The 72,089-nt window shown below is 39.0% G+C and overlaps 3 protein-coding genes across 3 annotated transcripts; 2 read left to right on the top strand and 1 right to left on the bottom strand.

Moving 5' to 3' along the window:
- The first annotated feature begins 18,728 nt into the window (after positions 1-18,728).
- LOC139738654 (uncharacterized) lies at positions 18,729-19,802 on the top strand. The gene has a single exon (XM_071649269.1). The coding sequence runs from the start codon at positions 18,729-18,731 to the stop codon at positions 19,800-19,802; it is 1,074 nt and encodes a 357-aa protein (XP_071505370.1).
- Positions 19,803-20,277: 475 nt separating this feature from the next.
- Positions 20,278-21,267, top strand: LOC139738653 (uncharacterized). Its single transcript, XM_071649268.1, has one exon. The coding sequence runs from the start codon at positions 20,278-20,280 to the stop codon at positions 21,265-21,267; it is 990 nt and encodes a 329-aa protein (XP_071505369.1).
- Positions 21,268-24,420: 3,153 nt separating this feature from the next.
- LOC139738652 (TRMT1-like protein) lies at positions 24,421-52,466 on the bottom strand. The gene is made up of 7 exons (XM_071649267.1): positions 52,006-52,466; positions 49,120-49,332; positions 47,272-47,462; positions 38,229-38,307; positions 33,281-33,439; positions 26,560-26,802; positions 24,421-25,135 (listed from the first exon to the last, which is right to left on the bottom strand). Exons 1-7 carry the CDS (start codon positions 52,464-52,466, stop codon positions 24,991-24,993), a joined length of 1,491 nt encoding a protein of 496 aa, XP_071505368.1. The 3' UTR covers positions 24,421-24,990.
- Between the last annotated feature and the right edge of the window lie 19,623 nt (positions 52,467-72,089).

Below are 72,089 nucleotides of genomic sequence, written 5' to 3'. Positions count from 1 at the left end.
CGACAAGTACCACAGGGAGTACCACAGGACTTTTTTGTTAGGGATATATAGTTCTTACGTAATTCATCGGTGATTTTCATCGCGTAAATCAGCGAAAATTCTCGACGGACAAGCACGCACAACCAAATTTCTTGCGTGATTCATGCGTTTAAGTGACTTTTGGGTAGTATGACCGGGCCCTTAAGATTGATTTATTAATCATGAACTGACAATCATGCGAACACATCTGCTATATGATATGTTCCATGACTAAATTAATTACAGTATGCTCTTCCACTTCCTTGCTGTTTCCATCTATTTCCAGTATCCCTTCTATTAGGTCCCTCGTAAAAACAAAACATCCGTTTGATTATCCCTAGTTGCACTGATCAAAATGTTGGCCCTATCTCTTTGAATCCTCTCGTATTCATTTCATGTCTAACGCTGACTAAAAATGGTGATAATCTCCTCTTGCAGGAATGATTAAGAACAACAGCACTAACAATACGAGATAATCTTATAGGCAACGAGACATGAAAACTCGTCACATTGAGGACGAGTTAGGTGATACGCTTGGGGTCATCAGATGACAGTCATCTGTGATCGACAAAGAAAAGAATGTGATATAGGCACCTTGAAGTTATATTGAGCGTGCATGGGAAACCGTTTCTGTAACCACTCGGCCACGGGTCATGAACGGAAATGGTTAGACAAATAAAAACAACAATGTATAGATATAACAGGGGGAAAGTCAATGCCCACTCAACTAACGTGGCCGTGTGAACATCTATTGCATTGCTAGACGGAAAAGCGGCCTTGTAACGACTGAGGTCGCTATGCCATTTCTGGCAACTTGGGAAAAATACGTCCCGCAGACATAAAACCTATAATCGGCTGGTTTTCATACCTTGCCTTTAATCACAATTTTCAGTGTAATGACGTCATCAAATTACAAAACAATGACATCGTCTTGAAAGACAATTGTTCAAAGTACAACACCTCAGTCGTCGTCATTACATACTATGATCGGTTTGACAAAGTCAACCTGGAAAATTTTGCTGCAGTCGAAGCAATGTGGTCTCCAACACACAAAAAAGAGGGATATGGCGTGTGTGTGTGTCTGTGTGTGTGTATAGGTGCGTTTATATACGAACGTGATTTCTACATGGACGAATATGTAATACAAAATTGAAGAAAAAAAAGTAAAATAGCTAAGTATTTTGTTTCGTGATCTTGTGGGGTTCGAACCCGCAACCTCACGTCTCTGAGACGTCGCCTTTAACCACTCGGCCATACGTCTCCACGAGAAAACATGAGGAACGCAAACTTATGTATGTGAAAGATGAATCAGGAATCGTTTCGTCCACATTCCATTCTCATTTTCAGTTTTAAACTGCAAAATTGTCAACCTGATGAGGAGATTTCGAAGAAGAAAATGCATGATTATTGCAGCTTATTGTCTCAGCTACAACATACTTAAGTTTCAGAGGAAATGAAGCAGAATCAGCTGAGATAAAGGTGCTTAAACGTTGTCAAGTCAATGCATGGTTTTAAAAAAGATCCCCTCCCATAGACATAACACGTAAACTTGTCCGATTTTGCGTCTTTACCTTTAATCACAATTTAAAGTATGATGACGTCATTAAATTTCAAAACCATGACATGGACCTGAAAGGCAAATGTTCAAAGTACAACATATCTGAATTTGGGATAATATTGAGCTTAAACAACAGAGATACGAGCAAATGAATGTCAGAAACAGTACCTCAAAAAAATTAATTCCACTTTTTTGATTTCAGATGATGATATGATGACGTCATAATGTAATTATGGAAATATTAATACTTGAAACGTTATTTCCAATTCATATGTTTTTGTAATATGCAATAAAAACATAGGGTAACCAGACGTTTTAAAGAGCTATGGCGAAATAAACAAAGACATGTTTTTCGCTATATTTGCACAAAGACGCGCACACGAAATTTCAACTTTGACGCCAACGCATTCCTTTGTTATAGGTCAAAATTGATCGGAAATCAATGGATATTGTTACTTAATGTATCAGGAATCCAAATCTGTCAAAAAATGTGCATTTTCAGTTTGCTTACGCGCACTACGCGCGAAAATGTGCGGACGGACGCGAACGCGCGAAACGCTTAAAATTGTCTGAAACTTCGAGATTTCCCATTGGTAAGTTGTTTTGAGCCTTTTAAAAGTTTGACGCGCGCGTACGCGCGCGTAATAATGTCTTAGGTAATTAGCATTAAAATGTATGATAGAGCGTGACCTGAACTTAATGTCCGCCGAAAATGATACAGACATGACCTTTAGATATGAAGTTATGATCGATCATGTAACATGGTCCGAAAATCACAAAATGGCGCCTAGATGACGTCATAGATATGTTACTGTCATGAAAACCTTATTGTGGCTAGATTTTGTCATGAGACATGTTCCCTGAAAATGTCATGTTATTCCGTAATGTCATTCTTGAGATATTGATGACACAAAATTGTCCAGAAAGAAAGAAGAATAAAAAGAAACGAGATATGAAACTCGTCACGCTGACGAGTTAGGTGATACGCTTGGGGTCATCAGGTGTCGGTTACTGTGATCGACAAAGAAAAGAATGTGATATAGGCACCTTGAAGTTATATTGAGCGTGAATGCAAAACCGTTTCTCTAACCACTCGGCCACGGGACATCCCCGGAAATGGTAAGGCAAAAAAGAAATGTATAGATATTACAGGGGGAAAAAGTCAATGCCCACTCAACAATCGTGGCCGCGTGAACATGTATTGCATTGCTAGACGGAAATGCGGCCTTGTAACGACTGAGGTCGCTATGCCATTTCTGGCAACTTGGGAAAAATACGCGCCGTAGACATAAAGCCTATAATCGGCTGGTTTTGATACCTTGCCTTTAATCACAATTTTCAGTGTGATGACGTCATCAAAGTACAGAACAATGACATGGTCTTGAAAGACAATTGTTCAAAGTACAACACCTCTGTCGTCGTCATTACATACTATGATCGGTTTGACAAAGTCAGCCTGCAAAATTTTGCAGCAGTCGAAGCAATGTGGTCTCCAACACAAAAAAAGAGGGATATGGTGTGTGTCTGTGTGTCTGTGTGTGTGTATAGGTGCGTTTATATACGAACGTGATTTCTACATGGACGAATATGTAATACAAAATTGAAGAAAAAAAGTAAAATAGCTAAGTATTTTGTTTCGTGATCTTGTGGGGTTCGAACCCGCAACCTCACGTCTCCGAGACGTCGCCTTTAACCACTCGGCCATACGGCTCGGCGAGAAAATATGAGGAACGTAAACTTATGTATGTGAAAGCTGAATCGGGAATCGTTTTGTCCACATTCCATTCTCATTTTCAGTTTTAAACTGCAAAATTGTCAACCTGATGATGAGATTTCAAAAAATAAAATGCATGATTACTGAAGCTTATTGTCTCAGCTACAACATACTTAAGTTTCAGAGGAAATGAAGCAAAATCAGCTGAGATAAAGGTGCTTAAACGTTGTCAAGTCAATGCATGGTTTAAAAAAAACTCACCTCCCATAGACAATACACGTAAACTTGTCCGATTTTGCGTCTTTACCTTTAATCACAATTTAAGGTATGATGACGTCATCAAATATCAAAAGCATGATATGGACTTAAAAGGCAAATGTTCAAAGTACAACATATCTGAATTTGGGATAATATTGAGCTTAAACAACAGAGATAAGAGCAAATGAATGTCAGAAACAGTACCTCAAAAAAATTTATTCCACTTTTTTGATTTCAGATGATGATATGATGACGTCATAATGTATTTAGGGAAATATTGATACTTGAAACGTTATTTTCAATTCATATGCTTTTGTAATATGCAATAAAATCATAGGGTCACCTGACGTTTTAAAGAGCTATGGCGAAATAAACAAAGACATGTTTTTCGCTATATTTCCACATAGACGCGCACACGAAATTTCAACTTTGACGCCAGCGCATTCCTTTGTTATAGGTCGAAATTGATCGGAAATCAATGGATATTGTTACTTAATGTATCAGGAATCCAAATCTGTCAAAAAATGTGCATTTTCATGTTGCTTACGCGCACTGCGCGCGGAAATGCGCGGACGGACGCGAATGCGCGGAACGCTTAAAATTGTCTGAAACTTCGAGATTTCCCATTGGGAAGTTGTTTTGAGCCTTTAAAAAGTTTGACGCGCGCGTACGCGCGCGTAAAGATGTCTTTGGTAATTAGCATTACAAAGTAAGATTGAGCGTGACCTGAACTTTATGTCTACCGAAAATGATACGGAAATGTCCTTTAGTTATGAAGTTATGATCGATCATGTAACATGTCCGAAAATCACAAAATGGCGCCTAGATGACGTCATAGATACGTTACTGTCATGAAAACCTTATTGTGGCTAGATATTGTCATGAGACATGTTGACTGAAAATGTCATGCTATTCCGTCATGTCAATGTTGAGATATTCACGACACAAAATGTGCCAGAAAGAAAGAAGAATAAAAAGAAAGAAAGGAAGATTTTGACAAACACAATAGGTGATACGCTAAAAGCGTATCACCTAACGAGACATGAAAACTCGTCACATTGAGGACGAGTTAGGTGATACGCTTGTGGTCATCAGATGACAGTCATCTGTGATCGACAAAGAAAAGAATGTGATATAGGCACCTTGAAGTTATATTGAGCGTGCATGCGAAACCGTTTCTGTAACCACTCGGCCACGGGTCATCCACGGAAATGGTAAGACAAAAAAAAAAAAAAACAATGTATAGATATAACAGGGGGAAAGTCAATGCCCACTCAACTAACGTGGCCGTGTGAACATCTATTGCATTGCTAGACGGAAAAGCGGCCTTGTAACGACTGAGGTCGCTATGCCATTTCTGGCAACTTGGGAAAAATACGTCCCGCAGACATAAAACCTATAATCGGCTGGTTTTGATACCTTGCCTTTAATCACAATTTTCAGTGTAATGACGTCATCAAATTACAAAACAATGACATCGTCTTGAAAGACAATATTGTTCAAAGTACAACACCTCAGTCGTCGTCATTACATACTATGATCGGTTTGACAAAGTCAACCTGCAAAATGTTGCTGCAGTCGAAGCAATGTGGTCTCCAACACACAAAAAAGAGGGATATGGCGTGTGTGTGTGTCTGTGTGTGTGTATAGGTGCGTTTATATACGAACGTGATTTCTACATGGACGAATATATAATACAAATTGAAGAAAAAAAAGTAAAATTAAAAAAAATTGTTTCGTGATCTTGTGGGGTTCGAACCCGCAACCTCACGTCTCTGAGACGGCGCCTTTAACCACTCGGCCATACGTCTCGACGAGAAAATATGGGGAACGTAAACTTATGTATATGAAAGATACATGAGGAATCGTTTTGTCCACATTCCATTTTCATTTTCAGTTTTAAACTGCAAAATTGTCAATCTGATGAGGAGATTTCAAAGAATAAAATGCATGATTACTGCAGCTTATTGTCTCAGCTACAACATACTAAAGTTTCAGAGGAAATGAAGCAAAATCAGCTGAGATAAAGGTGCTTAAACGTTGTTAAGTCAATGCATGCTTTTAAAAAAAATCACCTCCCATAGACATAACACGTAAACTTGTCCGATTTTGCATCTTTACTTTTAATCACAATTTAAAGTATGATGACGTCATCAAATTTCAAAACCATGACATGGACTTGAAAGGCAAATGTTTAAAGGACAACATATGTGAATTTGGGATAATATTGAGCTTAAACAACAGAGATACGAGCAAATGAATGTCAGAAACAGTACCTCAAAAAAATCAATTCCACTTTTTTTATTCAAAATGACGATATGATCACTTCATCGCGTTTTCCTGGCAATATTGATACTAGGAATGTTATTTACAATTCATATGCTTTTGTAATATGCAATAGAAATATCGGGTCAACGGACGATTTAAAGAGCTATGGCGAAATAAACAAAGACATGTTTTTTCACTATATTTGCAGAAAGACGCGCGCGCGGAATTTCAACTTTGACGCCAGTGCATTCCTTTGTTATAGGTCAACATCGATCGGAAATCAGTGGATATTGTTACTCAAAGTATCAGGAATCCAAATCAGTCAAAAAAATTGCATTTTCATGTTGGTTACGCCCTCTGCGCGTGAAATTGCGCGGACGGACGCGCACGCGAGAAAATGTTTGAAACGCTTAAAATTGTCTGAAACTTCGAGATTTCCCATTGGGAAGTCGTTTTGAGCCTTTTAAAATTTTGACGCGCGCGTAGGCGCGCGTAATGAAGACCTGGGTAACTAGCGTTAAAAAGTAAGATAGAGCGTGACCTGAACTTTATGTCCACCGAAAATGATGCAGAAATGACATCTAGTTATGAAGTTATGATCGATCATGTGACAAGGTCCGAAAATCACAAAATGGCGCCTAGATGACGTCATAGATATGTTACTGTCATGAAAACCTTATTGTGGCTAGATATTGTTATGAGACATGTTGACTGAAAATTTCATGTCATTCCGTAATGTCATTGTTGAGATATTGACGACACAAAATTGTCCAGAAAGAAAGAAGAATAAAAAAAAACGAGATATGAAACTCGTCACGCTGACGAGTTAGGTGATACGCTTGGGGTCATCAGGTGTCGGTCATCTGTGATCGACAAAGAAAAGAATGTGATATAGGCACCTTGAAGTTATATTGAGCGTGCATGCAAAACCGTTTCTCTAACCAATCGGCCACGGGACATCCCCGGAAATGGTAAGGCAAAAAAGAAATGTATGGATATTACAGGGGAAAAAAGTCAATGCCCACTCAACAATCGTGGCCGCGTGAACATGTATTGCATTGCTAGACGGAAATGCGGCCTTGTAACGACTGATGTCGCTATTCCATTTCTGGCAACTTGGGAAAAATACGCGCCGTAGACATAAAGCCTATAATCGGCTGGTTTTGATACCTTGCCTTTAATCACAATTTTCAGTGTGATGACGTCATCAAAGTACAAAACAATGACATGGTCTTGAAAGACAATTGTTCAAAGTACAACACCTCAGTCGTCGTCATTACATACTATGATCGGTTTGACAAAGTCAACCTGCAAAATGTTGCTGCAGTCGAAGCAATGTGGTCTCCAACACACAAAAAAGAGGGATATGGCGTGTGTCTGTGTGTCTGTGTGTGCGTATAGGTGCGTTTATATACGAACGTGATTTCTACATGGACGAATATGTAATACAAAATCGAAGAAAAAAAGTAAAATAGCTAAGTATTTTGTTTCGTGATCTTGTGGGGTTCGAACCCGCAACCTCACGTCTCTGAGACGTCGCCTTTAACCACTCGGCCATACGTCTCGGCGAGAAAATATGAGGAACGTAAACTTATGTATGTGAAAGCTGAATCGGGAATCGCTTTGTCCACATTCCATTCTCATTTTCAGTTTTAAACTGCAAAATTCTCAACCTGATGATGAGATTTCGAAAAATAAAATGCATGATTACTGAAGCTTATTGTCTCAGCTACAACATACTTAAGTTTCAGAGGAAATGAAGCAAAATCAGCTGAGATAAAGGTGCTTAAACGTTGTCAAGTCAATGCATGGTTTTAAAAAAAATCACCTCCCATAGACATAACACGTAAACTTGTCCGATTTTGCATCTTTACCTTTAATCACAATTTAAGGTATGATGACGTCATCAAATTTCAAAACCATGACTTGGACTTAAAAGGCAAATGTTCAAAGTACAACATATCTGAATTTGGGATAATATTGAGCTTAAACAACAGAGATACGAGCAAATGAATGTCAGAAACAGTACCTCAAAAAAATTAATTCCACTTTTTTGATTTCAGATGATGATATGATGACGTCATAATGTATTTAGGGAAATATTGATACTTGAAACGTTATTTTCAATTCATATGCTTTTGTAATATGCAATAAAAACATAGGGTCACCTGACGTTTTAAAGAGCTATGGCGAAATAAACAAAGACATGTTTTTCGCTATATTTCCACATAGACGCGAACACGAAATTTCAACTTTGACGCCAGCGCATTCCTTTGTTATAGGTCGAAATTGATCGGAAATCAATGGATATTGTTACTTAATGTATCAGGAATCCAAATCTGTCAAAAAATGTGCATTTTCATGTTGCTTACGCGCACTGCGCGCGGAAATGCGCGGACGGACGCGAACGCGCGGAACGCTTAAAATTGTCTGAAACTTCGAGATTTCCCATTGGGAAGTCGTTTTAAGCATTTAAAAACTTTGACGCGCGCTAATGCGCGCGTAATGATGTCCTGGGTAATTAGCATTAAAAAGTAAGATAGAGCGTGACCTGAACTTTATGTCCAACGAAAATGATACAGAAATGACCTTTAGTTATGAAGTTATGATCGATCATGTGACATGGTCCGAAAATCACAAAATGGCGCCTAGATGACGTCATAGATATGTTACTGTCATGAAAACCTTATTGTGGCTAGATATTGTCATGAGACATGTTGACTGAAAATGTCATGTTATTCCGTCATGTCAATGTTGAGATATTCACGACACAAAATGTGCCAGAAAGAAAGAAGAATAAAAAGAAAGAAAGGAAGATTTTGACAAACACAATAGGTGATACGCTAAAAGCGTATCACCTAATAAAGAGAGATTTTGACAATCACAATAGGTGATACGCTGATAGCGTATCACCTAATTAATAGAGCAAGTCATTCATCACAATACAGCTACCACTGGTGGGACATAACTTTCAGTGACTTCAGGTGGAAGCCTTCTCATTCAATGAAATGCCCGTTTTGTTTGCAAAGGTACATCGAAGTATGCTATTCCCAATGGTCTAATCAGCCCATGCAGTGCCCCCATATGTATGGACTTTGGAAAACTGCACTCCGCGTTCGAGTCAACGTCAATATCGGTATGAAGGCCATACAATCAGAAAAGAACATGTCATAACAATCGGTGCTTTTTTTTTCTGGAATTCACACTTGCATAACCAACCTGATAGCCGAAATGATATAACCGGAATAAATCGAACAATGTAAACATTGCTGGGCATTTTTTCTGCACTTTTTTTTTCTCTTAAACTTTCTCTTCTTTTCTCATCAGTCTATTATTGTTGCGTTATTTATATATATATAGAAACTGGGTAACAGCTGGCAGTGCTCAAGTAATCGCCGTAAACTTTCCCAATATTTCCCCCTTACACAATGCAAGGCCGTTTTTCTATAATTCCTCGCGTGTTTGTTTATCGGTCGATAGAACGGGGACATCGGGTTACATCATAGCGGGATTAACCTGTTGTGTCCGAGGTGCGGTAATCATGGTAGCTCTGACAAATATCACACGCCATTTCCGTAGGCAATGGGATAATTTTGCAAGAGCACAGAACGATACTACAACCAGGATAAATATGCTATCTTTCGTGTGTTTTTTCCCTCCTCGCACTTTGCACTCTTTGCCGCAAGGAGTCCAAGAAAATAGGGCATAACATCTTTTGTTACATTTGTGGCTTGTTTTTTGGTTGGACTTGTCACTTTTGAAATTCTCCTCGGCAAGGTACGTCGTCTTTTACCAGGTCTCTGAACTATAATTGACCCTCTGCAATGTAGGCCTAACGGCCCACAGGATATGTCCGACGTAATCCTGTCTTTTGACCAGCAAAGGCTTGGGGCTTTCTTTGAGACAAAGCAATGGACTTACAAACTGTTTATTCTGGTAAGTATCGAAGAGACGTCAATGCCTAGCGAACCGACAAACTAAACTTGTTCCCGTGTGTATAAAGCAGGCTTTATGAGTAACGGTAAAGTGTATTGTTCCGTCATTTAGTTTTTCGTTCTATCGCAAATGATAATGGCGACAACACAACAAATTATCGTTTTGATAGCGATAATGTAGAATACAATAATCCATTGATTGGTAATGAAAGTATGCACCGTCATTTTGTAGGAGTATAATTCATATACAGTATATGTATCTTTTAATTAATTCAAAGAATGTCACCTTTAAATATTTTGATAATCAACGACTAAGACGCGCGTGTCACTGTTTTTACATTGTAATTAATCTATCATAAATAAATTGATTGATTAACCAATTCAATTACCTATCAGTTTATCCGTTCATTATTTCCTTTTTGTTATGAAGGGGTAAGGCGTTACATTACAACTTGTGGTAATCCTATCACTTAATTTTAAACGAGACATGTTTTACTGCCTTTGTTGCGGCGCTTCTCTCTCTCTCTTTCTCTCTCTCTCTCTCTCTCTCTCTCTCTGGAATTGCACACCACAGCTCTCGGCTTTGTGTAGATGATGTGATACTGGCAACTGACGTCGCATCCTCGTGTACCCCACGGCGCTGGTAACACCGCGTTGCGTATCCCCACAATTATAATATGCAGTGGCCTGGTTTTCTGGGACGCCGTCGAGCAATCACACCTGGGCCCCATTTCATATAAGATGTTAGGATGCTGGAATGGCAACTTCCAATAGCAACAGCCAATCAGGAAGCTGGATTCTTGTTGTTACCATGACAATTACCATCCCAGCAAGAGGTGCTATCATATCAACTTTGTATGAAACGGGGCCCTGGTCTTGCATCGTCCCACTCCCACATCACCAACTCCGTTTCACCCCACCTCTCTCTTCCCTCCTCATCTCTCTGTATGTGTGTGTGTGTGTGTGTGTAAATATGTATGTATGTACGTATATATGTATAATATATATATATGTATATATATATATATATATATATATATATATGAAGAGTTTGTTCGCAAACACCGATAAGTCCATTTTTGAAGATTTTGAAGTACGGTCTCTGTCATAAAGTACAAAATTATACCTTTTAAGTGATATATTGGTCACTACATAATATAAAGGTACATTTTTGAAGTTATGGTTAAAAGTAGCAAAATTTTTCTTATTATTCTCTTTATTTTTCTTGACCTTTCATCGCAAATATCTCCATTTGGCAAATATATGGACTTATCGGTTTTTGCAAACAAACTCTTCATATATATATATGTGTGTGTGTGTGTATATATATGAATATATATATACACACATATATATATATATATATATATATATATATATATATATATATATATATATTTATGTATAATTATATTGAATTGTATTGAATAACTGAAACTGCACCGGTCTTACACTCGAGACACAGTAAACAGTTCCAGCATATTTATTTTCATATTTCACTTGAGATACATTTCATCGAAATACATTAAAAAAGAATACAAACCAAGCAAGATACAAAATATGTTATAAATCGGGTCATGGACAGGAAGTGTGTCAGCGTATATAATGTACATAAGACAATTCTCTATAACTTGCGAAATATGATGGAACCGCAAAAGCAAAGCTTGTAAACGCAGGTTCCAAGAAAATATACCAGTGTAAATTTGATATGCATTCAATGGAGATAGGACACAAAGTAATAACGACGAAACTATATAAAAACTAAATTATCAAGGTACAAAGGAAAAAGAAAAAAAAAATATATATATACATAAAGCTATTTCTAGCCATAAGGGGAAATGCGGAATAAATGATAGTTTGGGGGAGTTTTGAATAAAAGCATGAAAATATTCAGAAAAAAATGCAAATATTGCCCTTTTTGAAAGAAATAATATGCATTAATATTACGGGCTCAATGCAGAATTGAACTGCTGAGAGCACAAAAATACATCTTATACCACTAATTTCTGTATGTTTAATGAGAAAATACACCTTTTTTATAGAAAAATGCAGATATACCCAAATCTCCTAATGACCCGTTTTCTATGCACATCCAATACATACACCCATTTTTCGCATCCCAGCCTGCCAATCTCCCCTAAATTGTACTGACGGCACAGTCCTCAATCTATACACACTATGCCATTTGTGCCCTACTGTGGAGTAGTCCTGACGCATCATGCAGATCAATGATAAGGCATTGAAAAACAAAACCAAGAGGAATCAAAAATATCCCCTTTGGGACGAATTCCCCTTAAGATACCTCCTTTTCAGACGTGTATTCGACCGTGGACCCTTACATATATATATATATATATATATATATATATATATATATATAATATATATATACATATATATATATATATATATATATATATATATGAAGAGTTTGTTCGCAAAAACCGATAAGTCAATATTTGCCAAATGGAGATATTTGCGATTAAAGGTCAAGAAAAATAAAGAGAATAATAAGAAATGTTTAGCTTCTTTTGACCATAACTTCAAAAATGTACCTCTATATGTAGTGACCAATATATCATTTAAAAGGTATTATTTTGTACTTTATGACAGAGACCGTACTTCAAAATCTTCAAAAATGGACTTATCGGTTTTTGCGAACAAACTCTTCATATATATACATATATATATATATATATATACATATACATATATATATGTATATATATATATATATATATATATATATATATATTATATATATTGAGTAGGTTGTCCACGTGTTGGCAAGATAATGAGATAAAAAACAAAATTGGAACAAAGTTCATGCTGTATTCACCAACAGTTTATTTCTGCACACGGTTTAGTGTGCAGAAATAAACATAAACAGTCCAAATATAAGTTAGTCTGATAAAAAAGGGTAAAATCTTACGAGTTCAACGGTAAATATTTTGACTGAAATCAGATGAAAAATAAGGAAATTATGACATTTTGAAGTTTCGCTAATTTTTCAGGCGACATGCAGTTCTTGAACGGTCAATATGAATAATTATGCAAATGGCAAAGTGTGCATGTCATAATCTCACAACTTGCCATACAGTTTGTGCATACAATTTTGAAATATTCAGTTTTTCATTCAAACGCAAATTATCCCCTAGGCTCAAATCCTGGTATATCCAACTGATTACTATTCTGGAGTTATTCAAACAGGATTAATGTCATTTTTCATACTTCAGTGGCAGAAACATTGAATTTTCGTTATTTTGTTGTACAGAATCAATGGAAAAATATGAGGTTATGATATGGTTAGCTCACTCATTTGCATATATTTTATTTCGACTGTAGAAGAATTATTTTGAAGAACTTAGCAAATCTTCAAAATGTCATAACTTCCTTATTTTCCATCAGATTTCAGTCAAATCTGTACTCTTGAACTCGTAAGATTTTACTCTTTTTCATCAGACTAACTTATATTTCGACTAGATTTCCCCTGTATGTCTTGTAAGGAGACCCATTGTCTTCATGCCTTTATACCAAGTTGAGTTGTTCATGGTGTTCTTTCACAAAAATCTCTTTCAAAAAGTGACTCCTGTTTCTTTTCATTTTCAACTAAAGAAATGAAAAATGAATTACGTCAACAAGGATGCAGATTTTCTGAGTTTTGCAAACATGAGGTAGGAGTGAAAAATGAATGATGAAAGAAATGAAATTATTAATTCATTGAAGACTGGATTGAGATCTTTTTCCTTTTTGTGTTTGTTTTCCTTCTCTCTCTCTCTTCTTGCATGAAGATGATCATGACGGCAATACCTACATATTTTCACACTTTGTACTCACATATTGATGTTATGCGCAAAATTTGAATTCATTTGTCCTCTGCCCTGTCAGTATACTGAGCAAACTATAATTTTCATTCATAGTAATGCCAATAGCATCTATCTATCATTCTATCTATCTATTATATCTATCTGCATGTATCTATCTATGTCTATCTATCTATCTATCTACTTGGGAGAAATTTGAATGAACACACGTACACGACATGCATTTTGAAGATCCACGTTTCTCAATGACCACTGAACCAAATGGAATGGGGTTTTCTGCAAGATGTCGGTAATACATGTATTACCTACAAAAAAAGTTAATACCCTGAAATAGCCCTAAGATTGTTTCATAACTTTGAAAGTTATTAATGCAAAAAGGCTGATTGTATCTTTATTTGACATACTGTATTCATATATATACTGCATTTTTTATATGTAATGGGAAGCTGGGAGGAGCGGTAGGCGTAGCTATAGATTTCAACAGGTTTAATGGCCGCCGAGCTTTCGGTCCGTCAATGGACCTTCATCAGGGCTGGATAAGAGAGCTTTAGATTTGCGGCGCGGACGCTCGAGACGAGTGCGTTGGACGTTCTCCTCTCCCATTGCGTCGTGCTGAAAAGTAGCTTTAGATTACGCTAGAACCCAACCGATAAAAAAAAAATAAAATGGCGCTCCCATATGATCGGTGCGTCAAGTACTGAAGGAGCTCTCTACGTCGTGAATCGAGCGGACGGAAAAATAGCTAAGAACACGTGGTGAAAATCTTAAAACGACGCAAGTTATAGATCGCGTCTGATAAGCGATTTTGCGCATGTTCAGAAGTTGATTTTTTTTTCCCTCTGAATGTCCCGTCGCGATCAAATCTAAAGCTCCCTAATTATGATTAGGATATTATGTATATTATGCTAACTATAAGTGTGTGATATTAAGGTACAGGATAATCATGTTTCTTTTCAAAGCTAACCCGAGTTCATGATTTCAAGTGTATTTCACACTGGTTGTAGCTCTCACATCCCAGAAGAAATGTTTTAAGCAGAGTGATGCTGTAAGGGGTGATGACTTGCTTTATCTTGTCTGTAAGGCAGTTCTGATAAAGGTCCACTGACGGACTGAAAGGTTGCAGCTATTTATACCTATTGAAATCTATAGCTATCCCCACCACTCCTTCCGACTTCTCATTATATACAATGTATGCCTATTAAAGAAGAGGTAACACTGCATCGTTACATGGTACATGCCCTGCATCACACTTTATCTACATGCATACCTGTATCTATCTATATACATGTATATATATATATAGCAATAATAATGTCACAACAGAGGAATGAGTTAAATGCCAATCTTGATATGAATAACACTGTGAAAATTCATTCGCACTGTCATCCCTGACGAAGGGGGAGGACCGCCGAAAACTCGGATTTTTAATTAAAATCAAGATTGGCATTTAATGCATTCCTCTGTTGTGACATTATTATTGCTATTTCTAGTACTGCCAATACGCGGAGCAACTACAATATATATATATATATATATATATATATATATACATACATAGAATAAAAAACAAAACTGGAACAAAGTTCATGCTGTATTCACCAACAGTTTATTTCTGCACACAAATTTTTGAGCGATTCGCTCTTTCTCCAGTGTTGATACTGAGAGAACAACAACAATGAAGCCATAACAATATTGCAACCGTGTTATCAAATACCAAGGATGTGCGCTTTAACGCATAGATGCTGGGGGCATCCTAGCACCCAGCGTGCATCCTGGCAACAGTGTAGTATTACGTCATAATACAATGACGAGTATAAAAGCATACATAAAAAAAAAAAAAAAATTTGGCCCAATTTATATAGAAGTAATTCTTCTGAAGACGCAGCTGCAGTGGCGATGTAAGAATTACTTCTATGCAATGTAATTTGAATTGAGTTATACATACAATGTAATTGTAAACCTTCTGAACCTTCTGAAAGTTATAGCCAGCAGGGCAGCACACTGCATATCGCTGACTTTGGTGTTGAATACACTTGCGTGGTTATGCTGTAAGTGCCCCCTTGAAGCTCTCTGACGATGATACCTTAACTATATCATTTTCTAATTTATTCCATGCCATGGGAGTCCTTACAAAAAACGAATTCTTATATGTATCCGTTCTTGCGAATGGTATTTGAATTTGCATGTCATTTTTCCTCCTTGTTTTCCTTTTTGGCAAATATGTGATGTACTTATTGGCTGATATCCCCACCATTCCCCGCTGTATCTTAAATAACATGTAAAGCTTATAGTCTGCTCTTTCAGAATTTGCCCTTAACTAAAAATCCATGTCTGGCGACTTTTTATTGGTTTTGTGATACAGGGTCACATATTATTCAGGACTTGTCCCAAGTGGGTTAACTTTAAGTTACCAAGCTAACTTCCAGAATGAGCTCGTGTGTCCTTAACTTTGAGCCGTGTCCACACGACGAAGCTTATACTCCAAGGTAGCTTATCATCGATGAAGCTCCTGCCCTCGCAATTACATGTATACGTGTGATTCCCCCTTGATGATTAAGCCACAGAACTGGAAGTTCGTGATGACCCCAGAACAGGAATGGCGGGTCACACACAGGTCACTCTTTCCTTTAAGTGTGGTTGATCTTATGTCCACCCAATGCTTAACTTGGAGTAGTGAGGACTCCCCGCAGCTCATGGATAGAACGTGAACCTTGAGAAATTTTGTGGTTCTTATCATCGAGTGAACTTCAAGCTCGCTTACATTGTACCTTCAAGTGCATCTACGCGGTAATTAACTCATTGAGGATGGGCTGAGTTCGCTACAACACGCATTTCTTATGGACACTTACCCGAGTATACTCGGGACTCGTCCTCAATGGATTAACTATGAGCTTATCCTCAAAGTTAGCTAAATTTGAAGTTAAGGGTCAATGTCTGAACATAACTATCACAGTCATTCCCTCTCTGTGAGAGACGTATGATGTCAGAAGCGAGGGCCTGGGCGCATTTCATAATTTTACACGTAGAGGGCGTTGTATTTTTACTGCTTACCGTCACATGTTGTTGGAGATGACTTCTTGTCGTGCATCTAGCTGTATTTCTCGATAGTTTCAACAAGCCCAATGCCGTTGAACGCTCTCTTGCCAGTCGGCTTGGGTTGCCACTAGCAGTTTGTTGCTGCTTGATACCAATTGCAGGCGTGTACTAGTTTGCTGATGTGAACTATTCTGCGTGGTCGACTCGGTGTCAACATATTGGTGTCTGGCTTGAATGATTGGAGAAATGCAGTGCAGTTGAGGTGGATGTGACCATCTACCAGCTACACACAGTTCAATGAAAGCTTGGAGTTGAAGTCATCCAAGATGAATGACATGGATGGTGGTGAGGAGAGGAGCCCGCAACCCTCAGGTGGTGGTGTCCAGCCTAATGACGTACGTCCAGAGGACTCAGTGAGTCAGTGTGGCAGCAAGGCGAGCTCCACTTCATCACGACTGAAAGCCATGGCCAGGAGAGCTGCATTGGAGGCAGAAGCAGCTGCCCTGGAGGAGCAGCAGTTACTGGAGTTGCAGGAACTCCAGTTGAAGCAGCGAAAGAATCAACTGAAGGTGAGAACTGAGCTTCACATCGCTAAAGCGGAGGATATATACCAGCAGGCTGAAGCGTCAAGTACGCCTGTTGAATCTCCAGATGCGAAAGGAAGAGGCGATGACACATTGCCTTACCCAGTTGGTGGAGTAACGAATTTGTCTGCTATTCAGATGCTGCAACAAGGTCAACAGCAGCTGGTTGATACCCTTTGGCTCCCTCAAAGTGCAGCTGATGAAGTTTGATGGAAACCCTTGAGGTATTGGGAGTTTTGGAAGTCAAGAGCTTGCGATGCAGCTTGGGGCTACAGGCAAGAAACAGGTGCTGGCGATGTCAACACTCGAGAAGGCCCGCAACCAAGTGGAGACCATGGTAATAAGTCTGGTGGTACGAAATCCAGACACGTCGAATGCTGTAGATCTACCGACTGTCTTCACAAGGAAGTCTATGAACATCAGCACAGCAAACATCACAAAAGCTGAGGATGTCAACGCCTACAGACACCTCTCTGACTTGGATTTTCCTTGTGTGCATCCTGTCAATGTTGAGCTCCTCATCGGTCAAGATGTTCCGGAGGCGGTGATGCCATTAGAGGTGCGCTCTGGTGGACCGGGAGAGCCATATGCCACCAAGACGGCCCTTGGATGGGCACTTCAAGGTCCCTTGAAGACAGGAGAGATGGGAGATGTGTGTGCACATTTCATTTCGAACACAGCCCTTCAAGAACAAGTAAAGAGGTTTTGGACTTTGGAATCTACTGAAAGCCTGTGCAGTAATGAGAAGGCCATGTCAGTCAATGACAAAAGGGTACTGAAGGTATGGAATGACACCATTTCCATGAGTCATGGGCATTATGAGCTCCCCATTCCCTTCAAGGAGGAACCAGTTAAGCTACCTGACAACCGACATGTCGCCCTCTGCCGACTGGAGTCTCTGCGAAAGAAACTACAGAGTAATGTACAGCTGCACCCCCAGAAGTACAGCTGTGAAGTAGCTGCCTTATTGGAGAAAGGCTATGCAGAAGAGGTGCGAGATGAAGACGCCAACGCACGAGGACCTGTTTGGTACTTGCCCCAACAAGCCTGACAAACTGAGAATTGTGTTTGACTGTGCTTCGAAGTGTGAAGGGAAGGCACTGAATGATGTAGTGCATCAAGGCCCAGATATGACCAATAACCTTTTGGGTGTGTTGCTGAGGTTTCGGCAAGAACTAGTAGCTGTGATGGGAGACATAAAGGAGATGTTTCATCAAGTGAGAGTACCTCCAGATGAACGAGACACGCTCAGGTTTCTTTGGTGGCCAGAAGGAAACTTGAGTGAGAGTCCCAGGACATACCGGATGTGCGTTCATCTCTTCGGAGGAACATGGAGCCCGAGTTGTTGCAGCTATGCCTTGAGACGCACACCTGAGGAGTTCAAGGAGGAATTTTCTGTAGCTGCAGTATGGTCTGTCAAGCAGAATTTCTATGTGGATGATTGCCTGGTGTCAAGCAAGACTGAGGAAGAGGCAATACAACTAGTAGATGAGCTGACTCGCCTCTTAGAGAAAGGGGGATCGATTCAAGCTTATGAAATGGATCAGCAACCGCCCAGGTGTAATCCAGGCGGTGTCAGTAGAGCAGAGAGCCAAGACTGTCATTAGCTTAGATTTGGACCATGACGCCCTACCTGTGGAGAGAGCTCTTGGAGTTACGTGGGATACGGAGCACGACTGTTTCACGTATCAGATAACCCCACGTTGCAAACCACTGATGAGAAGAGGGATTCTGAGCAAAATTGCCTCCATCTATGATCCTTATGGATTTGCAGCTCCATTCGTGATGAATGTGAAGATGCTTCTACGGGAACTGACTGCCTTGAAGTTGGGATTCGACGACCCAATACCAGCCGAGCATCGTGAAAGATGGCTGAAATGGAAGGAATGTCTGCCTGAAATGAGTAAGGTGAAAGTCAGCAGGTGTCCTAATCCAGCAGAACTGGAAGGAGTGACTGACTATGAACTTCATCACTTCAGCGATGCCTCTGAAAGGGGGTATGGTGTTGTGTCGTATCTCCGCACAGTTGATAGCAGAGGAAACGCCCGCTGCAACATTGTCATGGCGAGATCAACATTGGCTACCATGAAGAAAGTGACAATTCCCAGGCTGGAGCTGATGGCAGCGACTCTTGCAGTCACCCTAGATGCAATGATCAGAAGGGAGTTGGAGTTACCGCTGTCTGAATCAATCTTTTGGACTGACAGCACTATCGTATTGCATTACATTTGCAATGTGGACAAACGGTTTTGTACGTTCGTGGCAAACGGGATAGCTACGATACACGATGGTTCACAACCAAGACAGTGGAGACATGTTAGTACAGATCTCGACCCAGCTGATGTCTCTCCTGGGTTGAAACCAGATGAACTGTCTGACAGGTGGATTCAGGGACCCAAATTCCTGTGGAAACCAAAGGGTGAATGGCCAATTCACCAAGTGACTGGGAACTATGGTGAAAACGACCCAGAAATGAAGAGCGAGGCAGTCTTTGCTACCCAAGCTGAGTCAGCAACAACGATTGATGAGTTACTCAGTAGATACTCTTCATGGACAAGAGTGAAGAAAGCTGTGGCGTATTTGAGGAGAGTTGGAAGCTTTCTATGACAGAAAGCAGGTCACGATGTCGCCTTTGACCCAGCTGACATGAGTAAGCCACTCTCAGTGAAGGAGATGGATGGAGCAGAGAAAGCCATTTTTCGTTTCATTCAAAGGAAGTGCTTCCGTGAGGAGTACAGGCGTTTAGTGAATGAGACAGATGGTAGGTCAAAGGTCATCAAATCTAGCCCTCTGGCCCGCTTGGACCCTGAAGTGACAGAGTGTGGACTGTTATGTGTAGGTGGACGGCTGCAAGAGAGTACTGTTGCTACGATGCTGAAGCATCCAGTCATACTCCCAAAGAAGCACAATGTTGTGAAGCTGCTGATTCGTTACTACCATAAGCAATGTGGTCACTCAGGAAGGGAACACATGATGTCACTGCTCAGAGAGCGGTGTTGGATCTTGGGTGCACGTGCAGCAGTTAGAGAAGTCTTGCGAGAAGACTTGCAAAAGGCAAAGAGCCCAGCCTGGTGTCCAGAAGATGGGTAATCTACCGAGTGAAAGAGTCACGCCCAGCAAGCCGCCCTTCACCTTTGTAGGAGTGGACTGTTTTGGACCGTTCTATGTCAAGCAGGGCAGAAACCAGTTGAAGAGATATGGGTGCATTTTCACCTGCCTAGCTGTGAGGGCAGTGCATATTGAAGTGCTTCACTCCTTGGAGACAGACGCTTTCATCAATGGCCTGGAGAGGTTCATCGCACGCAGAGGTAGGCCAGAAGTGATCTGGTCTGATAACGGTACTAATTTTGTAGCCGCAGACAGGGAGCTGCGAGAAGGGATCCAGCAGTGGAATCAGCGATGCATCCATCAGTTTCTCCTGCAGAGGGAAATTGAGTGGAAGTTTAACCCACCATCGGCATCACACATGGAAGGATGTTGGGAATGCCAGATCCGGACAATTCGTAAGGTAATGAATGCCTTGCAAAAGCAGCAGAGCCTGTACGATGACAGCCTAGCTATACTGATGTGCAAAGTTGAGTCTATCATCAACGGTAGACCACTGACTGTGGTATCTGCAGATAAGGCGGATCCTGAGACCTTGACACCTAACCACCTCTTGTTGCTGGGACCTAACAACACACTGCCTCTTGGTGTGTTTGACGAGAAGGGCATGTACTGCCGCAAACGTTGGAAGCAGGTGCAGTATATGGCAGACCTCTTCTGGCGGAGATGGATCAGGCAGTATCTGCCGACTTTGCAGCTGAGACAGAAGTGGACCAGTGCATCCAGAAACATTGCAGTAGGTGACATTGTTCTGGTTGTGGAGGTCACACCGAGGAACAAGTGGCCTATGGGACGAGTGACGGGAACCCACGTCGGTGGAGATGGCCTGGTGCGGTCTGCAAACGTGAAGACATCAGGTGGAGTGGTGACGCGACCCATAAGCAAGTTGTGTCTTCTGGAGTGTGTGGAAAAGTCGGTGCAGGAAGTTTTGGTTATTTTCTTAATACGTGCCTTATGGAGTATCTGAGGTGCGAGCCAAGTGCCGCCTCAATGTTCAGTGGTTCATTGCGATTTTGATCATCTGCAAGATGCCAAGTGTGTCATTAGTACTACAGCGCGAATGATAACGATGTAGTGAGATTGAATTTCCATGCGAAATAGTACAAAGAGGTGCGAGCCAAGCGCCGCCTCAGTGCATTTAATCTTCGAGTGGGATTTCCTCAGTCACAGTTTTGATTGACATCGTGGACAGAGCTTACAAGCGAGCAGTTTCCAGAGGTAGAGAGAACACTAGACTGCAATGTCGGACATTGATACTAACCGATGCGTGAAGCAACAAACTCTGAACAGCTCTGGAGAACATTTGAGAGCATTCACATTATGTTTGTTGTTAAGGTGCAAGTTATTATTTCATGAGTAAATACATATCCTGCATGATGTCTTCCTTTAAGTTAGAGTTGAGGGATGACTCATAACAATGAGTTGAGGAAAACACCCTTTTTTGGTCTAGACACTGTATGATTCATCATTCGTGTATATTTGTATCATAGCAAAGGAGAGAGAGTAAAGATATACCTTCTCTTTTGATTATTTGGATTATATGTAAAGGTAGAAAGGGTAAGGTCTGAAATTAAGACTAGCACTTAAGTTAAAAAAATGTTGGTGATTCAGGGGGTGAATTTGAGACTAGGTATATGTAGGGTCTGGACAGCAAAGACTAGCATCGTCAAATGTGAGTCTGAAGTCAAGACTAAGTTTTTGTAATATTGAGGTCTCTGAGCAAGACTACTAGCATTGTAATAACTCTGGTAGTATAAGATCTTGTGGGGTCTGATTTAAGACTACCTTAACAAGATATTTTGAGGTCTGATTTAAGACTACTGTAGCGATCACAACATGCAGTGGTATTCAAAGTGCATACTTTGATTGTTTCTGCAGAGCATTGTGCATAATATACAATTACATACAGTAAACCTCGGATAAGTCGACGTCGAGTGAGTCGAAAATCACTTAACTCGAAGCAAAATAAAAAGTCCCAATTTTTCCCTATGTATTTTCTCTAAGAAATATGTGGATAAGCCGAAGTACGAGAGTCGAATTTCGGCTGTGTCGAAGTAAAACATTCGGTCCCTTTTGTACAAAATACACGTTGTTTACATCACTTGAGCCGAAGAAGATTTGTCTGGCATTCTCATTACATTTAGAGGAGAACAAAAAAATCGGCATGTCGCAGAACCCCGTCCCTGACCTGCTGCAGGTATGCATGTTGCGCATGCACACTCAATATCTTACACCGTACCGCTCCGCACGCATGTCGAATACATACACATGTATACATATACACACAGCACATTGATCCATACTTTATCCATACACACAGCACATCCATACTTTATCCATGTCAAGCCAGAACTCCTTGGTCAAGCCAATCGCTGCTTTATTATTTTAGTGACAGGCCAAGTGAGCGGAGCTTGTGTGTGCGTGCCCGGCTGGCTGTATAGTTTTGTTCAATGGAGGTGGGATGGGCCTGGGAGATCGAGAGTGTTTGTCTCAGGGTAGGTTGACAGAGATGAAAGCACGCAGCTGAGAGAATGTCTGCCAGCAATGGCTACCTATGTTGCACCATAGACATAGCACATGCACATCGCCACATTAGCGCAGACATTCTCAGAACTATGTTTAACTACTATAGTATTGATACAAATTCCATGTTCAATTTAGAACAAAATAAGAACATTATCTTCAAGAACAGACAAATTTGAATGCAAACACATACACGCACGCACACACACACACACACACACACACACGCTTGCAAATGTACTATAATACATGTACATAACTGTGAGTCGAAAAAAAATAGACTCTCGCGAGAGTTGAAGTTCACTTCAGTCGACGCATTTTTTTCAGTCCCGAGAGCTTTGACTCATGCGAGGTTTACTGTAGTAAGGATGTCATATGGTCATACAACAGGGAAGTTATCTCCAAAGCGTATTTGTTGGTCAGATATAGAGAAAAGGAATATACTGTACATGTAGCATCCAATTTAGTGTATGACGTTGAATCTGTATTAATCGCAGTGTGTGAAACTGTATGAGTACAAGGTAAGGAATACCAGTACAAGTAATTATTCCAGTTTGGTGTGACAGACAGAGAGAGGTTTCCTCTCGGAGGATAGTTCCTTTGTTTATATTTTGTGTTCTGTTTGATATGTTATATGCAACTAGTATTTACAGGAATTTATAGAAATGCATTGTTTGATGCAGCTTGATATTTTGGATGTTATCTGCATTGTTAGACGCATAAGGTGTTGAAAGAAAGGCTCATGCTCATTTCATAAGATTGACGCATGTGTGCAGATGTGTTTGTTACAGAAAGTACCAAGTTTGATGAGTATCATAATTAGAGGATGTGTTAATAGCTGGTCAGATTTAAAGGCACATGATGTATGATGTGTGTTTGAAAGGCATTAGGAATAATAGATTGGGTATATGTTCACGTAGGTTCACACATAAGGGGCCGGGATGTAAGAGACGTATGACGTCAGAAGCGAGGGCCTGGGCGCATTGCATAATTTCACACGTAGAGGGTGTTGTATTTTTACTGCTTACAGTCACGTGTCGTTGGAGATGACTTCTTGTCATGCATCCAGCTGTATTTCTCGATAGTTTCAACAAGCCCAATACCGTTGAACGCTCTCTTGTCAGTCGGCTTGGGTTGCCACTGGCAGCTTGTTGCTGCTAGATACCAATTGCAGGCGTGTACTAGTTTGCTGATGTGAACTATTCTGCGTGGTCGACTCAGTGTCAACATATTGGTGTCTGGCTTGAATGATTGGAGAAGTGCAGTTGAGGTGGATGTGACCATCTACCAGCTACACTCTCTGTAGGGGCAAAGAGCAGTTTATTCCTCTGACAAAGGGGGGGGGGGGGGCAAAAAATCTACAATACTTCATGCACGCAAAAGATCCCAATCTACTCCTCACAAACCTGAAGAAATGGCCCATCTCACAGACATAACAGAAAGCAGGTGAATGCCTCTGACCAAGCAACGCTCCTCCCCCCCCCCCCCCCCCCCACTCCTAACAACTAGAAATTGTCAGCAAATAGAATATGGTATGACCATGGCAAGCTGTTCTGTGCAAATGAACAAGAGTGCTGCACATTGCATTTTTGGCACTTCATGTACAATGACAAGATAATACAAAGTCAAAAATACGTATAAACTGTATGTGACTGCCCAGCTCAAAACAGAAGGAAGGCCACAATAATTTGTTGCCACTTTTCTACATACAACGCTTGTAGTTTAATAGAAAAATTGATCCATCCTAACCCAATTATCAAAAAAAAAAAAGAGAAGGCATATTTACATGAAAAAGTTAGATGGTTCAATTTCATAGAGATGGAAAAAAGAGAATTTAAAGACTAGGGTCACTCAGGCGTGCAGTGCAGAAGTTTGATTGAAAATATAACATATTTCCAAGTGAAAGCAGCACCTGTTTAAAACTTTACTAATATCTTCACTTCTGTTCTTGATTTAAGCCATCCAATCTTAAAAGTAGGTTGAGAAAAGAATAGTCTCTCATGTATATAAGCCAAATATTTAAAAAATTGAGTCAATTGACCCAAATGACATATATTTGTCCATTACAGAGAATAACAATCAGCAATTTTCTATAGGTTTTGAGCTGTGTGCTCTCAAAGGAACATATATTTCTATTCTCATCATCAAAATTTCTTCGTCCAAGACATCACTTTTGGGTGGGAGAAGAGATTTCCCTCAAGATGGCTTGGAACTCGGCCAGTCCTGCATCCGTCCTCACACCCTGTGGATCGAAGTGGGTGCGGCTAGCCCGGAAACCCTTCTCCTGGAGACAGTTGATCAGGTGGCTGATCCTGAAGAGCCCGTAAAGAAATTAGCATATAGTAATCGTTAATGTTTGCCATCCTGTAAGTCTCTACCCAAGGAACAACCTGACTTGCGACTCATCATCGCAAGATTAGCATAATAAAGCTGTAGGCATGAAATCTGAGGACACTGCGAAGAAACTAAAAAAATGTCAACACTTTGAAGTATTGACAAAGTTTGACTGTGAGTCCATATTTTGAAAGTCTATTCAAAAAGAATTTTTAAAGTTAAAAAAGAAAGTAAATCACACATTGCTTTGAATTGATATATTGTGCTCAAATACCTATTCCCAAACACACTTACCTGCATCTAAACTTTATCTGGCACATCCAAATTTTTCACTGCCTATCTCATACTGAATCATTATCATTTTTCGTAATCTCCGTTGTTCGTTAATATGAGATCCCACTCGCACGCATGCACAGTCAATTCATTCGACGACATAAGACAGAAATTAACAACAAAACAAAGCCCAATCCAGAGACAAACAGGAACTCCATAATTCTAAAATGTGTTGTCATTTTACAACAATCAGTTCAGCAATAAAAGAAACTTATGAAAGTTCAACAACCACAACACCCACTTATTTATAAACATCAAAGGATTAAAATGAAAGACATTTTCATCAGCTCTACATAAAACATTAAACATGGATAATAGTAACAAAAGATTACAGTTCATTATTCCAAAGGCTTGTTCTTCTGATGGTTCAATAATCCGAAAATGATGAAAGGTTTGTCGCATTTCAAAGGTTTGTTGTAATGTTACGCATGTTCTTTTCATTTTTGGATTAACAAACCTTATTTCGGTTCTGGATCTACAAACCTCACTTCGTTTTTGGCAGAAGAAATCTTCAGAATGACAAACCTTATTTTGTTTCTGATTAATACATCTTTGGAAAAATGAACCCTATTTCAGTTTAGGTCTAACGAACCTTCGGAAAATATAAACCCCGTTTCATTTTAGGCTGTACGGACCTTCAGAAAAACAAATGTCTGTCGATAAACAAACCCTACTTCATTTTCCGATTGAAAGGTAAACAGGTACAGTGTATAGGGAATATGTACATTTCAGGATAACCAACCTACATGATAAGAAACTTTTTTTTTGCACAGCAACAAACAGCAGAAAGGTATCCTCTGAGATGGAATGGTGAAGAGCAAGGAAACATATTTGATGGCATACACACAACCAATCACCTTGGTTTATTTTTAGGAGAAGCCATAGAATCTGCTATGAATGTGACTTTCTATGATAGTACCTCGTAAATAGGCCAAGGTCTCTACTCAGTATAGGAGCTCCCAAGTTTTCAAAAACAAGACAGTTGAACCCTGTCAGAATGAGATCTGATTGAGTAAGAAACCTTCGAAGAAACTAGCCCCCCGCAAAAAGGTGACATGAGAAAACCTACTTTGGACAGTCAGTATCCTTCACGCTGTGTGACGGCATGCTGAAGAAGAAAGCCGGCTGTCCGGCGCAATCCTCCTTGCAGCCTTCTTTCCTCCTCTTCCGTTTTGGTTGAAGGTCTTCCTCATCGCTCTCCACGCTTCTTGCCCCGCTGACATCTTCTTGTGCAGCGTGAGCAGCCAGGGGGCGCTCTACAACATCACATCCTTCTGTGCCGGTTTCCTCATTGGGTTTCGCACCCTCGGTCCTGCCAAATTTGAATTTGAATTGATTTTGATTTGGTAATGGTTTACTGAAACAAACATGCAAAGAAGTAGCCCGAAGGCTAAATTATAATGCATCACATTGAAAAACATATCAATTACATCAAACAACATATACTGCATGAACATTTCAACGATGACGAATACCAATTACATTAACATAACAAATACACAGCATCATATTAAAATGATAAACAGTTCATACCAATCATTATACAAAATATATTACTTTCAAATGATAGCCATAGTTATCAATGTACACGTACGCACACATATGCACACACACGCACACACACACGCACACACACGCATACACATAATATACCGGTACACACACCTACACGTGCACATCATATCCACATGTCTATACAGATAAACCCACATACTCATCTTATGCAGCCATTCAACTCTTGCATACACAGTCACACATTTAACGAAAAATATAATGCTCTGCTTATTAAGATAAAAATTATAAACATAATTTGAAAGTTGAACAACATGCTGATAAGCTTCATTGGGAAAAATCAACAACAAATAATTATTTACTTAATTATAATCAAAATTGCTTTTTCACTCTTTCCCTTTCTTTATCCCTCTGGTGTTCCTTATCTTCTTTGATGTTGCCTCCCTATTCATCCTTTTCCTTCAATGGTTGCCCCCCTTGATCCTCATGATCATTACTGACCCTCCTCTACCTTTTGTCTGTCCCCCTCCTCTGCCTTTTGTCTGTCCACCTCCTGCTCTAATCCCCCTCCCTTTACCTGTTGGGCTCCTTGCCCATGACCTCCCACCCTCTCCTTTGTTTTCTTTGTTCTGTGTACCCAGCCTGTCCCTGTCTGTTCTTGTGTGAAGTCCTATATGTGATTGCCTTCCCTGCTTGTTTGTCATTTTGCCTCTGATGAAGATTCTGCCAGGATCGAAAGCTCAGGCCCCTTTTGACTCCAACAAATAATTATAACAAACATTCTTAAACACTTTCAAATAAGCAAAATTTCAAATCCATTCAACTTTTCGATTCTGTGACCACTTTCAGTTATAAATGATTTTATTCTTGAGGGAGAAAGATTTGTGGTGACACCATGTGTATGTAGTCCTTAACCGGATTGTTGTTTGGCAGAAGAAGAGCGTAGAAAGAGGAGAATTGAAGAGGGAAGCGACATATGGGGGTTGTAAGGAGGGCAAAAAATGAAGAGTGGGGGACAGTGATGGGCTAGAAGTCGAAGTTGCACTAGTGGAGACGGCAGAGAAAGGAACAGAGAGAGTGGTAAGGAAGAATAGAGCGAGAATCAAGTAAGATGTTCGGACATCGTTAGAAGGGGAAAGATGAAATAGAAGGGAAGAGGAAGAGGGAGGAGTTGAATGTTGGAGAATCATGGAGATGGGAGAGAGAAGTGGAGATTCATGAAGCCAAGAGAAGAACGAAGTCGGCGAAACAATGTGGACTATGGAATGCGGAATCAATAGAGAAAGGATGGATCCCGCGAAGGAAAGGTAAGTCCAGGAGAGATGAGACAATGTTGAGAGAAGGGAGAGAGAGAGGGAGGGGGGGGGGGAGAGAAAACAGAGAAAAGAAGAAGAACAGGAAGAAAATTGAAATTAAAGAAGTAAAGGAGAGGGGGCTTGGGTGGATCCTAGAAATAAATACTGCAGAGGAGAAGAAAAAAAAATTATTCTTGGCGTCTAAAAAAAATTTACGACTTCAGTCCATGTACAATGTAAACATGAAGACACATATTAATATACTAGTAATATGGATTGGCCTTGAGGGGGATACAACATTTATTGCCTGAACTAGAATTGTATTGCCCAAGTCGAAGACAAGGGCAATACTATTCTAGTGAGGGCAATGAATGTTGTATCCCCAAAAGGACAGTCCATATTATTATTATTACCCATTTTCAGGTATTTCAGGCATCTTCGAGCAGTTACATTACAATTTACAATGTAAACTTCCCAATTTACGGTAACAAATCCACTCGGCGTCAGGTCGAACCCTACCCCACTGTGCTCAACTACGCCCACATGCTTGCACACAACCCCATGCACAATCAGGTATGCCGCGCGCTCACACAGTCGCAGCGACCATCCTCATTTTTTACGTGCTAACGTATGGGAATTTGCATCGCAAAACCTCTCCGCGAGCGATGTGTGTCGCAGATTTGTGAATGTCTCCTCTTTGTGATTGACCGCAATGTTTGCATAAAGTGAATGGCGAGACCCGGATGGAGGGTGATATGCACTAATATCACCTGCTGACCTTGACGACCGAGCAAAATACCAACTGCAATTGCCCCGCAAAACTACCTCGTATGGGTAGTAATATGTAATACCAAAAGGGGGTTCAGGTATTGTGTACACATGTTCAGTCTTATACATTTGTAAACCACTGACAAATTTTTGGTGATGGGTCAAGATTGCCGCACTGCATATCTAGACCAATGCACGAATCCACAAATTAACAGAAAACAAAAGCTGGTTCAGTACCTACTACACATGAAAACAATCATACTATTTGGTAGCATAAATAGAACTGGAGTGTATTATGATTTATGATTTCTTCATTGCTCAGATCAATGCATTAGGATGGATATGACAAATTTAAAGAGCTATTAAACAAGTTGTTAGTCCTTTGTTTCTCATAAATAACAGTTTATCTTTGCACATACAATTTTGTATTGCAATTCATGTGAAATTTGCTTCCAAGAAAATATAAAAATAATGGGACTCTATCTCATTTGTTTTGTTTTTGTTTCTGTTTTGACATCAAACAGAATTTGATGAGCCAATGAACACAATATGAGAAGGGTCTGCCAGAAGCAAACAACTCAAGCGATTATTTCCTGCCCATACTGACTTTAGTATTTCAGGCATCATGAAAGAGTCGTTCCAGCAAAAACATTTGGACCTCTCAGAAATAATGTGCATCTTTGAAAGGGATAAAGGATCTCCTTCACAATTCCCTTGAGGTAGCAAACCCTCTCCTTTGATAGGTGAGCAAAACATCTTGTCCCTGGGGGTAAACCTTGGATAAAATTTGTCCTTACTTCAGACGAAGGCAAATTTGGTTGGAGTAACTGCGGAGGTAGAGTCCGAGGAGGCTTGGTCGGAGGAAGGACGGAGGAAAGGTCAGAGTAGTGCCCGTCTGAACAAGGTCGTGGTAACTTCCTCCAGTCGGGGGAACAATACCATGACCTCTTCCTCCGACCAAGATACTCCTGCATTTTTTTCAGGAGTATCTTGCTACCATGACTAGCAGGTCGGAGTAAATTGCTCGTGCGGACAAGCCCTCGGAGTATCTATGATCATACAAACCTTACGACCTTAGTAAAACTTCTCAGGGTCAAATCGCAATGTTGGCATATTGCAAGTATGCACGTGCAGTACAATTCTAACCTAGCCAATCATGATGAAGAAGCTAGCACTCAGAAATTCTCATGAACAAGAATGGAGAAGACAAATGCCACTGTTAAAAACAATTGTAGGGTCAACGTGTGCAGCACTACCACTTCCAGAAGTTACACCGACCCTCAACGGTGATAGCCACAAAGGCAGTGGCAAATTGGTCAGAGTTTCTTTCCATGACCGTTGTGTGCACACAGGGTAGTGGTAAGATAAGTATCAACTGGAATAATTTTAATTGCTGTGCCATAAGATTTTACTCCGACTAGAAATATGTCTGAATATGGCTATTACCTCCGCCAAGGGAGGAGTTTATCTTTTCATCTGTGTTTTTTTGTTTGTTTGTTGGTTGCATGGTTGGTTCATTTATTTGTCTGTGTGCAAAATAACTCAAAAAGTTGTGAACGGATATGGATGAAACTTGCCAGGAAAGGTTGAGAACGACACAAGTAGCAGATGATTAAACTTTGGTGGTGATCCCAGGAATTTTATGGATTTTTATGAAGGATTTTTAAAAATTTTGGCAGGTTGGGTCAATGACCTTGGGAGATCAAGCGGTGCATTTTTTGAGGTTTGCATACGTGCACTAAAATGGGTCTAGTTTCTGCTAGGGCAAAGCGTACCACGCAGTTGATGATATAACAAAAGGCTTACATGGAACATCAGAATTCAGGCAATTTTCAGCATGCAGGTATGGGTGGAAATGACTGATTTCTATGGAAGAACAAGATCAATGGTGGAAATAAGCTGCTTGGAAGAGGTCTGCACTCTCAGAGTGCTTCACTAGTTAACTCTGCTATTACAATTACCATTTGTGACCCTGCATCAAACAACCACCAAAAAGTCTCAAGACATGAACTTTCAGTTAAGGGCAGACTCTGAAGGAGCAGACACCAGGCTTTAAATGACATACATCTCTCAACATAATGGACTTTTCTTTAATACTTATCATAATACTGGTGAGTGCACCCTCTGGAAAAGTGTGTACTGGTAAGAGAGACCTTGTATCTTTTAAAGTTTATGGTCTATTTCAAGTGCTTAAAGGCCCTGTTTACCTTTGGGAGCAGTGATTTAAAAAATGTCCAAAATATATTATTTGATGCAATATATGTACAGGTCTGTTGTACCACAAAACATCCTACCAGATAAAAATTTCGCAATAAAGCCTATTTTCTCAATAAAACGTCACTGTAGATGGTTTGGTCTGGAAACATTTTTATTATAAATGTTGTTCACATTTTGTATATTTAACAATACTAAACATGACTTTACTAATTCAAAATTTCACAAAGGTAGTTTCTATCCCTATTTCATATTTTAGAAGTATTTTAAAGCACTACTGATGGGTTTTTGTTTCATCTGCAAATTGTAAACTATGCCTTTAATCTCACCCAGTTGTCCTCTGTGCAATGAATGGGAGAAAAGACAGGAAGTAAAATACCATAGCAAACCCCTTTGAAGGTTTATTCAGATGAAGCTGAAAGTTTGCACACTCATTAAAGGCAGTAAGTACATTCTTTCCTGACAAAAACCAAGTTTCAATGTAACACTAGTATGCTTTTAACCCATTGAGGACGAGTCCTGAGAAAACTCGGGCAGGTGTCTATGGGAAATGTGTGTTGTAGCAAAATCAGTCCGTCCTCAACGGGTTAAGAGTTGGAAGTAAAGGGTATTTAAGGACCCCTCCCACATATTTGATCACATAGACTGGAAAAACAGTTTTCAAGAACAATTGCCCCCCCCCCCCCCCCACAAAAAATAAAAAACAGAGAAAAAAAAAAGAGACTCCTTCCCATTCATTTCAAGGCCCTAAGTTTAGAATACATAGGAGAGGGATTGCTGTGTATGAAAACACAGAAAAATTAAATTTACTATTAAGTTGATGCATTTCACTGATTTTTTAGTCATCAAGTAAATACAGGTAATGCGACATTTTGTTGTTTTTGTGATGCATCATCACAATTTGGGTAACCTCTCCATACACATTGCCTGTGGCACTCAGGATTTATTTTATATCAATGATTTTATTTGGTTTTTGTTTTGTTTTGTTTTGTTTTGCTCTGTGCTCTCAAAGTGCACAAAGTATAATGCTTTATGTGCCCACACAATTGCCTGAACTTGCCAAGCCTTTTCCATGGCCGGTGCCATGCTTTCAAAAGTGGGGGGCCCACTTCAGACTTCTGGTGCCACTTCCGGGGTTTCATCAGCTAACAAGCCAAAAAAAAGAAAAGAAAAAGGTCTTCAGCACAAAAACAAAAGCCTTTAACAACCGCAACCACACTTCAAGGTTTCTATCCATTTCTTTCTCGTGCCACTTACGCACTTCCAGGGTAAAAAAAAAAACAACTTATGTTTTCCTTTGTATGGTGCAAAAATAGTGCCCCCCCCCCAAAAAAAAAAAAAAAAAAAATGTTACTATGGAATCATATTTCAATCTTCTGTGCCATGCATAAATGTGGTACTGATTACTGCTCTTTCCAAAATGCTTGAACAACCACAAATATTGAATATTTTGTCTTTTTTTTCTTCTTTGTCCTATTAAACAAAATAAGTCCTCACCTCAACTGGAGATGTCTTACTGGGTTTTACTTGTCCATACTCAACAATATGACATATATTTTTTGAGCCAAGAGTATATCAGGCAGGACCATATATTAAAACAGAAATTAATCTGGCGTTTCGCCATACTGGGTCACATACAGTGGCAGATCCAGAGGGGGGCGCAAGAGGCGCACGCCCCCCCCCCCTTTATTTATCGTTAAAAATAAAAGAAATAAAGAGAAAAAAATGATATGAAACCCGGAAGTGGCACCAAAAATAATAGTTATGCCCCCCCTTTACAAAATTCCTGGATCCGCCCCTGACATACATGGAATAACTGCAACTTATAATTCCAGGCATGCGAGATGAAAACCATGAAAGGGAGTGGGTGTAACGGAACATGGATTAAAAAACAAAAAACAAAATATGAGAGGGGGGCTGAAATCATGAAGGGTTTCCTCTCATACCAGGACGTTTCTGAGAAAGGACTGAGAGGGTGAAAAAAGAACTTGCCGTCCTTACCTTCGAGCAGAGGTGGCGTCGGTGTGACTTGGCAAGGAAGAACATACCGCTTCACTGTACAGAGTCTGCAGCAAGTGAACGTGACTGCCCTTCCGGTTAAGAGCGGTCCCAGCCGTTTTCATGGCCCCCACAAATTCTGGGTCGTAGATACCACCTGACCTATTAAAAGAAATGGGAACACAGGATATGCTTGATTTAACCCTTAGCATGTCAACAGAGCCCCTTTTTCTCATTATCAATGGTCCACAGGAAAGCAAAACCTAGAATGCTGGGGTCCTCTTTTGACGGCCAAAATCCATGCGACATGAATCAGTATGTACACGTATGTGAAGAACATCACATTTCACCAAGTGCTCAGGTTTGGCTCAGCCAACTTAAGTAGACCGTGATGCACTGTCCAGCATATAAATCTAAAGAAACTGTTTTAAAATCACTCATGTACAATACATGACCGCCAAAATGTAATAATCTATACATACACTTGTATACCGATACAGGTAGCTACTTTTGGCAGTATTAAAATCAAATACATGTACTCCTTCATTTTTCATAGATTACATGACTGCCAAAAGGTCACTATTACAAATACACACTGCTAGTTTCATTAGTACATCAATTGAATTTGAATAGACGTGTACACATAAATTGAAAGTTTCAACAGTGCACAAATATCTTATGATGTCTCATCCCATATGTGACCCTGCATCACAAAACGCACAGAAAGTCGCCAGACATGAAATTTTAGTTAAGAACATATTCTAAAAGAGCAGACTTTAAGCTTTAAAATGATGTATTTAACTCAAATCAAATGGACTCTCCTAGCCTGTCTAAATATTGGAAAGAAAACACACACACAGGAAAATTGTGAACTGAGAAAAGAGGCTCTGAAGTGCAGTGTCTATTCGAGCGCTAAATCTGTACCAAGCCGTGCTGGCTGTGGAACGAATGGGACATAAAACAGGATGTAAATCACCAGAGTAACAACAATGAAGGGATTATCAGATTACACTGAAATTGAAAGTGCCGTATCAACACATTCTGCTCATAATTGATGCCAACTTTCAAAGCAGTGACATCATCCTTTCAAAAGTTATTTGAGTTTAAAGTGAAGAGTGTGTTCAAGGTTTTTAAGAAATGAAAAGGGGACTCTAAAAACACACCTAATCACACTATTCTACCAAAAAAAGTTCAAGATAAACTGCTAAAACACACACTTTCCTGCCCATTTTATGATCCCAAATTGTAACATAATGTAGAAGAAGACTTACTCCTTCAGAAAATATGAAAAAGTCAAGATGGGTTAGGTTGACCCATTTCACCTATTTTCAGTCTCCACACAAAATCAGTGTGTGCGACTTTTTGTTCGTTTTGTGGTGCACGGTACCATATACCCCTTTCTATGCCAGTGAATGCCAATGAAAATGTGCACAAATTTCGCACACAAACCGATGGACAGGATTAATGTGGCACACAATGGGAATTGCTTTTAACTCTTTATGTGCCACGTTCGCACGCCTGACTCAGTCGTCGGCGTGACAGCTTCGCATATTCTGCTCAAACGCCCTAACCCGCCCAAACCGATCAATAAATCGCCAAATGCCATAGTACGCAATGAAAGTGTTTCTCACGGGTGAGTTCTTGTCACACGTAGCTTCCTTTTTATTTAGTGATTAAATATCAATCGGTGTTCCTTACTCGATTTGAAAGTAAATTCCCAGGTTCTGTCAATGTTTCATGTGTAAAAGTTATGCCTCTACAACAGTGCAGCTACTGTTCTTTTGCGAGAAAATAATTATAGATTTGCCAATGCAATTTACACAAAAGTAAAACTAGATATTTTCTGTCCAACTTTGCTCATTACATGTCAAGGGTAACAACAAATCTGCTAAAGTTACAAGAATTTGAAAAGCAGAATGTTTTCCCAAAGCATGACTACGTTGGTGTCTCAGAATAATGTGGCACACAGGGGGTTTACACCATGGCACATAAAGAGTTAAAAAAGCAAAAATGCACCTTGTAAAGGTTACTGCGAGTTGGTTCCTTTATCCAAGACCTTTAGTTTATGGTGGCAACCTCAGTAATTTCTACTTTTAAATCCCATAGAATTTCATCAGACTAATGTATTGTAAAGGAACTGGTCAGAAATATTACGATCTAAAAATGTATCCACTGTGTATTTTGATCACAATTCCTCGTAAGAATCTATTCTGACATACAGCGTAATTGGAAAGTATCTATGTCAGAGTCTTTCTATGTTAACAAAAAAGAAATAAAAGAAGTTGCAGGGTTATGATGGAAAATAAAAGTAATGATTATCAATGAAACATAAAGACTTTATATTTCTCATCAATCAGTCATTCAGTCAGTCAAACTAAATGTCTATGTGTAAAGACAGATTTTCATTTTTCCTCTTTTTGGGAGGAGGATAAGGTACACAGCAATTCTTACAAATTCATAGAGACTAGGGGAAACTTAGCATGGAGAATTTGCATTCCGAAGGCAGCATAATAATCTCACATGAAAACCAGCAAAACATGTGACTAACTGGCAGGCATCTTGTAGTGACAGAAAGAAAATGGTAGTGGAAGTTATGTGCCTTAACTGTTTAATTGAGAATGGGCACAACAAACGATAACTCTGCTAATTGCCCCTCACTGCAAACGTGTTAAGTATTTCTAGATTAAAATGCCCTGTGCTGCGTATATCTTGTAAGGATATCACCAGTGGGAATGAAAAAGAAAAATTACCGGGTAATTACCATTAATCAAATAGCAAAAAAAAAAAAATAATAACAATATAGAAACGCATGATTGCCAGAAGGAAAACAAGACGAAAGAATCCCTTGGGACCTAATGAGGCCAAGAGAAGAAATCTTCTGCACGTATGGCTTCTGTCACAAAACTGGTCTCATGACCTCATCACAGTTTAGACAGAGGTCGACTCTTGGGATCCAGTATAAAGCAGAAAGAGGAAAAACAAAAACAACGAGATCTGGAACTGATGGCCACACGGAATTCTTGGACACAGACAGTACAAACAAGCAGACAGGCATAAACACAACACACAACAACAACAAAACTCAAGCTTTTGAGCAATATACTCTACTAAATGATGGCATGAATTTCCTGGTTAGGTCATGCTAGGCATTTTTCTTTCTTGTTTACCCTGTTTATCCAGTCAGATTTAAAGTGTATTTGACATTTGTGTACACAATGTTACCGTGACGTTTGCTCCTGCAACAAATACTCCCAAGAAATATCTGCATGCTATCTAAAGGCAAACATAAATTCTATCCATTAACATAACCCTAATCCTAACCCTCACATCAAACTAAACCTAAAATCCTATCACAACCCTAAACTAAAATCCTATCACAACCTAACCCTAAGACCGGAGCAATTGTCGCAGGAGTAAATGCTGTGTCACTGTACAAATTATACCCTGCCTACAGCCATATGTGAGTTTAGCTAGAATCAGAATGTTCTAGAACATTCCACCATTGACAACAGGGAGTACAACAGGGATCGAGTGACGAATTAATCTGTTTCCACAGTATGAAACAGAAATGATGAATATCAGAAACATCTGCAAAGACCTTGCTTTCAATTTAATTTCTGATACTATAACAACATAAAATATCTTTCAACAGCGTTAAACTCTCCACTGAGGTAACTCGATAAACTCGTGTATTTGCAAAGTACTGTACATATCAGAGCTACCAAGTCTCACGCATTCTGCGTGAGACCCACGCATTCTGCATGAGACCCATGCATTTAGGGCACCCATTTTTCTTACGCATCTGAAGCATAGGTCAAATGATTAACATGATAGTTGCAATTGATGGAATATATCCCCTTTTTGTCTTTCAAAGTAAGTAAAAAATAGTAACTTTAGAAAAGTATGCACCAGATCGCACCATTTACTCTTTATGTGCCATGGTGGAAACCTCATGTGTGCCACGTTATTCTGAGACACTAAGGTAATCATGCTTTAAGAAAGAATTCTGTTTTTCCAATTTGTACAACTTCTAAAAATTTCTGTTAAGATGGGCCTAATAGTAGGCATTGATAGTTAAAGAGGAATGCCAACCTTTGTTTTGATATAAATTTGTATGACGAATCTATTTTCAATTTTTCTTAAGAATGACAAGTTGCTACAACATTACTGTAAAGGCATGACTTTTGCACATAAAACTGTGACAGAAACTTAAAGAATGTACAAGCAAATCTAGTTGGGAACATCGCTTCATAGTCAATTACCACATAGAATGCGAGCCGTATATGAAAGGAACAAAAGTACAAAAAACCGCTTTCATTGTAGCGCGGGATTAGCAGTGATTAGTGATTTATCGATCGGTTTTGGCGGCTTTGTTTGTTGAGCAGAATATGCGAAGTTGGCACGCCGTCGACTGAGTCGGACGTGCGAACGTGGCACATAAAGAGTTAAGAGCTAAAAATTGAAAAAGCTCCGTACCGTGCTCCTGATCCCCCCGCTCGCATGCATCCGTATCGAGGACACCGAGTCATGAAAATCTCATGCATAAAAATATTTCGCGAGGTTTTTATTTTCACGAATTTCGTGAGCCAGGTGCTATTCGCGAAATTAAAGGACGCGAAAATAATTACTCTGAACCCGATATGAATGTGATGCACACATACATTTCGCTCCGTTCAGTACAGCACTCCAGTACCCCAACGATCGCGAATTTAACCACTCGCGAAATCGTTGGGAATTCCCGATTCGCAAAAAATTTAGACTCGCTAACTATATGGTGTATTTTATAGTATGTGTACAATATAATGGCATATAATTCTTTGTGGTCAGTCTCTGAAGTTTTTAGAAGTTATTTCCTTCTGTACTGTCAGACCCCCCTACACTTCACACCTACACTACATGTAAACCAATTTGTGGGACTAGTTAGTAAGCATTGTATAACACCACAACTTACCAAACCGGTCCCAATAGTATAGCTGTTTTTCCTGGTGAGTTCTGATGACATGAGCATGACAACAAGGGGTACAGGCTACCTAGATGGAGGCAAGTGTGTTTACAAACAATGTCAGCAACGTCACAGAGCTAATAGCTGCTTATAATAGATATTTTTTGCAATCAAAATATCATGCTGATAACAAATTCTATGCAATTTTTCACAAATCATAAATGGTCACGAGTGCAATGGAACAAGATTTTGCACGAGGTGAAAGATAGAGGCGCTCTATTCAACGAGGCAAAGCTGAGTTGAATATTGCACCTCATCTTTCACCGAGTGTGAAATCTTGTTTAATTCACTGCATGATTAAAGACCATACACTATTTGTTTTATACAACACCTTGAACGTCAGCAGATGTGGTCCACACAGATTCTTGGACTTAGCACAGAAATGGCAACCATTTTCCGTGAAAGACAAATGATCGGTGTAGCTGCACAGTCACAGCCAACGTGTACGTATGTTCATGAAGCCAATCAGCTGAAGTTGTTTACAAAAATGAGAGACAAAGGTACGCGCTTGTAAGCACGCTTGATATTGTTGAGTGCGTGCGGCAAATGTTTGTTTATTGTGACATCAGAACCTTGCGATGGAACAAAGTTTTTGAGCCAATTGTGAGTTTAACACGGCAGTGGAACTTTTAATTAAATGTCACGTGATGGGCAATTGACCAATCGGATAGCTACATTCTAATTAGGTGTTGTATAAAAACCAACAGGTCTTTGAATATGGCAATATGCTAGAAATACAACGTGCAACAGCAATATAATCAGTTACACTCTTTACCAATCAGTTTAATCCAATGTCACTGGGATATATGCTTATGCTCATCTTTCAAGTTTTTCTTTCTTCTTTTTTTTTTGTACATGGCACACCTGTTTCTTGCTAGTAAGGAATGCAATACAATAAAAATCCCCAAACTTGTCTAATTTTGCTAGTAATTTAGAGTGTATCTGTACACAGAAATATAATTTTCTGACATTGTAGGTCATTGTACTGGTAATATCCCTATGAAATGTAAGAGTGCAACGTTACTCACATACAGAGATATAGCCATATTAAAAGAGACATAGAGCAATCTCTAAAATGCCAAATATTACATTCGCCTTGATCTAAGAGTAGTCGTCCGGCGTTATTGACTGCATTCGATTGTGTAGTTCGATAATTTTCTGTACAATCAGTGTACTACAGTCAGTACTCTCAAAACACACAAATGCACGCAAATGTCCACGTACGCAGCTAGGTTAGTGCTTGCGCGCCGCGCCAGGCCACTGACCAGGCAGCCGGAACAGGATCTACTCATGCGGATGCATATGGCTTGATGAGGCCATACCGATAGACGGTATTCGATACAGCTGTGTGCAGACGGAGGCAAACAAAGGAAACGTGTACCCACCAATGGTCTACACAAGGCTACTATTTTCAGATCTGGCTATTGCAGCATGCACTAGTGCGTACTGATTTATTAAGATTAATATCAAACAGTTTTGGGCATTTTTTGCCATTTGTGATAAAATTTTCTCTAGAATTCTTAGCTAGGACAAGCTCTCACACCTCTCAGATTTGAATTTTTGGGGAGAGATTCCCTTTAACCCGTTGAGGACAGTTTGATTTTGCTACAACACGCATTTCCTGTAGACACCTGCCCGAGTATACTCGGGACTCGTCCTCAACGGGTTAATAATAGTTGCATGGTCTTAATTCTTTGGTAGGCCCTAGACTTACTCAAACAAACGATGTCATGCTGTGCATTTGAGTAATACATACATGACCAATACACAAACTGTTTGAAGATGAAATTATCATGTTGTCATCATTAGAACGCTATCATTATCATTGCCATTATCGTAATCAAAATCTTAATTTTTACTGTGATCAAAATCATCACTACACTAATACTATTACACACAGTTCTCTCTAAAAGTGCCAAATCCCTGTACACCTTGCTTACAAATTTGTATGAACAATGAGTTTGGACCTACATGTAGAAGCAGTGTGTAAATCACTACAAGAATCTGTGGAAAATCATTCTTCAAAAATTTGTCCTTTTTGTTGTTCTTGTTCTTCTTTCTCCTACACTAGGGGCATGGTCACACAATGGCAAACTATGTGTAGTTGCACTATCTGGTATTTTGGTTCTCATAACTTTGACAGCTTGACCACAAACTTCTCCAGAAGAACATTACCAGCAACAACTTCTTGCCTGCACTTGGGAAGTTTCTCACCTCTCGCAAAATGTTGTGGAGTTTTGTGTGGTATGACCACGTGGCTGAAACTCTGAGAAGTTTGTGACATGTATATTGTGACAAGAGATCTATTCATGTTGTTTTAAGCGCAAATTGCCCATCTTCTGCGCCCTCTTACATGTTTGCGTTTTTCATATTTGAGGGGGACAGTTCGTTTTTTTTTTCTAAGACCAAAACTTTTGGTAGTTTCCGCATTACTGAAGGTGTGCACAATTTTGTTTACTACAGTAAACCTCGCATGAGTCGAAGCTCTCGGGACTGACAAAAATGCGTCGACTTAAGTGAACTTCGACTCTCGCGAGAGTCGATTTTTTTTTCGACTCACAGTTATGTACATGTATTATAGTACATTTGCATGCATGTGTGTGTGTGTGTGTGTGTGTGTGTGTGTTTGTGCATCCGTGTGTGTGTTTGAATTCAAATTTGTCTGTTCTTGAAGATAACATTCTTATTTTGTTCTAAATTGAACATGGAATTTGTATCAATACTAGTAGTTAAACATAGTTCTGAGAATGTCTGCGCTAACGTGGCAATGTGCATGTGCTATGTCTATGGTGCAACATAGCTATAGGTAGCCATCTCTGTCAACCTACCCTGAGACAAACACTCTCCCAGGCCCATCCCACCTCCATTGAACAAAACTATACAGCCAGCCGGGCACGCACAAACAAGCTCCGCCCACTTGGCCTGTCACTAAAATATCAAAGCAGCGATTGGTTGACCAAGGAGTTCTGGCTAGACATGGATGAAGTATGGATGTGCTGTGTGTATGGATAAAGTATGGATCGATGTGCTGTGTGTATGGATAAAGTATGGATCGATGTGCTGTGTGTATACATGTATACATGTGTATGTATTCGACATGCGTGCGGAGCGGTACGGTGAGTGTGCATGCTTACCTGCAGCAGGGCAGGGACGGGGTTCTGCGACATGCCGATTTTTTTTGTTCTCATGAGAATGCCAGACAAATCTTCTTCGGCTCAAGTGATGTATACTACGTGTATTTTGTACAAAAGGGACTTAATTTTTTACTTCGACACAGCCGAAATTCGACTCTCGTACTTCGGCTTATCCAAATATTTCTTAGAGAAAATACATAGGGAAAAATCGGGACTTTTTATTTGGCTTCGAGTTAAGTGATTTTCGACTCACTCGACGTCGACTTATCCGAGGTTTACTGTATTGTGATCGTTTGCTAAAACGTCTGGAAGTTATTGGGAAGTAAACTACATGTACACTCTGCTTAGTGTGACTGCAGCAATTACAGAATGGGTAGCGAGAATCCTGCTTTCTCATTGGTCGAGAACTGTGTGTGGATTTTCTACTGGCCACACGCTGCCTCACAGTGGTAAACATGTTATCGCGCACTTGTAGCAAGAGTATGTGCACTTGTAACAAAGGTTCGCGCACTAAGCAAGCGTTTGTGCACTCAGTACGAGATGCCTATTGGCTGAAAAACCATGCATCCAGTACTTTTGCCATGCATCCAGTAATTATTGGATGCATGGTTTTGAAGTACTGGATGCATGGTTTTCGGGCTTTCATCTATGGCAAGCCAAAAGGAAATGCATCCAGTAAATTTGCCATCGGGGAACATGACTGAAAAAATGGATTTTTGGCAAGAAAACTGTCCCCATTCTATAACACAGATGACGTACAAGTCTTTTCGTGCTCAGTTGGAATTGTGTCCACGCGGTAAATATGGAATTTAGCCTAAACCCACTCGGATTCGCCTCGTGGGTTAAGCATTCAATGGTTTACTTATAGACAGGGCAGAACCAGGCAAAAACTGCCTTTTTTTCCAGTCAAGGTTTTCTCACTTGATTCTGGTACTTTAGACCATACTTAACAAAATAAGCTTCTGCGCCATCTTGAAATATGTCCCAAATCCAAGATGGCCGCCAAATATCCAAAATGGCCGCCAGAGGACCTAAAAAGTGCCTTCTGTGGTTAAGATCTGTCTGGGGATGGGTCTTTTTTTACTCTATTTGATGATAAATGGTAAGAGAAATAAGATTCAGTGGATTAAAATTAGAATCAGTTTCTTTTTTATTGCGAAAATCCAACATGGCCGCCAGACGCAGCTCCCGAAATTAATAAATGTCATAATAACCGGAGGGCCAAACCCTAAAAACTTGCTTACTTAACAAGTGAGTTCAACTCTCTCTAAAAACTAAATAGACCATGCTTATTTTCAAATTTTTATTGTAACAAACAATATTCCACTGGTCTACCTCAAAAAATTTGCTGCGAAAGCCTCCAAATCCAAAATGGCGTCCAAGATGGCTGCCATATTTACTGAATTTGCTATTTGAAAGATAGCATTTGATAGAAACATCAGATTTCAACAAATGTGATGTCATATGAAAGAGAATAAAATTTCCTACAAGTTGATGCCATTTTTGTGGGCGATTGTGATAACTGAATTGAGATATAAAGGAAAAACACTCATTTTTTGATATTTTTCTGAAAAAAAAAGGAAAATCACGAAAATGCTTGATTCAGCATAAATCAGAAAAAGACTGAAGGATCATCTTGAAACGTTTTTTAGAATTTTGCTTAACATACAATTAATATTTGGAGAAAATTAGGGGTCAGTACCATTTGCGGTTCAGGAGTTATAATGTCTCAAACTTGAAAACTCACTATGTAAAAATTTCCACTTTAGCTGTGACAAGACCTTGTTGGTCGTAAAGAGAGTCTGCACGCGCCAAGACTACTACTCGCACCCCTGGCACTGACGCTTGCAGCAGTGCCAGTGGTGCGTGTAGTAGTCTTGGTGCGCGCAGACTTTTTTGACAAACAAGAGTTTGCGCCTGCAAACTAACTTTTCATACCAAGTGGTAGCTCAGGTGACGCTGATCGTTATTATTTCAAAGTAGATTGTTCTGATATTTTTTTTATGCCTCCGCCAACGAAGTGGCCGGAGGCATTATGCTTTCGGGTCGTCCGTCCGTCCGTCCGTACGTACGTCCGGACGTCCGTCCCGTTTTGATTTTGTCGATATCTCAAGAACCGTGTGGTGGTTTTACATCAAACTTGGTATGAGGGTATATCCTGGGGGATAGTTTATTTGTTTGGATTTTAGGGTCATAGGGTCAGAGGTCAAAGGTCACAGGTTATTTTGTGAAAAAAAGGTTGAAATTTCATGTTTTTCCCCATATCTCGCAAATGGTTAAAGGTATCTTCAAGGAACTTAGTATATATGCTTGTACCGATGGGCAGTGATTATCTAGGAAAGTTGGGGGTCATGGGTCAAAGGTCAGGGGGTCAAAGGTCAAGGTCAACTCCTCAAAATATCACTACTTATATTTATGCAATGCCTGAAGGTTTGTTTTTTTAACTTGATGTATGCATGTATTACCAAATATAATATTCTGTGGGAAGTTTTTGTCAAAAGGTCAAAAGTCAAAGGGTCAAAGGTCAAGTGAAGTGCTTAATTACACTTTTTCCTCCATATTTCGAAAGTAACTCAGGGTATCATCATGAAACTTACATACTTATGCATGTTCTACCTGACAGTGATTCTCTTTGGAACTGTGACGTCAAAGGTCAAAGGCCGGGTTTAGATAATGCTATTTTACCATTTGATACTGAAATTATACTTTTTCTCAATACCTTGAAAATTACTCAATGCATAAACTTATAAAAGGGTCAAAAGTCAAGTAAAAATCATCAGTTCCCCAAATACTTGCACTCTGACGTTTTAATCATTCATCCAATTGAACCTAGTTCTAGGAAAGTGAACATTCAGCACATTTGTGGCAAACCTGTCATTTTAATATTTTGCCAATTGTGTGAAACTGTCATCACACATTGTCAAGACATTGTACTATAGACCTATTAGGAGAACCATGCATTATGGCGGAGGCATACCAGTCGCCGTAGCGACCTAGTTTTTTATACTAAGCTGTCAACAGTTATCAATGTTATGGTTTTTTGAAAAGAAATGGTGATATCTCCGTATGCTTTAGGCTTCATTATATATATATATATATATATATATATATATATATGTATATAATATATGCATATGTACATATATATATATATATATATATATATATATATATATATTTTAACATGGTAGAATGTTTTGTGATACAACTAACCTGCACATATAAATCGAATGTGATATCTCTTCCAATGGTAAACGATACCTTTAGTGTGTTGCGTCAGAGTCAAATCTTGATTAATAATTTGATATATTTTTAGAATTTCTTGTATTGCTGTCTATCATATATATTGTCCTTGTTTAGTCTATATTGAGGGTTTATTTATTCATTTTTTTGGGAGGGGGGCGGGGGTGGAGCTCATTTTAGTGTTTGGGTAAGGGCCGATCTTTGATTTAAAAAAGAAATGCTTCTGTATCAAAGATATGCTTTTGTACTTGTATGTTACTCTGCTGTTGTAGAAACGTGAATGATGATGGCATATGTGTAATAATATCTGATCCGTACATGTCCTTGAAAGCCCTTCTGATCCGAGCGCCCCCCCCCCCCCCCCCCCCCCCCCGCCGAAAAATCCGACATGACGGCAATTTCTCAAAGTTGCTTTTAAATGTGTTGTGCGAAATTACTTTTCAGTATATTGTTCAACTAACACTGTCCAAAATGATTATTCATGCTGTATATTCACATTTCTGAGGGGCCCACATTCTACAAGACTTGTCTCTTTAGTGGGTCCCTCCATTTTTCGAATTATCCACAATGTTTACTTACTTCAAATCACTCTAGTTTTATGATAATCTGTAATGATTGTAAGGTGCTACAATTATTGTATTCTTTTCATCCTACATAGTTTTGAGCACCTGATTTTCTGTTTCCAAAAAAAGAAGAAGTGATGTTTATATGTTCTTGTCAAAAAATGAAATAAAACATTGAATTATATTGAATTGAATTGAATTTACAAGTAAGCATGCTGAAAGTGTATTCGCTGTGAATAGATTTTTCTTACATCGGTTTAGGCTGATTTCATGTGGGTTATAGTGTCAAAATTGAATTGAACTAATGCTATTGGTAGATGCTTTCACATTTTAGATATCAGGATCACTCGAGAGTGGAAATGTTCTTTTTTCATTCCTTTTAGAGTGATCTCAGGGATCACCAAAGAGTGACGAGTGATCCCTAAGGTCACTCTAAAATGAGTGAAAATGAAAATTTTCACTCAAAATTCACTCCAATTGTACTTTAAATTTACTGATTTCCGTTATTTACTCCTTCAAAAATGAAACTTCCACTCGTTTTTTTTTTCTTTTTCGGAGTAGAATATCACTGGTTTTAAAAATATCTCCATAAAAGCCCATGACGATTTGAAATAGCACTACAATGTTTGAAATATATAATAACTATAAATAGAGAGCACAACGGACAAAATTGTACCAAAATTAAAATAATACATTTAATTTGGCGCAATAAACTATGTCAGCTTTGATGGCCTGCAATCTTGAAGTTCTTGAGTGATTGATCCAAATTTTGTTTTAAACTTTCTATAGCATGGTTGTTTCAAGCTTCTACCTCTATTTGAAAGACATTTTTTGCTTTATCTCATCTGCTCGAGAACAATCTACTTTGAAATGATAGCGATCGGCGTCACCTGAGCTACCACTTGGTATGAAACTTTAGTTTGCAGGCACAAACTCTTGTTTGTCAAAAAAGTCTGCGCGCACCAAGACTACTACACGCACCACTGGCATTGCTACAAGCGTCAGTGCCAGTGGTGCGTGTAGTAGTCTTGGCGCGTGCAGACTCTCTTTACGACCAACAAGGTCTTGTCACAGCTAAAGTGGAAATTTTTACATAGTGAGTTTTCAAGTTTGAGACATTATAACTCCTGAACCGCATATGGTACTGACCCCTAATTTTCTCCAAATATTAATTATATGTTAAACAAAATTCTAAAAACGTTTCAAGATGATCCTTCAGTCTTTTTCTGATTTATGCTGAATCAAGCATTTTCATGATTTTCCTTTTTTTCAGAAAAATATCAAAAAATGAGTATTTTTCCTTAAAATCTCAATCCAGTTATCACAATCTCCCACAAAAATGGTATCAACTTGTAGGAAATTTTATTCTCTTTCATATGACATCACATTTGTTGAAATCTGATGTTTCTATTAAATGCTATCTTTCAAATAGCATATTCAGTAAATATGGCGGCCATCTTGGACGCCATTTTGGATTTGGAGGCGTTCGCAACAAATTTTTTGAGGTAGACCAGTGGAATATTGTTTGTTAAAATAAAAATTTGAAAATAAGCATGGTCTACTTAGTTTGTAGAGAGAGTGGAACTCACTCGTTAAGTAAGCGAGTTTTAAGGGTTTGGCCCTCCGGTTATTATGACATTTATAAATTTAGGGAGCTGCGTCTGGCGGCCATGTTGGATTTTCGCAATAAAAAAGAAACTGATTCTAATTTTAATCCACTGAATCTTATTTCTCTTACCATTTATCATCAAATAGAGTAAAAAAAAAAACCATCCCCAGACAAATCTTAACCACAGAAGGCACTTTTTAGGTCCTCTGGCGGCCATTTTGGATTTTTGGCGGCCATCTTGGATTCGGGACAGATTTCAAGATGGCGCAGAAGCTTATTTTGTTAAGTATGGTCTAAAGTACCAGAATCAAGTGAGAAAACCTTGACTGAAAAAAAAGGCAGTTTTTGCCTGGCTCTGCCCTGTCTATTATGCACACAATTCTGACTGACGCAATTAGACCTGTGCCTCATCTGTGTAATGAAAAATGTCTCAGGCTCCTTACTTGGCACTGTGAGGGAGTTGTCCACAAAGCACCTCTCTTTGCACATCTGGCAGTGGAGGACATGCTTGACCAGTCCAACTGAGCGGTCAGCCTGACCAGCACCTCTCCTCACCCTCAGGATGACCAGAACAAAGTGTTCCACGGCAACGCAGGCCAGGACTTCCACCCCCTTGTTGCACCTCGCGGCAGCCCTGCGAACATTCACAATGGATGATCAGAAAGTGACCTAACTTCACTAGAATCCCTGGTCATTCAGCTATCATTCTTTGTTATGAAGTCTTGTGAGACTTACTTAGGAGTTCAAAGTAGAGGGTCCCTCCTTTTTTTGTCCTTTAAATACTGTACAAGCTGAAATTTTTGCCTACAGATATTTTTCGCAAATTGCTACTTGGAGAACATTTTCGCGTGTTGTTAATTTCGCGGTTGCGAGGGTCTAACTGAACTTAGTTATTCGCGTGTTGTTATTTTTGCAGTTCAAAGGCGATTTATGAAATTCACGAAAATAAACCACCGCGAAAATTTCAGCTCGTACAATAGCCCGCCGTACACTATACGACCCAATCAATTGTACGTTGTACGATCTTAAGAACAGAAGTGTGAGGTAACCAGTCTTGCCAGTTTCCAGTCATACGATTGAGTCTTAGCGCCAGTTGTAGAGATTTGACATGTTGAATTTCCATGACCAGTGGGCTTTCGCAAATCACAATGCAGTAAAATGCAAGATGTGTGCACTTCTTGTTTAGATGTGCTACACTCTGTACAGTCATAAGCCTAGTTGTGTGGTCTGATCGTATTTCCGCGTTGCCATTTTGTACAACCTGGTCCAATGGTTCTATTCAAGGTCGTATAGTCGTGAGTCGCATACTGTAAAACAAGGAATTTTCGCGTGCACTTTAATTTCGCGAATTTCGCGAGCGCCAAGATTCGCGAAATTAAAATGCACGCGAAAGTCAATGTTTACACTATATGCATTGAACGCCAGTGGCACTTCACGAAAATTTCATGCCACGAAAAAGGCTGTCGGCTCCAATTCGCAAAATATTCATGCCGTGAATATATCATGTTTTACAGTAGTCACCTGCACTTGCTATGTCAAGCATATTTCCTTTAAAAAGATATCAACTGCCAATTGATCCAATTAATTTTACTGTAATGTCATCTCATTTGCATACCCTCTTAATTTACATTCTGTTGAAAAATGAAATCACTTTTGAACTGAATCATTTGAGTTGAAAAAAATATACACATGTAGTCTTTATAATTCACTATATTACATGAGGGTGCAATATAAAAAAATAGGCAATTATTACCCTAATCTTAAATCATTTTTTTTCCTTTTCCTATGAAACTGCATCTCCCAACTCTCATTTATTTCGATCACTTTTTATATGGGTTAGGATGGTGTAATTTTAACTAGTCATAATCATTTTCAAGATTAGAACTTTCTCTTTCAAACTATGTAGAAAAGTGAATAATTATTCATTTTGGCATACTTTTCGGAGGTTTTGAGCCAGACAGTCACTATTATTTTATTCTCCCATTAGCCCGTTTAGGGCTGGTCTATTTTGCTATTACCAGGGCCAGCGTATGGGCCAGGGGGAGGGGCCTTGTTTGCATCATGATACATTTTCTTTCTTTCCTTCTTTTCTTTTCTTTTTTTTTTTTTGGTCTTTTTTTTTTTTGCTTGTCAGCTGAGAAACCAGCAACATAAACTGGGCCTCCCTCCCTTTTAAAAACACAGTGCCGGATGTGATAACACGCATAAAACCATAGACACCTGCCCAATACTGGGACTAGTCTTCAACATGTAAACGACAGCAGTGCATCTTGCTAAAATCAGAGATGTACCCGACAGCGGCAGCAATGACCAGTCTAGCAGACAGCTCCTTCAAGTATTCACACTTCGCAACCTGGCCTCCGTAATGCCTCCTGGTCACCTGAGGGCACTGACCGTAGAGAGCCGCCGTGTCAGTGGACGTGATGGACAAGACCCCTCCGCTGCTGATGTTGGAGAAGGCAGAATCCAGGAAAGGTGTAGCGCATCCGTATGGATCTAAATGGCTGGTAAAAATGGCAAGCAGATGTGGACAACCATATTTATGTCAAGATTTCAACAATTACAAGCAGAAAGGGCAACACACGCGACCCACCTAAAAGAAAAAAGTTTCAAAAAATTCAAACTTTATCAGTCATTTCGATAAATTGCAGTAGTGCACACACACACAAAAATGTTCAGTGTAAACTCACAATATCAATTGTCAAGATATACCATGTACATGTACATAATATTATTTTCATATAATTATAAGACACTGTATGCCATATGACTCATTTAAAATAGCATGACTGGGAAGATGATTTTGTGTATGATTACTTCTCCATTGAAAGCCAGAGCAACATAACAAAGCAGCAACACAGCATCCACCTTGGAAACAAGGCACACTGCACTTGCTCTATGGGGGTTGCTACATCTACTTCTGTTGCATGTCGTCATAATTGTGAACATTGGTCTGCTAATTTGCCAGAAATCATGAGAAGACAAAATGAAAACAGAAAGGGAGTATAAAAAGTAAAAAGTACCGGTACCAAAAAGGTAAAGAAAAGTACACTAGTACTAGTAAAGTATACTAGTACAACTACCATTTCCTCTTATGAAATGTAAAAGAACACATAATTCTAAGTGGAATTCAAAGTTTATTTGGTGAAAAGTTGTTTTGATATGGCTGAGATATCCAAAACAAAGTGATCCATTGCAAATAAGAGGTGGGACCCACCTTCTATTAGGACCACTTTGTTTTACTTTGTTTTTTGATATCTCAGTCATTTCAAAACCGATTTTTATCAGATAAACTTTTAATTCCTCTTAGATCGTATGCTCTTTTATATTTAATATAAAGTGGTTTCTAATTATCTCATAAAAAGTTAAAATCTGAATCCCAATCTCAACCAAAACTACACCATCCATATAACCCGTTGAGGACGGTTTCATTTGTGACCATACATCACAAAACGAACAAAAAGTCGCACACACTGATTTTGTGTGAGGACTGAAAACAGGTGACATGGGTCAACTTAGCCAATCTTGACTTTTTCATATTTTCTGAAAGAGCAGGTCTTCTTCTACATTATGCTAAATTATTGGATCATATAAGAAACAGGAAAGTATGTTTTCTAGCAGTTTATCTCGAATACTTTTTTGAGTAAAATGGTGTAATTACGCATGTTTTTAGATTCCCCTTTTCATTTCTTAAAAACCCTGTATACACACTTCACTTCAACTCTAATAACTTTAGAGAGGAGGATGCTACGGCTTTGAAAGTTAGCATTAATCATGGACAGAATGTGTTAGTAAAGCATGCTTGATTTCAGCTCAATCTGATAATCCCTTCATTGTTGTTACTCCAGTGGTTTAATTCCTGTTTTTTGTCCCATTCATCACACAGCTAGTGGTAACATGGCTTGGTTAAGATTAAGCGCTTTCATAAACCCTGTACTTCAGAGCCTCTTTTCTCAGTTCACACTTTTCTTGAGTGTGTGCTTTCTTTCAAATATTTACAGTGTAGATAGGTTAGGAGAATCCATTTTATTTAGGTCATACATCATTTGAAAGTTTAAAGTCTGCTCTTTCAGAAAGTCACCGACCTTCATCCTCCCTCGAATATACCATGACCATATTAACAGAATGGTGAAAGTTGTTGTAGCTCCATCTAATTCATGACCAGGCTGAGTCCAACCCAAACATACGTGAATGGTGAAAGTTGTTGTACAGTAGCTCCATCTAAATTATGACCAGGCTGAGTCCAACCCAAACATTGGTGAATGGTGAAAGTTGTTGTGGCTCCATCTAATTCATGACCAGGCTGAGTCCAACCCACACATCCTGCCCTTCCCCCATTGATTACTTAGAATTGTTGTTTCGAATAAAAATCCAAGAATACCTCCTTCCTAAAACTAGTCCCGCCTTTCTTTCTTTAACAACCAAAGTTTTACCCAATTGAAAACCTTTAAAGGAGACCTCTAGATGATTTTCAGATTCTTACATTTGAAGAACTATAAATTAGTTACACTGAGGACAGAGTTTCAGAACTTTTGATAATTGGGCTGAAGGATTATAAATTTAGTACAAATTGCAATGAACAAGGATGATGACATGGCAGAGTCACCATGAAAATGCATGAGTTGGGGCTCAAGGAAGCAGAACAAAAGAAGGCATGCATAGATTATACACAGGTGAACTCGCAAGCAAGCGGTATTGTAATGGAATTACACGCCGACATTTCTGAAATATGTGAACCTCCTATGTCATCATCCTTGTTCAGTGTAATTTGTTTAAGGTTTTTCAAAGTATTGTTTCTCTGCTCAAGAACCACAATAAATTCCACAAATCTATATGCATGTAGCTGTCGATTTATGTACCACATGATGTGAAATTATGAAAATTGTCTGGAATGCCCCTTTAACATGAAAACTCCACCCCCATTCACCTACATAGTATGTTGTAACCAATGTAAATAATTTAGTGTATGAAGTGAACTGTAACATTCAAGAAGACTCGGAATTTGATGCTGGAAGAGAAATGTCATGCTGTGAGACACCTCTCAAATAAACTGCTCTCCAAAATATTATACTCAACTGTGTGCCATGATATTTCATTGAACATATATAGTATACATGTACCTCGGTAAAGTAAACTGATCCCACTACAAACACTATGCTGAGAATTGAGGAACTTACATAAAATCAAAATATCTCTGCCTCATGACCAGATTGGCATCACCGCAGATGATTTCCAGTTTCCTGGCTGCAGCTGTGGGAACGGCATCCGTGGCTAATCCGCTCTTTTCTTTTCGGGAAGATCTCAGAGAGTCGTTGAGATCTCCCTTGATGTTGCTCTTAGTGTCCGCATCCCTATCACTCGCTCCGCACATCTCGGTTCTCACAAAGTTCTCACCATCCACTTCTTTTCGCCTCTCGATGCTGGTCTCAACAGGGTTCTTGGAGTCATCTCTATTTGTCATCCTCACTTTTTCCACCACATCCTCAGTTCTTTCTCCATGGGAAGAGGAGAACTTGGTTGTAACCATTAGAGAGTTCAAGGCACAATTCTTCTTGACATTGCTGACTGCTGCAGGGTTCTTGTCTACAACTGTTACAGAAATGCTTCCTCCAAGATGGATCTTCCATTGAAGCGCCATAATACCTGGAAAACAAAAAGAAAGGAAAGAGATTACGCAACATACTGTAAGCGTCCAAAATCTTCCTTGTATCAGCATTGGTAGAAATTGCTGTCCTAATTATACTGGCATTTACGCCCATTATGGGAAAGGCTGTAAGACTTTAAGGTGATGTGGACTGAAGCATTACAATCTGCATGTTGCCAAAACAACAGCGATACATCAAATACACTGGACCTGTACATGGAAAATAGGAACTCACCCAGTGGGTATGGTATTCTACAAAGGTGTATGTATACCTCTTTTTACCAGGCCTGCCTTACACTATTCAATTATTAAAGACCTCAATGATAAAATTCAAATTGGGTAGTCTAATTAAGAACTTGGAATAAATTTGGACTGCCATTCACCTATTCATTCCAGGAACCTAGATCTTCTTACATGTACAGTACTCTCCACATAATCGGGTATCGTTTAAACGGGTTCTCCATTTGATTGGGTAGTAATGTCAGAGTCAGTTCCAATGCACATTAAAATTACCTGATAATCGGGTTGCCTCTCCGCATAATAGGGTAAAAAATTTTCTTCTAATCTAATTTCTACCCGCATTTTATCGCAGATATACACTTTAAGAAATCAAGCATGTCAAACTTTTCACGGCTAATCACATATTCTGCTTAATTTGCAAAGAAGACCGATCATTTTGGGAGTGATTAAACATGCAAAAACTTGTACACATACCGACTTGCCACACAAAAACAAACATCACAAATATAGCTGGCACTCACAACTGCATAGACAGACAGGAGTTGAACACACTTGCGCTCCTGCCTTGCTCTGCAACAACATTCACAATACAAGAAATTTGCAACGAAAATCAGACCATGCACCATCTGGCCAGCTCCATATAATTTTGCTTTTTCCCAGTCACCTAACCCGACATTCTACGTGACTTGTGCACGCAAAGAGATGTGTTCATTTCGGAAAACGTCTGCGTGTTAGCGAGGAGTGAAACGACAAAGTGTTCTGAAAACATATTTGTCCATAAAAAAAGAGTGTGAATTATATTGCTGGTGACTGAGCAAGTGTAAGGTACCGGTATTTATAATGTGCCGTGCAAGCACAGGTGTCAAGCATACAGTGTAGGTGTTTGGTGCAGTATACAATTCATGTAAATACACATTGTGTGTGTCAATTGTGAATGAGATGTGTTCTTCTGTTAATCAGGTACTCCGCTTAATAGGTAAGAAACGCTCTGCCCGAGCCTACCCGATTATGCGGAGAGTACTGTACCAGGTTTCTGTAGTGCCAACTTAAAGATGGGAAAATGGGTAAGCCAGGTTTGTTTGCTTGTCTCATTTTCATCTGAGAAGATGGCTGGTAAGCCCATATTAACCTGTTGAGGGCGAGTCCCAAGTACATGTATACTCGGCAGGTGTCTATGGGAAATGCATGTTGTAGCATAATCAAACCATCTTCAACAGATTATTAAAGGGATCTATAGTTTTGGTTGAGACCTAATTTCAGGTTTCTAACATTTTTGGTGAGATAATGAGAAACCTCTTGTGAGATATGAAAGAGCATGTAATTCTATGAGGAATTCAACGTTTATTTGATGAAAATTGGTTTTGAAATGGCTGAGATATCAAAAAAAGAGCGATTCTGATAAAGTGTGGGACCCACACTGTGCACTACGATCGCTTTGTTTTACTTTGTTTTTTGGATGTTTCAGTCATTCCAAACCCGATTTTCATTTAATAAACTTTAAATTTCTCTTAAAACGGTGTGCTCTGTACTATATCATAAGTTTTTTCTTGGTATCTCGCAAAAAGTTCTGATCCCATATTTTATCGCCTAAAAACCCTAAAGGCCCATGATATACATTCATATTTAACTGCTATATTTATGTACAAACACATTCGAAATTTATTACCATTTTTCCATAATGCCCTAGTTACTAATGATCATATTCACTCATACCCTACCCGTCGTTCCCATGATTTTCATTTAAGTAATCCAAAGCTTTTACTTGCTCAAAAGTCGATTAGACATCACGGTCCGGATACATGGAACACTCTTCCCGAAGAGTTGAAACAGTGTGCCTCCTTGTTTTCATTCAAAGCAAACTTAAAGAAGCATATTTTATCACAGTATACTTCAAGTACGAATTAAGCCCGAATAATTTATATGACTTATGTTGGTCTCCCGATAGTAGCAACATCGTAAGTCATTCCCTCTTCCAGCAAACCAATTTTATCATTCCAAATCCCAGCCTATCTGCCCCTGTGCACTCTCAAGCACTCGCACGCACATTCACCACCTTCACACATCAGAAGAAGCCCAGTTCTCGCCTCCACCAATACTGTACCATCCCCTTATTATAAAGCTGTACTAGCTGGTCTACATGTGCATCCCATGGGGTCCAGTTGGATGTGAGGTGGACCCCTTCACCAGATTTAAAAGCCCATGCAGCTCTGAGTGATGAATGAATGGAGCAGGATCTTTAACATGCATGAGTTGTGACTCTCTCAAACACGGGATCTCCATTTTATGTCCTATCTGAGGGACAGATTATTTTGCCTCTTGCCAGAGGGGATGGTATGATTACACACAGCATAGCTTGGTTAGACCCGGGTTTGAAACCCGGGCCCTTTAGATCTAGAGGCAGATGCACAACCAACTGAGCAATATCACCAGTTCCCAAAATGTAGACGTATGTGGCTATCGAAGTTGAGGTCTGATTTTCCTTAACTGACTACATTTGGGTGTCCTTATAGTGTATTTATAACAAAAGGATAGCCTGCTTAGCGAACCCTCTATGTACATATCTTACGTACAATTGTACTAACTATAATTGCATTGGATAGTTTAATGGCACATGTAGCTGACCATATGAGAATATATACTGCTTGACTGATTCCACACCTAGGCAGATTACCAACCTACAATATACCCATTTTTGGCAACAGGCAGAAAGAATTGTGTTTTTGTTTTTGTTATTGTTATTGTTTTTTTTTTTTTGGGGGGGGGGAGGGGGCATACCATTCTCGGAGAAATGCTGAAGGAAAAGGTTAACACGTTCTATACATGTGTAAGACTTTCAAATTCCAACAGACTTTGTGCAGAATCCCCAAGTTTCCTGTATGCCATGGTTTAGCCTGAAGTTATCCCACATATGATTTGGGAAGTACTTACGCAGACAAGACTTTGTACATGTATCCCTTGACAGGACAAAAAAAAAAAAAAAAAATGAATTGCAGGCATTTTGATTTGACACTTGGGTGCATTCACTCTTCTAGGAAGGTGGGGGGAAGGGGGGGGGGGGGGGAGAGAATCAGAGCATGAATACATGTACACCATATCATTGAATAAAAGAATATTTTCATCCCGTTAAACATGTTACCAGATGGGAATTTGCTCTCTTGTCAACCATATCCACCCTCCCCCCAACAATACCATACTTTCCAGCACAATTCTCCCATGAATTCTAATCATCTTTCTGACATCACAAACCATCTTACATTTACAGACAAACAGATATAACCTAAGACAATCACATTTTCTGTTGACTTTCCCCACGGCACTGTTGTTGCTGTGTTTAAATGGGGTTTTTTTTTCTAGTATCTTTGGGGATAGTCCAGAATTCAATACATACGTTCATTTCGAGAACCACTACTTGCATCAACTCAGTCAGACTGAGAGACTTTTTTTAAGGAAGCAAGATCAATTTAAACAAAATAAACAAAATATTACCAGTGGCTCCAAACGCATCAAGACATTTCATTCGGTTTGTTCCCTTCTTTTCTTGATTTCTCTCCTGGATTGCTGCACTTAATGCACAAAGAACCAGCATTCTGCAATTGAATAAGACAGCAACACTGAGAGCAGTTCATTACTTTCATTAATTAATTGATTACAGTGCACTCCCGTTACAACGAACACGGTTATAACGAAATTTCGTTATAACGAAGTGAATCTTCTGGTTCCAAAATTATCACACAAAGTCTATGGTACAAAATTCGCTTATAACGAACACGGTTATAGCGAAATTTCCGTTATAACGAAGTCTTTTCCGAGTGCCACAGACAAAGAAAAGCAAAAGAAATGTGCTCCATTATAACGAAAATATCATGCGAATTGCTTTCGAAAATACGTAGTGGAACAAGCATTTATAGCGTCTCTGCATGGGTGAACGCTTCACACCACTGTGTGTTCGCTCCTACGCTACGCACAGTTTCTAAGGGGAACTTGCGTTTATCATTGTAATATAGTTATCCCATCACATTTCACATACTGCTAGTAGCTTTGCAGTGTATGATGAGTATTTAGCAAACAGAATATATACGTGGTTTCCTTGTTTTCGTTATATATGGCATTTGTTCGGTTATAACAAAATTTCGTTATAACAAAAGAAAACTGGCGGTCCCGAGCATTTCGTTATAACGGGAGTGCACTGTAATCAATTGCACTTAATCAAATATTGTTGATAGTCTCATAATAACAATATTAACATCCACTATAGGACAATCAAGCCACACTCTTTGAGGGAAAAGAATAATTCAATGATTCAGTCTGCAATGTTCACCATCCAAGTCCAACACTTTCTGCTGTACTTTGACTCAAAGTCAAGCCTGTTCAATCTTATTTGCCTTTACGATAACTACAGCCCAGTCACTGTACAGTGTAATATCATGCGAGGGCTATACCGTGATGGTCCACAACACAAAGTGAACACAACGTGAACATTTCAATCACAATGAGTTTTGATACTTGGCATTATTTTTTGTCACCTCAAACTCATTAAAGTCCCTGGCCATAAAGATAAGCTTTATTCTATTAATTAGACTTCATGTAGATGTTATTGATATTGACATGAACAATTCCCAACTTACCGAAAACAAAGATTAGGCAGCTTGTGTGAACGGTACATCTCGGTACGTCTTTCACTGACAGCCATTTGGAATAATTGGAAGTTCACACCATTGGAGCTGCACTCTCAAAGGTCACGTTGTTGACCGTAGTGCAGCTGTGATGGCGCGAACTCCAGATTATTCAAAATGGCCATCAGTGCCTGAAAGGTGATGTACTCCACTGTTGGTACACACGGCATAAAATTGTCGTTTTTGGTAGTTGAGAATTGTTTGTATTCTATGTCAATCTCGATAACATCCACATGAAGTCTAAGTAACTGTTAATGAAGACTGTCTTTCATTAGTTTGAGGTGACAAAAATAATGTCAACTAAATTGAGCTCAAGTCACTGAAGTATCAATTTTAACTCTATGCGATCGATCCACAAGTTCACTTTGTGTTTGCTTTGTGTAGTGGACCATCCTGGCACAGCCCTGTCGCGTTTTTACAGTAACTGGGCTGGGGATAGTTACCTTCTTGTTCATCAAGTGTTCATGACAGAAATCTTATTCTCATCTTAAATTTACTTCACATAACCATAGGCCCACTGACTTGTTAAGTTGTATGTTTCAGTTACACTAGTCTAAGCAAGCAAACATCATCCAGCCACATGTGACTGAGAAAGACATGCCAAAATGGCTCATGTAGTTACATGTATTATATCATTAAATAACTTTACTGAATTTACAAATCATAAATTTAACCACTAAACATTTATATTGCTAAATTCGAATTGCTAAGTCTCTATAAGCTTTGCATCTTGTCAAACAGTCAGAATGGCCCTTTTTTTATTTTGGGAGGTGCAGATTAAAATTACGCCACATGGTCAATGATGGTGTATACACGGTCTACTAGAAGAGATCTAAAGTTTAATTTCTAACTGAGTTAACTGCGACCAGCCCCAATTCAACGTCACAGCGGCGGGTCTCCGGGGCTATAACTGAGTGAGCTGAGCAGTTTAAAAATCCATCAGGATCAGGATCATGGAACAAACCACATCAAGAAAGATAGGAATACATTTTTATGTATGTCTAGTAGGATTAGGAACAGGTTCGTTCCTACCTTTGTTGATGTGGTTTTGGAGTTTGCCTGAATACAATGACGTATTTGAAAGGGAGACTAAGCAGATTCTACTGAGTATTAACCGTAGTTTAAGCAAATCTAGATTTTCTTGAGACAGAGTCTAGAAATAGACGGTCTATACGTCAGCAGCGCAGCGCAGCAGCAGTAACACTAACGTACCAATTTCATATAGATCTACAACGTGTAGTAACATTTAACAGAACATGCAAGCATTCTAACGAGTGGGACTGAACACAATGTTTTACCTGTTTTTGCTCATTTTAGGATTGAAAAACGTCGTCGTACGTTCCGGTGATAAATGATCCTTGGCTACATAGACTTTAATTCCATTTTCCTCGATAACCTTGAGCTCAGTGGATTTGATTTGGCTGTTCATCGTCACGAAGACCAGTCCAGCGTTAATGAGCAGACGGTTTTTCAGAGTCTGACGGTTTATATTAAACCAAAGCATGCAGTGCCGAATATACGGCACTGGTGTAGCACAGAGTCTGGCCAACTCAGTTTTTGGCTTACGTGTTTTGAAGCCTGTAATTGGTCAAAAGCTGGTCCCGTGATCTACAGGCGCCATGTCGTTACCAAAGGCAAAGGCAATCACGCGGGCGCGAGCAAAGCTCATACGCAGTGCCCATTGTTGATTACGCGCAGCTACGCGCTAATTTTGTTTGCCTTTGGGAAATCCCCAATATCAGTCATGGTGCACTGGGGATAATGAATTGTCATTGCCGTTGTCTACTTTATTGAAGTAGAAGGTATATATAATATATTTTAAAATTATTTTGATATCTTTCTGCGATAAACTGAAGATCTGTCATGCCTTTATTCCTGCCCAGCATGGCGTTGCTTGAACAGACATGACTCAAGCGTAATGATGCACCGCTTTCCGACAGATCCAAAACGAAGGAAAAAAAAGTGGGAAATCAGAGTGCGTCCGGAAACTATATGATTTGTTTTCTTTGGATTACTCGCGGTGTCTTTCAGACTATCCAAGTTTTGATTTACATTTGTATGTCACAGCCATAACGTACGAAGTGTCGCCGAGGCATTTGTTTTGGTCGTCCGTCCGTTCTTCCGTCTGTCCTTCATTCCGTAATCAATTTTGTGGATACCGTTTGTAATGAAACTTGACATGTATGCATGTGTGAGAGGACGAAGTTTTGTCTTTAGCTTATAAACTTTTATGTAAACACGTTCAAAGTGAAAGGTCAAAATCACGTACATAATGGTTAATTTCTTAAGATATTACTACATGTATTTCCCCCATATCTATATAATAAATAGATATGGAATTTTTGAAGGTAAGTACGTGCATTTCCAGACGAAACTTACTGCGGCGACTTTGATTCTCTTGTGATTTATTATCATTATTTATTATTATTATTATTATTTTTTGGGAGGGGGGTCATGGGAGGGGGGAAAGGTCAAGGATCAATGTCAGGTAAAATGTTACAATTTTACTATCCATTGTTGAAATGTTATTACCCGGTTACTCCATACCTTGGTGATTACCCAATGTAAAAACTGAAAACCAAACACGTAATTTTCATGCCATCATAACTACACAGTTACGTGTAGGGAAGGATTTCGGCCCTGATGGTCAAAGGTCAAGTAAAAATAGTAAAATGACAAGATTTTCCACATATTGTTAAAACAACCACTCAAAGTATTGCCATGAAAATAGATCTTTATAGGTCAACTTACGAGTGAAAATATGCTTAAATTCCTTAATACTTGCTCTCTTAAACAATAAAAGTCATCCATTCACACCTAGTTCAAGGAAAGTAAACACTCGACGCATTAAATTTTATGACAAACATGCCATTTTTTCTGTCAATTATATGAAACTATCGTGTAATATCGTCAAGACGTACTCTACACCTGCTAAGAGAACAATGTAATATGGCTAAGGTATACCGGTAGCCATTTTGACAATTTCATTTGTTTTTTTAAACCTATTTCATATCTATTTAATGGTCTTGATCGTAATTCATATTTGGTACGGATGTCACTGAGGATATCCCTCATTATCATGTTATCCAGGTATTTGTGCTTTCGTTCAATTACAGGTCTTTCTGAAAATTATTTCTAAACAATTTTAGATCATTTTACATGCCTTAATACGCGCTTGCCGATGACGTTTCATGTTGTACAGGCTGTACATTGTACATAGGCGTATTCCTTTTGAATTACATACTAGTAGGCCTTCATGTCAGTTTCATACATAACTATATTATAATATGGTACTAAATAGGATGGTAATTGATGGTTATTTACGTGCAAAACAGTAATAGCTGTGGAATTCGTCTATAGCCTGTGCACTGCTAGAATAACATTGAAAATTTATATATCATTTTGTTATACAATATTCTTGTTCTTTGGACATCTTGTTAAATACAATATACATGTAGCGTGCAGTCTAGAGAAAGTTTACGACACGGCATACTGTGCATTCTTCTTTTATTTTTACAGCAAAAATTTATCATATTTATATTCAGGAATTTTCCTTTAGACAGCTTCCCTATTATCCGGTGCTTGTGTCTACAATGGTCTATTAAAATGTGTAAAAAGGATTGATTGTTGGCTTTGTTCAACATGGATGGAATGAAAGAATGTCCCTCCCCCAACCTACACCCCCCCCCCCCCTCTCTCTCTCTCTCTCTCTCTCTATGAAAAAAAAAAGTCAAGCAACACAGTGCCTTGCGCCTTTTGGACGCCTGCGCGTACTACGCTAACCCCCAAGCACATACGCTAAAACCTTTAGCGCACTGTACGCTGGGTAACGACATGGCGTCCAATTTATGAGTTGGCCAGACTCTCTTAATATACGACACTGGTGTAGCACGCCATGGAGCCCCACATCGAGCCCGACGGCGGTCATTTTAGTAATAATACCGCGAGCGAGCGTGAGCCTTTGGAGCGAGCCAGGTACCTTCAATTCAATACCTTCCTTTCATTTTCCTCATTTTAAGGAGGTACACAGCTGTAGAATTGTGCTTCAGACCTAAGAATATCACAAGAAGTATATTTTCTGTCGATGCGTTAAAAGAAAATGAAGTAATGTCATTACTTTGCAATCCGTGGTGGGACTGCAGATTGGAAAATAAATGACATTTCTTCAAATGCATTTCAGGATTAGACAAGAATGATACTTCTGTATGACAAAACGATATCCTAAGCATGGGCGTAAATCCCCCCCCCCCCCCCGAAATGGAGGAGGGGGAGGGGATGGCCTGTACAATCATCCCCCCCCCCCCTTGAAATTTGAGAAAAAAATGGAGGAAGGAGAAATGTGATTGTATCAACTTTGGCATATTGCATGACGTTCGTACGCCCGCCTGCAGACAGGTAATTTAGAGCTGAACAGTATTCTATCTTGTAGGATAATAATAATTTTATATACATAATTTTCTTTCATTCATTCATTCATTCATTCATTTATTTTTCATTTCCAACAAAAACATATAAATATATTTAAAAAATTGAATACAGTGCATAAATTTCATCATACAAAGTAAAGGATAAATTTACAGAAAACTTGTAGGTATAGGAAAATGTTGGAAATGGGGAGGAATGCTAAAAAGCTGAGCTTGTAGGCTGCATTCCCCCCACACGTAATACAAGAAATTATATGATCGATTGACTGATAAACATTGAAAATGGATGAAACAAAGAAACTAAGACAAGTTTAAGCGCTCGAAGGTAAGCGCTCGAAGGTAATATCGACATAAGATATGGTCCAGATGTTGACAACGTCAAATAGGATTGTGGGCTGTAGGCCTATGCTGCGAGCAACTCGGGACCATTTGCAAATTATGTACGAAAACTAGCAAGCAACAACAAAAATTATACCGCCATAATTGAACCCCCTCCATTTTCTGAATCACTACGATGATGACTCTGATACATCTATAAGCATACCAAGGAATGATCAGGCGCGTCGAATCTATCTCGGGGGGGGGGGGGGGGGGGGGGGGACAAAGGGGACAGGTATAGCCCCAAACTGCGCTGCTCTATGTTGTGTGGAGTTTCCTCTCTCATTTTGTGTGTTTTCGTGTTGTAAACATTAGTGAAAGAATTATATAGTTTGTGTGATCTTATTTACTGGACAAATATGGAGGCATTTACTGCAAGTTTCAAGTTGTCATTTGATGTGATGACATTAATTGGCTTGGATTCACCGTTGGACTTCACTGTGCCAACGACAACCTGGGAATTGGCCTTCAACAAGGAGACATTGATCGATGCCATCGCATCAGTCGTCGCCACCCACCACCTGATGGTACTACACCCAAACCGCGTGCGATCATCGTCAAACTGGCATCGTATTGCCATCGACAGGCCCTACTGAGAAACAGAAAAAGCTAAAGGAACAAAAAAAGTGGAATCAGCATAATGAGGATCTTACTGACACAAATCGTGCACTTCTCTGGGATGCCTTCGCTGAAATGAAAAGACCAAAAGGGGTCGGTGCAATATAGTGCTAACCCACACTTTTGTAAAAATTGAGTTACATGCATTTTCATAATCCTTATATCCTTCACTCTAACATCCGTGAAAACATTATATTAGAATTCAACCAATAAGATTGTAAAAATGCATGCATTCATGTTTTATTAATGTACAATGTATGGACTTTCCAAACATTCAACAGCGATTATCTCAAAATGACTATTGTGTGGGTTAGCACTATATTGCACCGACCCCTTCAGGTGTTAGTACACAGGTCCTGTCAGCTTTTGATTGATTAATTGATTGATTTTATTTCTGCCTTTTTCCAAATCACATGCACATAAGAAAAGAATACACATATTTAGAAATCAACGTTAACATTTAAGCAAGCATTATACTGTCTTGCAAATTAATTCAAGGTACATAAATTATACACACACACACTATGAACATGACAGTATTCGATGTATAAGACGTGTAGCATAATCATTCACACACAAAAACAAAGTTCGGAGGCGAATCGTTAATTCAACACTTGTAGAGTATACCGTAGATAATAAGTGATTATTCATTCGGAGTGTATCACGTCGTTTTATTAAACGAATTTTAGAAAAAAAAAAAAAAAAAGAATATTACAGAGGGGATTTGAATAAATTGATTCTTAAAATTCAATTTTTTTTTTTTTTTTTTTTTGGTTATTGTTATAACAGAAAAGCAGGAGACCGCGATCATAAGCAGCAGCTTGACATGGATCGAGGCCTCGGGGTAAAATTCGAGACTTAAAATCGATTTACATATCTGTATTACGAACGTGTCTACAAAATAGAATCAATAATCAAATCCAAAATATCATAGTAATTTATGAGGTCAAAAATAAAGGGAAAATTCAAAATAGTTTTCGTTTATTTGTTATCAATAGGCATTTTTTACCATAATACTGTGCTGAGGTGAGTGGAGTGCTGTGCTGTGCTGTGCTGTGTTGTGCTGAGCTGTGCATGCGATGAAATACAATTTTGTTAATTTAATGTTTGGGTATATTATACCTGATTAAATTGATTCTGGTTTGTTCTTTGTGTCACATGCATGTCTTCTGCATACTTCTACATATCAACAATTTTGATACGCAGCAAAGTACTAAAACTAATACTATATCAATATAAACTGTTTGTGAGTGAACGTAAAAAAAAAACAAAAAACTTTTTATCACTCATGCATCATTATATTTCGATAAAAGATTTTTTTCATAAGTGCCTTAAAAGAATATAATTTGGTGGTTGTCTTAATTTGCTCAGGGAGATTATTCCAAACGTCAGGTCCATGATGTCTAATTGACTTGTGAGCTATCATTAACTTGGGATTGTGGAGGTGATAATCTTTAGAATGGCGGAGTGCTCTTTTTTGGAGAAGATGAACTGATTGAATTTTTGTCTTGTTAGAATTTGCCCATACCATATTGCAGTATGTGATGTATGGTATAAAATCAGTGCGTTATATAAAATAAAATAAGCTTGGACCATTGATGGCAGGATCATCATTTCCATGAGGGCATCATTTCCATGAAGGCATCAAATGGGAAAACAATCACAAAAAGAATCTACAGCAAGATTGACTTGCAAAAGCTCTGAAGATCCACCCAACATATGAAGTAATTAATAGATTACCGATTCTATGTAAACCTGGTTCTGATGATTGATTTCTTATAAACGATCCGAACTTAAACACTACCACTTACATGTATATCGCACAAGTCTAGTGTCTAATGAAATAATTGAATGGTGATTTCTCCAGGTGTTTCTTTGCTCTTGACTACAATCACAATACGATCTAGGTCTATACCATTCTAATTTTTGCGTTGTTTTTCCTTTGTTTTTCCTCAATTTGCCAATAGTGTGATAGTTATTTCAACCATTCTGTAGTTATGTTTGTGTGTATTTTCGTTGTTTCATTGTAATGTCCAGTAAGAATAATTACCGTCATTTTCAGCGCCTTGACAATGTTGATTTAAGTATTCTTAAGGACTATCTAACTCCTTCTGACTCTGAGGAGAATGTCTTCTCGCAGGGATATTTGACAATTAATGAATTTGATAAGTTTTTAGACAGTAATTTTGAATTCAAACAATTTCATGATACGATATTTTGTGTACATGTAAATACCCGCAGTTTGTGTCATAACTATGATGAGGTTACATTGTTTTTAGACTCTCTATCTGCACAACCCTCTATTGTAGGCATAACTGAAACATGGTTTCATGAGAATATTCCATTGTCTTTGTATAATATTGATAATTATAGATTTGAGGAAAATCATAGAAAAACTAAGCGTGGAGGAAGAGTTGGTGTGTATGTATTATGATATAGAATGTATAGAGACGCGTTGATTTAGATGTACTTTTTTTTGCTCTTGTTTAATGTGTCTTATTGTTTTAAATTGTTTTTTTCTTCATCATTTTACCTTTAAGGGCAAAGGCAAATGAATGAAAAAATTTCTGCAATTTGTACCTTTATGTCTTCAAGGACAAAACTGCATATGTTCACTCATGCATAAACTATTCTTTCTTCTTCACCTACCAGGTTGATAGCCAATGAAATAACCTTTGGATATTCCCTTCGCTGCCTTGAATAAAGACTAAGCGCACCGCGTTTACAACAGAACACCTGTGAACATACCATAGAGCTGCATTTTACAGCTCTATGGAACATACAGAAAACAGTGCTCTTCTTTGTATAGCGGTTAGTTTCGATTCAGAAGTATAGCGATATAACAACGAGACCAAATTGGTTAAAAATTCATTTATTATGACTAAGCTACTCATTTGGAAATGCTACCATAGCTTGACAAGCATATCTATGCCCGACAAACAAAATGACACCAAAAAGGTTTTGCCACCTCAGGTGGTACCAATATCTGGCCAGGCCCATGGACTAATAGTAACATGCGTTGAAGTCCTTCTCCCTTCTCTCTCTCTCTCTCTCTCTCTCTCTCTCTCTCTCTCTCTTAACTATCTTAGTGTAATGATGCTGAGTGAGGTATTTGTGTCAAATCAAGATTCTCTCCCCCCCAAAAAAAATGCGATTGATCCAAATGAACCACTAAAATTATACCAATTTCATGTATGATTTTCTTTCGCAGTTTGTGTCTTTTTTATGCTATATAGATGCTGCTTTTGAAGTTACTGTTTTTATTTTTTAAAGACTAAAAATGTTCATGCTTGTAATTGACTGTTTTTTTCCTTCTCGCGTCCTTTCTTTAAGCTTATTGACCCCATGTTAGAAAAGATTGGTGCCATTGTCACACAGTTGCATGGTAATCTAAACCGTTGTTGTTTCTACTGAATGAATAAATACGATTGTGAATAAATGTGAAAAGTGCCATGATTGAAAAAAGTATATAGTATTCCTCTACTTCGTATTCAATATCATTTTTTAAATATGCGGTATTTGGGATAGTGCTCATCCCATGATGCTCAGGCTGGCATATGTGTTTATCAGGGCTTTGAGATTTGATTGTCTGCTTCAGTTCATGAATGCACTGTCTCTTGATACTTACACTCAGCTATAACTGTCAGGTACTTGGAAATGCCAAGACATGGGTCATCAAAATAGTCGGCTGTAGCGGTCAGCGAGCAAGACCTTCGGTTGTTACAGTAGCCCCTTACTGTACTAAAAGCCGTTCGTGAAGATCGGCATGGAGCTATCCGCAATGACGTCCTGGTGTTACAGGTAGACATACGTCGGCGTCCGAAAGTTGCATACTTTACAAGCAGCAGTTTTCCTGGTAGGCAGCTAAGGCTGAGCCTTCCATTCTGACAGACGTATTTTCTCTGCACTCTGAATGGAGGCACGCAGCTGTACATCGTGCGAAGGTACTGCGATGTTCCCTTGTAAGGGTCACCGAACAGCCGGGACGGTACAGCTCTGTTTACCGTTGCAAGTAAGAGACATTTTGACCCTGGTTTTGCGGCTGTCAAAGCACTTGATTCTGTCCGTCGGCTTGCCCGCACAATAACGCCTTGACAATCTACCGAACATGGCTCTTAGAATCAAGATACGCTCTGATGAGCCACAGTTGATATCGAGCTTCGTATTTTCACATGCGACCTTAGCTGCAATGAATAACAACAACACCAATATATATAAACATATATATATATATATATATATATATATATATATATATATATAATATATATACATAGAGAGAGACAAAGACAGAGACAGACAGACAGACAGACAGACAGACAGACAGAGAGAGAAGGGGGTGCGACAAGGGGTCCCGACCGTGTACAGAACCGAGCAGTGTAACTCCGTCAATATTTATTTATTCATTGCGAGAAGACAAGGGCACTCACAGACGCAGCTATGATGTGAGTCTTTTTATGTATTACTTCACAGCCCTGATGATGGTCTTTAAAAGAACGAAAGCTTGGGAAGAAGCTACACGTTGAAGTAGTTACGTCCGTGAATACCCTTATCTTCTCGCACTGTATACATATCATCCGACATTTTAGCAAAATTTGAGCGAAACAAGTGTGGAGACATAACCAAAGAAGTTACTGAGGACTAACACATTCATCATACAGCTGTATATATCCTATTGGGCAAATCTTCTGTCACACACACACACAAAACCCCCCACAAAAACCACACACAAGTAGGCCTACCTATATTACAGAATGTTTACGAGCATAATGTTAAGAAAGTGTCAGCAATCATATTATTTTCAGGCTTTTGATGTATCTGCCTCGGTGGTGCACACCACATCCCTTGATGTCATAAATTCTGAAGAAACAGGGAGGGGAAGGAATGACGAAGAAAGACAGGTTTTTCCCCAGAATAATGTTACAGGACCGAGTCCTTAACATATTGTCTCTTTACCTAGAAACTATTTCATTAAATAATTCTGCATGTTCAAGTGGTTTTTGGGAAAAAAAGAGTTAAACTATAGAGGGACAGCACTGACAAAATTAAGAAAAAAAGGAATATCATATGAAATCTTTAAAGGAAGTCATGGGATTTTAGGTTCAACGAGTGAGTGGCAGACGCGTCTATGTCATCAGATCATACATTTTCAATCGGACTTTTCACAACGTCACTATGCATGTGCTGTTTTGACATCAAAATGATAAGAATGAGATATATTCATATCCTTCCAAATGTATTACAGTATTAATCAAATTCAGATAATTTCATTTCAATTCCACGTTAAATTTAAGTATAATTTAAATCTAACGGAAAGTAACTAACAATACAAAGTACAAATTTGTCAGGTCATGTTGTTGAGCAATTTTAATAGAAAGAAAATACAAGTCATGAAATGTAACACAAAATATGTGCTGATGATCATAAAACGTGAAAGCAAAGCACACTTTGGACTAGTAACCAACAATGAATAATGCTACGAAAGTAAAGGTCTACTGAGAAGTGAAGACTGTAAAACGCAGATCACTTGAAATAGAAAAATATACCAATGATATATATTTCCAAATAAATCTTAATGTGTACCGTTAAAGCATTTGAAATAGTTGTAGTACCAAGAAGGATGAGAAAAAGAAAAACAAACAAAGTAACAAAGAAGAGAGGTCTGTGAACACGTTACTCTATCGCCAGGACAGATTTTAATAGTGAAACTACATAGGTCATTACATTTGCTAAACTACCAATCAGAAAAAAGGTATTGATGTGTGTGCGCTCGTGTTAGTTTTTCTTTTCCGTTTGTTTCTTTGGTTTTTTTTAATAAAGAATATCAAATTCGACAAATGTATAATAGGGTGATGAAGACAACATACAAAAGTAGACTGAAAATCGTTCTCCTTCATTCCTTTGGCTTGATTAGTAGTTGATACTTTTAATCAATTGATTAATCAATTATTTATTTATTTATTTATTGGTAAAGGTAAAGGACTAAGAGGATCAGTTAAACAATTTGAGAACATGAACAAGAGCAAATAGATGTACAGTGTACATACAGTACAATATGAAATAATAGCTTTAGAAACTGTATAAATTTATACACACATATACATTAAAAAAATTGATAATCAATTATTATTGCATCGTTACATACAATTTTCAAAGATATTGCCACACGTACGTATACACATGCATCCACACGCACATACGCAAATACATTAACAGACACACTATTACAAACACACATATGTATACGCAGATACACACACATAAAAAAGAATACAAATACAAACATGCACATAATCAAGTACACACACACAAAAAAAAACAATTTTATACTAAAACAATTCACCTTCTCCTGGCCTTATTGTCAAACAAAAAGAAAGAAAGAAAGGAAGAAAGTTTGCCTGCGAGTAAGTCAGAAATGAAAATAATGGGGCGCTAATACAATGGATATGAATGTCCGCGCTCAGTAACATCTCTATAAGAGTACCAACATATAGCATTAATTTGACTTACACTTGAATGGTAGGCATGTGATCTCCCGGCACATGCCGATAAAGAGGCAGACCAACAGTATGTTTCCCCTCATTCTCGTGTGATTTCTAGAGAAAGAAAACAAAAGAAGACGATGGCCATTAAAACACAAACAAACAAACAAACAAACTAATAGACAAAATAAAGTGACACAGAATCTGAGACTTATTGTCATGAATGGTACTTATCCCTTCCCCCATAAGACGGAAGGGCGATAACTTTTCGGAAATTAAACTTTGGTTGTTCTTTTTCATCTCTACGTATTGTTCTTTTAAACACATACTATGGTGTGTGTATTGCTTGGGAAGGAAGGGGGGTTGTGCAGCCTTTCAGCCCCCACCCCCTTCCGCAGCCTTTGTATATCGTGTAAGACTGATCCACAGGCGAGGGTACTAGTAATCATGACGTTTTCTCATCCAGCAGTACCTGTGCAAATGACTTAAAAATTTATAACTTTTGAACGTATTGTCTGATTTTCCCCAAACCTTCACTAATGTGTTCTGATGATACTGTTGCATTCACTCTATCCACATATGAAGGTGAATTATTGTCCTTTAACGCTAAACATATGGCAAAGAAAGCCACAATAGGATCTTGGGATTTTATACTATGTATTATCAAAGTTAATCTCGTATCTTCTTTGTTGTTACTTGTCATAATTTTTAGGATTTTGATATGCCGATGACCAACAGGGGCAGAAATTTTGGTTGGTGGAGTGAACAATGCTGAAACATTAACGAGGCTTTACATTCACTTTTCTTTTTTTTTCTTTTTTTTTTTTTTGCTTGTTATGTAGATCCCGAGACGATGGCTGACGACCATTCATGCAAAGTTGAACGTGGCAACGCGCTGCTATAAAGCGCTACTAGTAAATCAATGTTGTTGTTTTTTTTCTATTTTAATACAGGGTGCTCGGACTTTAAATATATCAATCCCTGACAGGCTGCGGCAGGATTTCCTCATACAGTGTTTCATTATTATCCTTTGGTTTTGTTTTGCACAACCTTAAAGAGTTGTACGGTCACTACAAGGACGATCAAAAATGATGTTAAAGGTAGTATTCTCGGAATTCTCATCGTGACTTTCAGCAGATTCTGGTACTGCATTTGTCATGGGCGTCACGGGGGGGGGGGGTGCGTTGGGTGCGAACGCATCGCCCCCCCCCCCCCCCCCCCCTTCAGACCCTAGGAAAAAAAATCAGTCTTCAGCGACCTCAACGCCGGACGCTAAATAATTAAGACCCTACATCACAAAACGAACAGAAAGTTGCCAGGCATGACATTTTAGTTAAGAGCATATTCCGAAAGAACTTTAAAATGATGTATAACTCAAATCAAATGGACTCTCCTAGCCTACATGCATCTAAATATTGGAAAGAAAGCACACACTCACGAAAAGTGTGAACTGAGAAAAGAGACTCTGAAGTTACTGTACAGTGTCTATTCAAGCGCTATATATTTACCAAGCTATGCTGGCTGTGCGATGAATGGGACAAAAAAGAAAATAGGATGTAAATCACCAGAGTAACAACAATGAAGAGATACCAGATTAAAGTGAAATTAATTATGCCTTATTAACACATTCTAACCATAACCAACGCCAACTTTCAAAGCAGTAGCATCATCCCTTCAAAAATTATTAGAGTTGAAAGTGAAGAGTGTGTACAAGGTTTTGTAAGAAAAGAAAAGAGGACTCAAAAGACACACCTAATCACACTATTCTACAAAAAAAAATGTTCGAGATAAACTTCTAACACTTTCCTGCCCATTTCGTGATCCCACATTTTAGAACAATGTAGGAGAAAACTCAAATGCTCTTTCAGGGGCCCGTTGCATAAAACTTACCGTTGAATTTCAATGGTAACTACCGTCAAAATTAGTCGTCACAGCCAATCAGCATCAAGGATTGTAAATTTTACCGCTGATTTGAAGACTTACCGCTAGAAAAGGAGCGGTAAGTCCAGCGGTAAGGGTTTTATGCAACAGGGCCCAGAAAATATGAAAAAGTGAAGATCGGTTTGGTTGACCCATTTCACCTATTTTCAGTCCTCACACAAATCAGTCCGGGCAACTTTTTGTTAGTTTTGTGATGCACGGTCACAATTAATCCTTATCTTTTTTCGTTGATATTCTGCACACAAAAAAAAAAAAAAAAAAAAAAAAATCTAGAAGAAACAAACTCGCAGCTCGGCATCACTGATTTTATACATATCTATTCTACAGTATGAAACACGTACATGTAGACGTGTACGGTCTATATCAGGGCCGGCGCAGTGTTTTCCAAAGTGTGTGGTGCACAAAAAGTGTGGGGGCCCGAGCCCCCACGGCCCCCACGGCTGCGCCGCCCCTGTTTATGTACAGCACTTTACTTCTAACCAATGTAAACTGAGAATGCGAGCCCAGTGTGCGAGCCTCGGCCTCAGTTCACCTGCTGCGGCGCCCGCGGCGACCAGGCCTCAGTACGCCTCTCTACTGCCAGGCCCTCGCGTGCCTGACTGTAAACAACTCCTGTCTTCATGTACGTTACTTGTCTATAAAATGCACAGTATACCGGTATGGTAACCGGGGCGTTGATCCGATCCCTCCCTCCCCCCCCCCTAAAAATTTTGGAGGAGCAAGTATATCATCCCCCCCCCCCCACACACACACACACAATTCCCGAGATGAGAAGATTTTCTTGCTTTTTTGACAGAAAAAAGTTGCCCCCATAGAAATATTGGAGGGGCAAGCATAATAATCCCCCTAACATGATTATAA

Source organism: Diadema antillarum, unplaced genomic scaffold (genome assembly GCF_040938485.1).
Source record: "Diadema antillarum isolate AM-2024a unplaced genomic scaffold, OU_Dant_1.0 seq00000763_RagTag, whole genome shotgun sequence".
NCBI lineage: Eukaryota > Metazoa > Echinodermata > Echinoidea > Diadematoida > Diadematidae > Diadema > Diadema antillarum.
This window is presented reverse-complemented; position numbering and strand designations above follow the sequence as displayed.

Excerpts from the sequence above, each read along its gene's own strand:
- LOC139738654 (XM_071649269.1), top strand. The coding sequence starts at position 18,729 with ATGAAATGGATCAGCAACCGCCCAGGTGTAATCCAGGCGGTGTCAGTA.
- LOC139738653 (XM_071649268.1), top strand. The coding sequence starts at position 20,278 with ATGGGTAATCTACCGAGTGAAAGAGTCACGCCCAGCAAGCCGCCCTTC.
- LOC139738652 (XM_071649267.1), bottom strand. The coding sequence starts at position 52,466 with ATGGCGCTTCAATGGAAGATCCATCTTGGAGGAAGCATTTCTGTAACA. Across the intron at positions 38,308-47,271 it reads CAACTCCCTCACAGTGCCAA|GTAGCCTGTACCCCTTGTTG; the intron begins GTAAGGAGCCTG and ends GCCTCCATCTAG. Across the intron at positions 26,803-33,280 it reads GACGCCACCTCTGCTCGAAG|GACCGAGGGTGCGAAACCCA; the intron begins GTAAGGACGGCA and ends CAAATTTGGCAG.